The 72089-nt window shown below is 32.2% G+C and overlaps 4 protein-coding genes and 2 long non-coding RNA genes across 8 annotated transcripts in view; 5 read left to right on the top strand and 1 right to left on the bottom strand.

The window, feature by feature from the left end:
- The first annotated feature begins 20426 nt into the window (after nucleotides 1-20426).
- On the top strand, nucleotides 20427-28264 carry LOC106351382 (putative nuclease HARBI1). 2 transcript variants are annotated; one of them, XM_048739783.1, is made up of 5 exons: nucleotides 20427-20777; nucleotides 21202-21396; nucleotides 21488-21625; nucleotides 21754-21822; nucleotides 23426-28264. In XM_048739783.1, the coding sequence occupies exon 5, from the start codon at nucleotides 24048-24050 to the stop codon at nucleotides 25113-25115; it is 1068 nt and encodes a 355-aa protein (XP_048595740.1). In that variant the 5' UTR covers nucleotides 20427-20777; nucleotides 21202-21396; nucleotides 21488-21625; nucleotides 21754-21822; nucleotides 23426-24047; the 3' UTR covers nucleotides 25116-28264. The 2 variants fall into 2 exon arrangements, with proteins under 2 accessions (XP_048595740.1, XP_013646642.2); XM_013791188.3 differs by having other exon boundaries at nucleotides 20434-20777; nucleotides 23426-23663.
- LOC106349872 (glutathione S-transferase T3-like) lies at nucleotides 22296-23129 on the top strand. Its single transcript, XM_013789834.2, has one exon. It carries the CDS (start codon nucleotides 22296-22298, stop codon nucleotides 23127-23129), a length of 834 nt encoding a protein of 277 aa, XP_013645288.2.
- A 13719-nt stretch (nucleotides 28265-41983) lies between the features above and the next one.
- On the bottom strand, nucleotides 41984-46482 carry LOC111198573. Its single transcript, XR_002652565.2, has 4 exons — nucleotides 45177-46482; nucleotides 44907-44942; nucleotides 44626-44804; nucleotides 41984-44545 (listed from the first exon to the last, which is right to left on the bottom strand). It is a non-coding gene; the product is annotated as an uncharacterized LOC111198573 (long non-coding RNA).
- Nucleotides 46483-46689: 207 nt separating this feature from the next.
- LOC106349129 lies at nucleotides 46690-49136 on the top strand. 2 transcript variants are annotated; one of them, XR_007316240.1, is made up of 7 exons: nucleotides 46690-46854; nucleotides 46932-47040; nucleotides 47112-47247; nucleotides 47373-47506; nucleotides 47594-47861; nucleotides 47954-48195; nucleotides 48271-49136. It is a non-coding gene; the product is annotated as an uncharacterized LOC106349129 (long non-coding RNA). The 2 variants fall into 2 exon arrangements; XR_002654421.2 differs by having other exon boundaries at nucleotides 47954-49136.
- Nucleotides 49137-55462: 6326 nt separating this feature from the next.
- Nucleotides 55463-57453, top strand: LOC106349119 (1-aminocyclopropane-1-carboxylate oxidase-like). Its single transcript, XM_013789035.3, has 4 exons — nucleotides 55463-55725; nucleotides 55822-56048; nucleotides 56361-56694; nucleotides 56953-57453. The coding sequence occupies exons 1-4, from the start codon at nucleotides 55612-55614 to the stop codon at nucleotides 57238-57240; spliced, it is 963 nt and encodes a 320-aa protein (XP_013644489.1). The 5' UTR covers nucleotides 55463-55611; the 3' UTR covers nucleotides 57241-57453.
- A 12835-nt stretch (nucleotides 57454-70288) lies between these two features.
- Nucleotides 70289-72089, top strand: part of LOC106380620 (serine/threonine/tyrosine-protein kinase HT1) — a 2238-nt gene continuing 437 nt past the window's right edge. Inside the window, exons 1-2 of the mRNA XM_013820428.3 lie at nucleotides 70289-71353; nucleotides 71502-71957. Coding sequence (XP_013675882.1) covers nucleotides 70913-71353; nucleotides 71502-71957 — 897 coding nt within the window. The 5' untranslated portion in view covers nucleotides 70289-70912. The remainder of the gene's footprint in view (nucleotides 71354-71501; nucleotides 71958-72089) is intronic.

Below are 72089 nucleotides of genomic sequence, written 5' to 3'. Positions count from 1 at the left end.
TTAGAGCATTTCAAACCTCATTCTATTTTTTACTCTAAAATAAAGTTTAGAGTAAAAAAAGCTCCAATGGTACTCTATTTCTCATTCTATAATAGAGTGAAAAATAAGTTAATCCAAATATAGAGTAATTTGTTTTTTTTTTGTTCATCACTCTATTTTCTACTCTAAAATATAGTACCATTGGAGCAAACTCAAACTCTATTATAGAATTACTCTATTTTAGAGTAAAAAATGAAGTAAGTCATTGGAGATGGTCTTAGAGTGTCTAAATACTACTAAGAGCATATCCAACTCCACCCTATTTTTCACTTTAGAATAGAGTTTAGAGTAAAAATGCTCCAATGGTACTCTATTTCTTAATCTATAAGACCATATCCAATGGTTTACTCTATTTTTTCCTCTAAAATAGAGTAACTCCTATAATAGAGTTGGATGTTGCTCCAATGATACTATATTTTGGAGTGAAAAATAGAATGATGAACAAAAAATAAAAAAAAATTATTTTCTATATAGAGTAAAAAATAGGTTTATACTATTATAGAGTAAAAAATAGAGTACTATTGGAGCATTTTTACTCTAAACTCTATTTTAGATGGGAAAATAGAGTGGAGTTGGAGATGCCATAATAGAATGAAAAATAGGTTTACTCCAAATATAGAGTAACTTGTTTTTTTTTGTTCATCACTCTATTTTCTATTTTAAAATAGAGTACCATTGGAACAAACTCAAACTCTATTATGGAGTTACTCTATTTTAAAGTAAAAAATAGAGTAAACCATTGGAGATAGTCTAAGTATTTGGATGGTGACACAAAATAAAACATAAAAATCACACACATAGTATAGATCAAACAAAATAATTATAAATTATGTAAATTAAAAGTACATCAAATAGATTATGCAGAATTTACCAAAATATATAGATTATGCAGAACAAATTCATATCTAAGTGATCAAATAATATAACTAAATCTTCATATTTAAAATAATAATGATTTTTTTAATTTATATAAATTAAATATATAAAACAAAATACTGGTTCTAATTAAAGAGAAAATAATTCATGAAACATAACTAATTCAAAAACGTATTTTGATTTTTAAAATTGATTTTGATGATTGTGTAGATATATAAGGTAATCTGTAAAATGGTAAGAACAAAAATTAAACAAAAGATAAAATGCATGTATCATATGTTAATAAAAAGCACTATATTATATATGAAAGAACAAAAATATACTTATATATATGATATTTTATTGTATAAGAATATGAAATGATTATAAATAAAATTTTCAATATATTAAATTTAAATATGAATTGTTAAATAACATGCATGGATTTATTAAAAATAACTTATATGGAAATTATCATAAGTTAGCAATTACTTTTTAATAAACAAAAATTAATTATTTTATTTATGTTAATTACTATCACCAATAAAAAATAAAATAAATAATGTTTTTATATCAATGTAAATATTATATATGATTATATAGTGAAGTTATATATTTTAGATGATAGAAAATAATATATGTGTTAAATAACAAATATTTATATATTATATTAGTAATAAATCAGTAAATAATTAACTATATCAAAAAAATGTAATGAAGTATTAAACCATATTTTTTAAGATTATGCGCTCATTTTTAAAACGAATGAAATAAACTAATAGTAGCTCATTTTAAAATATATTGATCTTTAGTGTGAAAAAAAACTCATTCTAAATAATCAACAGAGAGTAAAAATATTAAATCTGCATACATGTGATTAGAGCATCAGTAACAGTATATGTTGGTTGAGTCTCTCAACAAAGGTAATATATATATTTTTTTAATTATTTAATTATCTTTCTTTATCTTTTAAGTAATTTAAGCATTTAGAAGTTGACACATGAAGAATAGTCTCTCGTGAAGAGATTTGAGTCTTTTTTTTTTAAATCGATTTTCTTCCTTTTTCTTGCTTTGCATTTACATTTTTTTATTATTATTTTAAATTATGAGACACTCACAAAATTAACCACTCTCATGCTCTTAGCATCTTTTTTTTCTCTGCAAATCAAAGAAATTAGTACTAGCATTAATTTTCGTCAAGATCATTTATTCTTTTATAATTTAATTTTGTTTTGCATTCAAAATTTTAAATCAGCATTTGTATTGTACTTCCATTCAAAGCCAAACTATAACGAAATATGTATCTTCTATTTATTTGTTTTACCTTTTAGTATAATTTTTCAAATCTTTAAGAAATTTATATTTCTGATAAAGATGCAAAATTGTTGAAGACAGCTAGGTTGTGTTATAATGGATGCTTGATGGTTAGAAACAAGACAAGAAAAGTTAAGATGCATGTCTCGAAGATTCTATATGCTTTGATGCTTTGTAATGATTCAAAATATTATTAGTGTCTTGACCCTTTAAATTTTTTTCTACTTCGATGTAAAAGGAATTTACGTGAAATCAAATCATATATTTTCTTAATTAGCAGAAAAGGGCTGTTACAGAGTCATGAAGAATTCTACATTCCATAGTTCAGTTACTTCTATAGAGCATCTTAAGTGATACATTACTATCTATTAATAAACAAACAAAAGTTTTTTTATATGTCCTATTAGTTGATTTGATTTGTTCTGGAAAAAACGTATTTAATACTACATAGTGGATTGACTACCATACTGTTTAGTCCTAATTTGAAATGTTTTTCAACTAATTCTTAGAAGGTAGCTGGATCACATGTTTCCAATAAATAAGTTTACACTCTTGCCTACCTTTGGAGGATATATTATGTTTACAAAAAAAATATGTTAGTGTGGGATTAACTATACACTCTTTTTTTTTTGGTAAAATTAACTATACACTCTTGCCAACCTTTGGAGGATATATCATGTTTAATACTCTTATTTGCAAAGAGTCCTTCAAAGATACTAGTTGTGAATGCCAACTCCCAGTCTTATTGTCGGATAACCATCTTGTTGGCAAAATAATCTAACAGAAAACGAAATTGCTAGATACCGTTGGGATTCGATCATAGTATTTCGGTCGATACCTTAGACCATCTCCAATAGCTTACTCTATTTTTTACTTTAAAATAGAGTAACTCTGTAATAGAGTTTGAGTTTGCTCTAATGGTACTCTAAAATAGAGTAAAAAATAGAGTGATGAACAAAAAAAAATCAAATTACTCTATATTTGGAGTAAACCTATTTTTTACTCTATTATAGAGTAAGAAATAGAGTACCATTGGAGTATTTTTTACTCTAAACTCTATTTTAGAGTGAAAAATAGATTGGGTTTGGAGATGTTCTTATATAACGTGAAGAATATTGATTGGTCTAATCGTATATTACATGTTTTATTAAATTGTATCATATTTACAAGTATTTTAAAGCGATTTTGTGTGTGTTTATATTATCCTTTTATTTTTACAGTTTGAAGTTATTACAGGTCAGAACATTTTATAAAATAGCAAAAAGATTTTGGTCAGAGTTAACTTCTTAATAATCCGATTAGCGCTTATGATAGCTTTTAACAATCTATTTCGTGGACGTGGTCCAACCACGATATGACAGAGAGACAATAACGGGGATGATGATATACGTACCATCCTCAACAACATGATGCTGATGATAACGATGATATAGTATATACACGTATTTATAAAATACATTATGGTAACCTTCAAATCACAGTAGGGCCATAGAGTTCCCCCGTGAAAGATATTACCGTACTCACAAAAATCAGTATCAGCATATTTTCGCGTAATATGAAATTTGTTACATCTTACGTCTTTATTAAAATATAGTGGTCCTGTTATTTAGTCAAAAGTATTTTCTTTTGTTGTTGTAAAACTACTAAAAATATAATCGATTCCCTAGTAGATTAATTCAGATAGTATATGATAATAGTCGTCCATAACGAGTAACCATATCAGAAAGGCAAAAAGCTCAAACCTCTATCTAGAACCCCCCGCAAATTCAGGTTATAATTATGTGGCGGGTTTTAGGGTTAGGGTTTTTCTCTACACTATCAAATACACATATCCACATGTTTACACTCAAGCACGTAAATACACACGTTTATGTATGTTATATAAATCAAAGGTATGTTGCTCCAAAAAAAAATCAAAGGTATATATGTTGTATATATGTATGCATGCATATATACGTATTTGTTTGGAGAAATGTGTATCCATGAAAAAAAGAGGGAAGAGAGAATAAAGGAGAAAAGGTGAGGTCGTGAGACGTCATTGAAGAGGGAGACAAATTACAATCTCTCACTCTCTCTCTACCTTGCTTTACGTCACCTCTGTCCACTGTTGGAAGATTTGTTATTTTGTTTTGCTTTGCTTTTTAAAATGATATACTAATATTTTCTATTAAGCATATTTATATTCCAATATTTTAAATAAATTGATGGAGCTGATTGGTGATACTGATACATAACCGTAAATTCTTTGATCGGAAAATATATAGCGTTACAAAATGAGTTAATACTAAATAGTTCGAACGATAAAGGGGAGGGACTAGAAGATAGTAGTGACCATATCATTTTAATGATGCTTGATTTAATATACTAAAATAAATTATATATAGTACTTACCGTTGTCGTAAATTATAAATAGTTGCCAATCCATTCGAAATTAAATAGATTAATAACAAATGAATAATTTAGTCATGTTTCTAAATTATTTGTCAATATTTATATGACTAACCTTTTTATGCTTCATTTATAAAATGTACTTATATCCCAATATTCTTAACAACAAAGTTTTTAAAAAGAATCTTAACATTGCACCATAGTTTGAGTTTCGATTTATCTAATATAGTATAAAGCGATTTAGAATTTATAAATGATATATCAAGTTTACATACAAATAAAATTAAAAATTGAAACGAATTCAGGAAACATATATTCAGAACATACTTGATAAGGGATGATGATGGGATACTCAAACATATGTAAAGAACTGTATGTCGTTAAAAATAGAATTTAGTGAGAGTTTTGGATTCTGAAACCCATGAAGGCTGTGAGCAAAAAGAATCATGTAAACGGTACTGGGTGCGTTTTAAAAAAAAATCATGTAAAACGTTTGAAACTCTTAGGTTTGACTGGTGATTCAAAAGCAATTTAGTAAATTTGAAGTGAAATACTAATTAATTATATAGTTCACAGCCACAAATCTAACTTAGGATATGATAGAAGCGACATAAGATAAGAGACTGATTGGTAACTACAAACGTCAAATAGATATTCTCCCTGTTCCCCTCTTATACCAAACATTCAAACAATAATGGCTTACATTTGGACCACCCAACCTTACCTATTATTCCATTCCTATATGCTTTCAGTGCACAAATTATTTTCACTAATTTTATACCTCTGGTTGATAGTACAAATAAATGGTTATAAAATAACAACAATAACACAATTTCAGTATTGTAAGTGTATATAAAACTCAAGGCATCTTATATATTAAAACAGAAGTTACAACCTTGATTCATGTGTGATTTTTTTAAAAATGGACCTAATGGACCTATTCATAGAAATTCATATTATATTTTAATTCAAACTAATAATAAATATAATTTTTAAAATATTTTAATCATAGTATCTTTTGATATCTTTTCATTTTAAATATAAATATATTTATTTTAAAATTCTAACAAATCTGTTTAAAAAGATTTTTACAAGATCTTCATTTTCGAAATTATATTTAAATATTTTCACTAATTTCGAAATTAGTTTAAAATATTATTATACATTAATATATTCAGTTATATAAAATGAAAAATAAAAAAAATCTATAATATTTTAGTTATTATATAATCATAATCAATCATATTAAACTAAAATTATTATATTGAGCTAAATATAATAAAATTATATTAAATTTATATATTTATATATTATATTTTCGTAATTATAATATTTATGTTCAAAAATAAAATCTAATATGTTGGTAAGATGGGTTAACATTATCAAACTATATAATACATGTATAAAAATTAACATGTATTTCTTTAAAGTTAATAATATAAAATCTTTGTAGCTACTTTAATCATAATATATTTTCATTTTAAATATAATATATATTTATTTATTATATTTTAAAAATTCTAATAAATCTGTGTAATATTTAAACAATAACTTAATGTATTTTAAGTTATCGTTTAGAAATGAAAATAAATAAATTATATCCTATTTTGTCTACTTTTATAGTCATGATTATGTTAAAATATAATTATTATACTAAAATAAATATGATAAAATTATATTCAATTGATAAATTTATAAATTTTATTTTCATAAATATAAACTATTTATTTAAAATATAATATGATGATAGAACGGCTTAAAATTAACAAACTATATAATACATGTCTAAAAATTAACATATCTTACACTTGTATATATACAATAATAAATTATCTAAAATGAATAAGCATAAAAATATTGGTAAAAAGAAATCCAGTTTTGAAATATGGGTTAGAATTTAGCATAAATTAAATACAAAATATTTTTTAAATATATTTTTTCATGAATATATTAATTTGCTTAATAACTAAATACAAATACAATAAGATAAGTATATAATAAGAAGTGGCAAATACATAAGGTTTAAATAATTAATTGATTATAACATGTAAATTATAAAATTATTGTATTTGAAATAGTTATATAAATATTTAAGTATATGACTAACATTAAAAATATATACCACTTATGTTGTAAAACAATAATTTATGTATAGAAAAGTGAAAACAAACACCCGTGCGGTTGCACGGGTCAAAATCTAGTTTTGAGTTAATTCGCAAACACTTCATACACGTCCATAATTTTCACAATTTGAATTGATTAGTAAATTATATCCTTACAAAACATGATCACGGTTGGGGTTCCCAATATAAAGGCTAAAAATTTCAAAAACCATATGAGGAAAAAAAAACGATCAATAAAATTAACACTATAAAGAGTAAAATGCAACATCTAAAATAAACAAATCAAAAACTTCGTTAAATCAAATATGACATTCTTAAGGGTTTTGCCTTTCAAATCACCAACATTGGATTTTCGGCACCCAGTGACTGTTATTCAACTTCTTTCTAAGATAAATGGAACAAAACCAGAGTTATAAACAAGAAATCCTACTAAATCATAAGTAATATCCTTAAATCACACGATCTAAGTATCTTGTTTCTGTAAACTGTAAGGATAAATATATTCAGAGCATAATCAAAACATAATAGCATTGCATGATACAAAACTGAATCATCTTCATTGTCTAATCCGACGAAGCTGCATTTAGCTATGGTCCTCTAGAATCACTATGGGTGTTAGTAGCCTAATATCGTGGGCGTAGGCCTTCAGCTTTAGGCCCAATATTTTATTTTGTTTTGAGATCTCCCAAATTTGTAACCGTTCTTCTTGATCTTTACTGAAAATAATTACGATACTAAGTGATTGTTTCAGTTTTTTTTTGGCAACAATGTTAAGATGTTATTACAATTTTTCAGATTTTTTACAAAAAAATACTGAGATGACAAAGAAACAGAATGCATAAATCAAAGCTAAACAAAATTCAGATTTTACAGATTTTTTCAGATCAGAGCTTCATCAAAAGCAAAAGATACAAGACAAATGATCTAACACTTCCGCAAAATGAAGCCCTCGGTGATTCCGAGGACTGAACCCGGTAGAGTTTAGCATGCTCGATGATCAGTCCTTTATGATATGGCTCTTCAAGAACATCTTATGCAAGCAACTTGCCTGGCAACTTTCACGGATCGAAGCCTTCACCCAGCCAAGGCACCCACGCAGACAAGGACGAGCTTTATTTGGAGAAGGAGCCACCAAAGCCGCCACACACCACCAAACCTGCACCAAGATGACAGAGAGAACAAGCTCCGCCTTGAGTCAAAGCGGCTAGGAGGAAGCCCTATATTAAGCCCCTGATACTTGTAATCCCGCCTGTGCTGCCACCGAAAAGAACAGCCATGGTTGACAAGTCCAACGACTGGCCTCCTCGCACGTGTCCCCGCTACGGAGAACCCACAACGGACCAACCTGACTAAAACCGATGGCAACTCCGACGAACCCTCGAGAGATCGATCGACCAGCTTAAAACAACGACACCAGCGACCACTGGAGAAGCAGAAGAGACACCGCCTCTCAGCCATCCCGGGGACATAGAAACGTCACCAGCCTAGCGGATCGACTCACCCAAACCGAGAAGACAAAACAAGGAGGCAGAAGAAGAGAGAGAACCCGCCACCGAAATCTAGATCTGACCAAGATCTAGACCACCACCACCATGAAACCACCAGAGAGGAGCCTCACATCCATTCCCCCGCTGCGACTGTCCAGAAATTCGAAGCCAAACGCCTAAGCCACGACGGCGCATAGCCGAGCTTTTAGATTTTAGTTTTTAGTTTGTAGATTTTAATTTTGATTTTTGATTTTGAGTTTTTGGCTTTTAGCTGTATTTTTTTATTTTTATTTGTATATTTTAGCTTGAATTGTTTTTCACGAAATTACTGTTTTTTATACAAAATGAGATAATTTATTTTAAGACAATACAACAAAATACTAAAAAATATTGAAATTTATATTTTCCAGTAAAATATAGCAAAACATCAATAAAATTTTGGAACTATCATTAAAATATATTAAAATATTAGGATTGAGAAAATTTTAAACAATCTACACAAAGTAGTTTTTATATATTTTTATTTTATTTTTAGTCTTTAGTTTTTAGCTTTTTATTTTTATATTTAAGTTTTTTTTTGAATTATTTTTCAGTTTTATGTATTTATAACTATATACACAAATAAAATATTTAGTATTATTAATAAAACAATATATTTTTTATTTGAAAAATAAATTAAAATTTATCAACTTTTTCAATTATTGAATTTTTGTAAAAATATATTTTCCTACAAATTAAAAATCTTAATATCTAAATAAGAAAAGAAAAATACGTACGTATAGATTTTAGAGTTTAATAAACATATTTATTTAACTAGTGTTAATATATTGTATTTATATATTTACAAAAAAGTGGCTGTGACATTTTTAAAATCCAACAAAACATGGAATTTGGTTTTTCATTGAAAAGTTGGTTAATCATTTGAAATCTAGTTTCCCTATTTTATAAGATAACTCTTTTGTTAAAATCTTGATTGGCAATAATATAAATTTTAGTTTTTCTAAATTGTAGGGAATTACTTTTTTAGAAATCTTAATTGGACAAAAACGTAGTTTTTAAAAAACAAAAACGGAAACCAAATGTAAAAACTGCAAACAATCTATATTATAATAGATGAGTTTTTGATCTCTTCTTAGGGTGTCCACTTCAGCATTTCATATTTTGGTGGGATCCATCTTTATGTTTTTGTTTTAATATATTATGTATTCGTAAAAACTTACAATAAATGTCATTTAGTGCAGTGGTTTACACATCTTTAAAAAGGCTAGCAACCCGGGTCCGAATAGAAACAAGGGTGTTTTGCATGTTTTTATGATTAAGTTTAATTAAAAGCAATTGTGACTTTTACAATCTTTCTCTTTAGTCTTTTAGGTTTTCTGCAATATTGACTCTGACGGCTCATAAACTTTCACGAGTTATACATCAATTTCTTCGTTTTTTTTATCATTTTCATGAAAACATCATGAATCTTTATATATACTCCTCGATTATAGGATAAAACGAGTAAAAACTATTTTTTTTAAGAATCCTGATTTTTAGACCGAATCAGTCTAAATCATCACCGTTGGTGCCCGAGTTACGTTTTTTCCGGAGATTTTAAAGCCCCTTGGTGGTGAGTTTCAAACATGGTTGTGTAATGAATTAATGGTTATTAGGTCATTTTAATTAACTCGCTGCCTATTGCACCCAGTTTCTACATAAGCCTTAAAAGGTAAGGCTAATGCGTTAGACAGACCCAAAGAAGCCTCCTAATGGTCTATTCTTTTTCACCGTCACTAAGCTAGTGCCTAGGGGTTTTCCACTTCGTCGCTTAACTCTCACCTCCGATGATAAACAATTACACTCTAACCCACTTTATTCAGTGTTGCGTATCATTGAAACTCTTTAAATTGATCGGATTTCATAGTCCTACTGAAAACTTGATTAGTATAACTTTTCTTTGTTGTTTGTTCTACTCTCCGAAGTTGTCCACTAAGACATGTACGCCATGGAGGGATTCACTAATTTCCCAGACTTCAAATCCGAATTCGAATACATTGGTAATTTCAAGGAGGAGGTGAACAAATTTGTTTACACAACCGACTACTACAGAAACAACCAATGAAAAAGAAACACAGCTTCTTGGACGGACTAAGAGAGTTCGCATATACCCGAGAAGAGCTCATGGAAATTTATTTTTTATTTATGTTAAAAGATCTCGCCTTGACCATATTTATAGGGTTATGTATATTCTCTTGCTCTATGTCTAAGGTTTCACTATTGTTTGAGGTTTCTAAATTGTGGTAGATAAATTTTTTTTTTATTTGCACAGCTTGCGGATTTACTGGATAACTAATGAGGATGACAATTAGTCAGCGTATCAAATGTTGAATCTCAACGGATATGTGGTCTCTGTCCGACATATTAGTGGGAAAAATATTGCTAGATGTTGAATTCATGAAGATAAATAGGAAACTCTTTTAGATGTCCATACATATACATAAAACTAGGTGTCCTGCCCGCACATGCGAGCATAGTGTTTTATAAATATTTATCTTTTTATAAATATTAAATCAAAACCAACATAATAAATTAGTAATTATATTTTTAAAAAGATAAAATCAAACATTAAACTTTATATTTTATAATAAAAAATATTATTTCAGATAAAAACACAACATATTTAAGAATTATCTTATGTTTTAAAAATATATTTTATTTTTGAGAATTTTATTATATTTACTTATAGTCAATTATCAGATATAACATATAAATAAAATATTATTAATATATATTCATTACTTTTTATCAAAATATATATATGCTTATTGTTGTGTTAAATTTTAAATTTTAGAAAATATATTTATTTGTTTGATTAGTATTTAATTATAAATTGTTTTATATCTTACTATAAATTTTATAATAAAATATTATTTTCAGATAACAACAGAATATATTTAAGAATTATCTTATGTTTTAGAACATGTTTTAATAGAATATTATTTTCAGATAACAACAGAATATATCTAACTTATGTTTTAAAACATGTTTTTATTTTTGAAAATTTTATTATATATATTTATAGTAAATTATCTAATATAATATATAAATATAATAGTAATAATAGAAATTCGTTTTTAATTATTTATACTTTAGATAATTCTTATTATTATTAATTTTAATCACTTATTTAATCAGATATATTTTAAATTCGTTTTTATTTTTGACTATTTATATAATTTATTCATTAAAGGTATAAACGATTTATTATTAATTTTAATCATTTTTTTAATTAGATAGATTTGAAATTCGTTTTTATATTTTTACTAATTTATATAATTATTCATTAAGGGTATAAACGATATTAACCGCTCTAACTTTTAACGTGAGAGCTCCGTTGTAAAAATTTACTTCGAAAATAATAGTATAGATACGAAATATCAACACATAAAAAATCACCGGTTATTCTCATATCAATATAATCAACCTATTATAGTATGTATTATATACAACATGGCAAAACAAAAGTTAAAAAAAAAATCCCATACAAAAAACTACACAATGCATCAATAGGGTACCCGGCTCTGCGCAAGTACATTATCACTTATTGGGCCTGTGCATGCGTCCAAGTTGGTGTACTAGCATCCATGTATGATTATGAAAAATTGGACTAGGCCTCTTTATCTACATTATCACTTATTGGGCCTGTGCAAATAATTGGTGTACTAGCGTCCAAGTTGTTTCACATACATATTTGTTCTTTTCTATATCCACGTAATATTGTTCGGTCTTTTAAACTAACACACCTGGCTGTCATGTGCCTTTTCTCCATCTGTTTCAGTAACTAATTTTTTTTGGCAGTCTTATAAATTACGAAAAGGTAAACACGAGTTTGTGATTAGTGCTGCTTGATAAACTCAACTTTATTTAAAACATTTTATTTATGTTTCTAAAGAATTCGATATCTCTGAAGCATACATGCATGACTAGAACCGGTTCTAGACTAAAGCTGGTAAAGACATGTTGTAGGCGCCAAAATAGATTGTATACTAAAATCATGTCTTAGTGGAGCAGAGTTTAATTCTTTAATGTGGCTTTTAATAAACAATATATTTTGTAAATATTTTCAAGATTATTGGACTTAGGCGCCAAATTATGATCGACCAGGCATGTGCATGACTTTGTGATGTCAAAGTTGCGTTACATGAAAATCCCAGAGAGATAAGTACGAATAATCCAGGCAATATGTAGAATGCATATATGTGTTATTAGTGGAATGCTTAGCTTAGATCACATCATACAGTATCATTTATATCTGGTTAAGATTCAACAGTGTTCTAAAGCGCAGGTAAAACTAGACAGTACATTGATGGAAATTTAAAATATTGTCAATACAAATTGACTGATATATCTCGATAATACATACATTACGTACACCAAAAATTCCATTTTAGTTTTATTCTCTTCTTTTTTTTTTGAGAGAAGTTTTTATTTTATTCTCTTCTTGACAAGGAAAAACAAACAGACAAGAGCGAGTATAATCTGGTTGAAGTGCTTATACTTCTCCATATAAATTTATTTCAAATTGTCAGCTTAGAGGAACATATTCTTTTGGAGAAAATATGGCCGTGTGGCCAAAAAAAATTGATGGATTAAACAAAATTTAATTCTGTTGAGCCAATTTCAGACATTTAATGCGATTGTGACGGAGAACTACTGATATGTGTACCTTTCGTAACCTATTTTGATTCAAATTCAATAAAATTGCATATAAATTTTTTTTTGGTGAAATGATACATATAAATTGACAAATCTTAAGTCTTCCTTCGACCAAAAAAAAAAAACGTAAGTCTTCCGCATAGTCGATGATTCTGGTCGTTTCGTTATTTTTACTATTTCAAGTATCATTCTGGTCGTTTAGTATCATTTTTCGAATGTCTCATAACTTGTAACTAACGGGTTTGATTGTTAAGTATATATATATATATCATTTTAATAGGTATCAATTACAAAAAGATAAGAATGGCTAGGCAGTATAAAAATGTACCCTCGTTTTTTTTAATACTAGAAAAATTCGGGCAGTACGCCTTAATCTCTCATAGGCTCGGAGCCAATCTTTGTTAATACTATTTCTGGTGTAAAGCGTCTTCCCACGGTGAATCGAATCCAAGAGCACAATAATATCCACGTCTACGTTTAAACCAACTGGACTGCAACATCCGTGGTATCCTCGTTTTACTTTACAATATCTTTTACCTTCTCTAACGATTTTGGTACACTAACGGTTCTATTATCTCACTAAGAATTTCTTACACTTTGTGACATCAAATCAATTAGACCAACGTAAAATGTGAAACAAAATTGTTGGCGTTTAACGTTTGCAAAAAAAAAAAAATGAAGTTAACAATTATGATTTTCATATGTAGATGTAACTCTATAGATATCTCAAAATTGGGTGCTGCATTATTTGTGGCTATTGGTATGAGATGTGTCATGGATGTGACCCAGGTAAAATACACAAGGTGCATGTCTCATGTACTTATTTTTAAATAGATGAGAACAAGGCATGTGCATCAAGTTCCAAAATAAAGTTGAGACACTGTCGTCCATGTGCATGAACCCATCTTCCATTTATGGTTAATAAACCAGTTTGGAACAAACCTTAAATTTGACCCCTCCCATGCACCAAACACATTTAACGAGAAACCCCTTTCCGAAAATGGCAATCTTCCCATTTAACTTATTAATTTCCATTTTCATTATTAAATATTCTTCAAGACTACCAAATAAAGTGGTTAGGTTCAAAAATTTAGTCGTGTAAAAATGTTGATATATTCTAGAATTTTTTATTTATTTTTGAAGTTCAAATATATGTTTTTATGTCTTCTAATGAAAAGCAGTACCAAGCGAGCAAAATTTACATAATTAAATTTCCTTGGAACACGAATGACAATATTAGTGAAATTCTAAATATTTTAAACGATTTATCTATTTATACTATTATTTTAAAGTGATTTTTTGCATTTGAGATCTCACGTTAAAAGTTATAATGGTTAAAGTCAATGATACCTTTGATGAAATTTTATATATATTTTATGATATAACTAAAAACGAATTTTATACTAATAATATTAGATTTATATGTTATATTAACAAATATATTTTTTAAAATAAAATAATTCTTATATATTATGTTGTTATCTGAAAATAATATTATAGCAACATGATAATTCTTATAGAGTAAAAACTCTATAAATTAATAATGTTGAGACTATAGTATTTTATTAATTTATAGAGTTATTAATTTACAAAAAATATTTTTATTTTTAGATTTTTCTATATTAAAATATATGTTTTATAAATTAAGAAAAATATTTGATTCAAGTGTATATACATTAGTTAAAAGTTACAATCTTATTATTTTTATTATATTATTTGGTGTATAGAAATATGTTTCATAGAATTTAAATGTGGTTGTAGATATAATTTTACTAAATCTCAACAAAAGATATGAAGTTTTTAAGAAATTATAAAGATTACTCCAAAATTTCCTTGGTTGGGGATTCTAGTCTTATGCCGATCCTCCGCTTCCATGCCGTGATGATGATAGGTCGACATAGAGAACCCAAGCAGCATGTGGATTTGGTATGCTAATTTCGAGCTCCAGTGCTAGCTCTATTAGGAAGTCGACGAGCACCTGAGATTTGGCGCACATTCTATTTTTGTATTCGATGTCGTATTCGCTAAGCTCGACTGCCCATTTGGCCATCCTTCCCGATTGGCTTGGACTATGGAGTTTGTTCCGTAGTGGTTGCGTCGTCATTACTGCTATTGAGTGCGACTGGGAGTATGGAGGGAGCTTTCTTGCCGAGATCACAACCGCCATCACCAGTTTTTCCAGGGTCGGGTATCTTAATTTGGCATCGTCCAAGGTTTTGCTGATGTAGAAGATCAGTTTCTGCTCCCCCACATTCTTCTCTGACCAAGACACCGCTTACTGCCGATCCAGTGATTGAAACGTATAGGTATAACGTCTCCCCTTCCTCCGGTCTAGCGAGGAACAGTGGTGTGGTCAGATATTCCTTGAGTTCAGTGAAAGCTTTCTCACAAGCCTCGTTCCAGACGAAGCGTTTGTTTGCTCAGAGCAGTTGGTAGAATGGAAGGCATTTTCAGTCGATCTTGAAATGAACATGTTGAGTGCTGCGATTCGGCCCGTTAGTCACTGCACTTCTCTTGTGTTTTTTGGTGACATTAACTCTAAAATTGCCGCGATCTTCCTCGGGTTTGATTCTATTCCTCTATTAGTGACGATGTAACCCAAGAATTCTCTCAACGGTACTATGAAAATACATTTTCCAGGTTCAACTTCATGTCGTATTTGTTCAGGACCGCAAAGCACCGTTGTAGGTTGTCGACGTGGTTCTCTGCTCCGAATGATTTCACTAGCATGTCCTCGATGTATACCTCCATCGTGTTTTCCAGTTTTTCTGAGAACATGTAGTTGAACAGGCGCTGGCATGTTGCTCTGGCATTTTAAGACCGAACGGCATGACTTTGTAGCAATAGATTCCCCTATCGATTATGAATGATGTCTTCTCCCGGTCCTCTGGCTGCATTAATATTTGGTTATATATGGCAAAGACGTCCTTGAATGAAAGACTCAGTTCCGACCGTTGCTTCAACGATGCGATATTTCTTTCGCTGCCTATCCCGACACACCGTTCCGGATGTCGGGGATCGATGTTGACTTGCTCGATTGTTTCCCTCGGGGGTTCTTCTGTCGTTGCTCGGTTTGCGTTTCTCTGCTTATGATTGCATGGCATGTTTCCCTAACTTCTCCCCCGTTAGGTTCTATCATTGAGCAAGTGATATACCTTGGATTTGACCCGTTTTTATCCATGGTATATAAGTATTTTACTATATATATATATCTATGTTTTCTACTCTTCTAGGTATGTTTTCAGGTTCAGGTGCATTTCAGAGTAAAGCTATGACTGTGGAGCATTTTGGAGCTTAAAAGACATTTCACCCGAGCTGACCACGTAGAGGTCGACGAGAGGAAGAACAATCGATCGATGCGCATCAGTGCTGACGATCGATATCAGGAAATGCCTCGACAGATGAAGATTAATATCGATTGATGTACACAAGTACCATCGATCGATGTCGAGACACCAGACACGCGACATTTGGATTCAGCAGACTTAAAAACCAAGGCCAAGCCAGATTACCAAAATGCCCTGACGAGTTTTTAACCTAGTAGAATATATACTGCCTAAGTGTTTTGACGTCATGAGAGCTTTTTCTAGACCTAGTATTGTTACAAGTTTCATTTGGGAGAGAAGATCACTTGTGATTGGAACTCCTTGTTTCCATTTCTTTTCATCTATACTATGAGTTTCTATTCCTTTATTGTTATGAATTGCTTTGCTATGTCTGAGTAGTTCAATTATTAGATCCAGGGTTCAGATAGGTTTGTGAGATTAGCCCCAAACTATAGATCTGCCTTGTTGTGATATTCATGATAGATTTGTATTCATTGCTTGTTTTAGCCTTGCTAACTAGAACTTGATCATAGGATTGCATACTCAAGCACCCTTGTTATCCCATCCTGACATCTATCTATCAATATTAGGACTGCTAGAGAGGGCTAACCGCCAATTTAGTATCTTAATAGGGCATATCATACTCGCGCATAGGCCTGGCTAGAACCCGTCGATCGATGTCTTCAATTGAAATTCGATCGAAGTTGGCAAAGGTGTATCGGTCGACGTCTTAATAGACCATCGATCGACACTCTCTCGTTGTCGGCATACTAACCGTTGGGACACGAGATCTAGTCTGTTAACCAGTGGTACATGCAACAGCTGATCACTGAGTTAAGCGATTGAGCTCTAACATATCATGCATGCAACAGTTAGGCATCTATAGGTATTATAATCTCCAACACCTGAATAGTGGCCCTGCATCTAATATCATTTCCAACCAAGTTACATTTATTATTTACTCGCGTGTTACTATTGCTATTTCATTTAAACATTTACAACCTTTAGAATTAATAAACACTAGATTTAATTATTCCCTAGCTCCTTGTAGATCCGATCCTAAGTACTACATCTGAACCTCTTTTGATGAGAATAACACTCCTTAAGATAATTTGAATGGTATCAGCAAGCCCGTGCGACGCCTTGGCTCCCTTGATGGGTGTATGTTCCGATCACCGTAGCGAACTTCAGTTATTGGTGATATGAACACGGGACCGCTTCCTTTGCGTGGAGCCACGGGGTTCCCAGGATGACGTTGTAGACATCCAGTTTATCAATGATAGTAAACATTGCAATTTTCGTTACCCCTCCGACTAGAGATGGCAATCACGGATCTGGACCGCGGGCCTGGCCCGTAAAGGACTGTCGCGGAACGGTATTGGGACGAGGTTTTCTAGGCCCGCAAATTTGAGGGCCTCGCGGGACGGGTCTTTGCGGGACTGGGTCTTTTGCGGGATGGGCTTTTTGCGGGACTGGGCCTTTTACATGGATCCGCATTTTTTTCTTCATTTCTTATTTTACCTAAAAAACGAGAAAGAGAGTGAGAAGAAAGCGATTCTTGTGATTTTTCCCCCATAAAACATAAGGAGTTCCGGCGATGATGATTCGAGCTCCAGTGATGATGATTTGAGCTCCGGCGATGACGACTCCAGCTCGAGCGATGACGATTCAAATTCTTGTGGTGTTTTGATTTGGTTTTCTCTTTTTATTACACACAACTATGAATTGCTTTATTACAATGTCCACTACTGTGAAGTGGTGTTTTTCTTAAATTAAATTTGTTTAGGAGAAAAGTTAGTTGTACATCACGTCACTTGTATAATTTGCAAAGTAATTCACGAATTTTTTTGCAATCTAAATAATTAAAAAGAGTGATGGTTTGATGAAGAGATACAACACTTGAGCCAAATTATTACAAATACAACAATTCAATCAGATTCAAACTTAACAAAAGCTTATGCTTATAACAAAAGAAGACTTTTAGCTCAAAAACGCAAGCACAAACGGAGATTTGTGGCATTGATTTTGATAAGGTTTTAGTGAAGCTTAATGAATTCTCTACAACTCTCTTACACAACTCTTCTAATTGAGCATTCATAAAAGAAACTGTAACAGGCGGTTTGATAAGGAGGCATCCCGCGGGACGGCCCGCGAAGGCCTATATATTTTGCGGTACAGGTTTAGGCTGGCATTTTAAAGACCACAGTCCCCGCGGGACAGGCCCGCTGTGACCCGCTTGACGACTAACCCGCCGCGGTACGGAACGGAACGGGATGGGTAAATTTGTTTGACATCTCTACCTCCGACCCACGTTGGACAATTTTATTAATCATATCGACATGGAGGTCTCTCCGGCGAAACTCGTCAATGGTCGTACCTTTGGTTTATATTTGTATCCCCGGAGTTCCATCTTTTGGAGGGTTTCCCTGAAGATCAGATTGACTGAGCTTCCGGTGTCCACCAATACTCTTTAGACCTCGCAGTCCGCGATCATTATTTCGACGACCAGAGGATCGTTGTGAGAAAAGTTAACATCGTTCGCGTCCGACGCTTCGAAGGTCATCGCGCCAATTCTAGGTAAGGGAGGTCTAAATATATGTGGATCTCTTCGAGCCCATGTGTTCCATCGGTTTGTGGTATCGCCCTTTCTTTGGTAAGCGCGGATATATCCGACGGAATCGTTGCATGCTGCAAGTCCTCCTATGGTTACGTTTATTCTCCTGTGTAGGTGCAGTGGAGGGGGGGGGGGTCAATTTCTTTGTCGTGTCTTCTCTTTTTGATCTTTAGGTTGCCGGTTTGACTGGAGCCTCCTGGCGGGTAATGTTGCTTCAGATTCCATGGCGAGTAGACGTCGGGTCCCGGTATATCATAGTCCTTCATTTTGATTTTGCCTCTTTGATATTTTCCAACGAGAAGTTTTTTTAGGTGCCTACATTACGTCGTTTCATGCATGACGCATTGATGGTATCAGCAGAATTGTTGTCAATGTGAATGAGGGGTATCATCGTGATAGTTGGGAGGTCTGGTTATTGGCATATCTTATCCGATGTATCAATTTCTTGCCCTGTTATCATGGCGTCGCCTTTTGGGATTTTGGCTGTTGCTCCTACCTCGCGGCGTGCGGCCTTGCTGACCGTCCGACGTGCTGGTCGGTATGCACGTTTGTGATGGAGTCGGGTCGGTCGTAGGGCGCCGCCGAGCTAGGAGGTCTCGGAGGTGTTTTTCCGAACATGCGGACTTAACAATTTTAAAAATAAATACATTAACAATTCAAATACTATTAAAGTAATTTATTATTCATACGTTCAAAATATTTAATAATAAATTAATAACAAATGCTTTTTTATAGAATTTTTTTCATTATAACATAAATACTTTAGTACGTAAACTAAACTAGAAAACACTCATGTGTTTTGAAATATTTTATTAATCAACTAAATAAGGAATTCTTTATGTATGAAAAAAAATTGCATAATAAATTATCTTTTATTTGCATAAAATAAATTTGAAAACACTCATATATACATAAAATTATATACAAAAAATAAATAAATAAATATATATATATATAAGGATTTATCTAGCTTTTACAAATATATGATGTAAATAATTTACAAATAACAAAATGTAAAGTATTTTTATATAATGCTAATTATCAAATCAATTAAATTCGTTTTTTATTTATGATTAATGATATAGTAATTTTTATTTATTTATTAAGGCTAATTAGGACTTTATAACATATATAAAATGTTTTTTAGATAATGATTATTGTCGATGAAATTTCTTTTTAATTTATGATTAATTATAATATTAACAAATGTGATTATTCATTAAAAGTAGCATCAACTTTAATCAATTTAACTTTTAACGTCGAATGCAAAAAAATAACTTTGCAATACTTATTTAGATTTTACAATAATTTATTTTATTTATTTATTTTATTCAGTTAAGTATATGTTAGAAAAAATAGCAAAATTATAATAAAAGTGAATGAGGACAATATGTCTGATTTTTTTTTTTCGTCTATTTTGCCATATCGCTTGATTGATGAAAAATGTTAAGACTATTTGATGTGTGTCACGATGATAACGTAAATTCTAAGAAAAATGTCAAGTCGATTAACTTATTAAAAGCAAAGTTGCTAGACCTATGGAATGTAAGTGAGACCGCACGAGTTGTGCCATAAAGAGGAAAGACACGAGACCAATTATAAAATTTAAGAGCATCTGCATTGGCGGATCATATGGGGTTCATGGGCTCGGGATCTTATGGCCTTTTGCGTTTTTAAAATTTTAAAAAGGCCGATATTTGGTGAACCGGTTCGTCCGAATGATACCGTATGAGACGGGTTCACGCGACGTGGCAAGAGGGCATTGGTGGCGTTTTTTTTTGTAGAGTGAAGCGAAACAAGGGTTTCTCGAAATGTTTCTCATTTGGTCTTCTCTCTCATTTCACTCCGCCTCCTTGGTGATTTATCGTACGACGGTTCTACCCGGAGCTTTTCTCCACGACGACGACGCCGGAGCTTTCCTCTACAAGCTCAGGTGAGAATCGACTAGATTAACGGTTTCATTCCATCGATTATGTGGTCCAAAGCGAATTCGATTTCCATTGTTAAGAGTTAGGGTTCTAGGGTTCTAAATCGAAAAGGGGGTTTTCGATAAATGGTTATATTTCGTCATGCGGTTTGGTTAGGGTACTTAATCGAATTGAGAGGCTCGTTTTAGGGTTCTAATTAGGGTTCTAAATCGAAAAGGGGGTTTTCGATAAATGGTTATATTTCGTCATGCGGTTTGGTTAGGGTACTTAATCTAATTGAGAGGCTCGTTTTAGGGTTCTAATTAGGGTTCTAAATCGAAAAGGGGGTTTTCGATTAATGGTTATATTTCGTCATGCGGTTTGGTTAGGGTACTTAATCTAATTGAGAGGCTCGTTTTAGGGTTCTAAATGGTGTGATTTGTGGTACAGATGGACCCAGCCGAAGAGAGAAGAGAGATGAAGAGGCAAAAGGAGCACTACATGATGCTTCAATGCGCGGCTGATGCGCAATACGGGATTCCGACGAGGTGTCTGTGTGGTTCGCGCATCATTAACGAGGTTCGTGGAAAGGAGGAGTACGACAGCCTTCCTGGGAAGCGTTTTTTCACGTGCAAGAACTACGAGGTAAACGATTCCGCATTGTGTATCCCTTTTCAGATTGTATAAGTTATTTGCTTACGGATAATTCTGATATGTATTTGTTGTTGTAACCAAGGATGATGGGTTGCATTTTCGTCATCCTTGGGTGTTTGGTGTCCAGGAGGAGATCGAGAGTCTGACAAAACGTGTGAAGGAGTCCGAGGAGGTGACTCTTTTGGTGGCAAAACTCAATAAACAGATTGAAACACTGGCGGTGAGAATCCTCCTATATTTAGATAATACAGTAGTTATATTTTTTTGACATTTGTGAGTGTTTGTGAGTGTTTTATTTTGACATTGGATGATAATTTTGACATTTGTGAGTGTTTTCCATTTTTCCAGGAACAGGTTCACGACCTCAATGTCAAAGTACGTGTCCTACAGAAGGTCTGCTTCGACTAAAAATAGAAGGTACGCCTCAATCTCATGAAAACTGTTTGAGTTATTGTTTTATGTGTCTTGGTTGGTTTATTTTAGTTGAAAACATGAACTAGAATTTAAATTGAAAAAATGAACTAGACGGAATAAAACGGCAGTAGAAATAGCTAATTTTCAATCTGATTCTAACTGTTTCAGCTTTAACTGAACTATAAATTAATTTTTCTTATATATATGATCCGGTTTGAACTTAAACTGAACTAGAAGTGCATCGAGAACTAGAAGTACAATGATTTGATGTGTAATGAATGCATAGCTTTGGTGGTTGGTTGCTGTGATTTCTTTGCTTTGATGTCTTCGCTGTGATGTAGTAGCTGTGAAGTAGTAGATTCATTAATTCTTACATTAACTATAATGAATGTTTGGTAGTTAGATTTAGTTTAATTGTTCTCTGCTAAAAGTAGTTTAAAACCATAGGACCTCCTCTAGAGAAAACACAAACGAAAATGGATCCTCTCTACGCTAACTCTACCGGGTTTGTCCACTCTCCCGGTTTTGTTAACCTCTTATCTTCACAGAACACTCAAACAATAGACGTAGAGTCTTCGCAGTTCCCTAGCTTTAGTAGTCAGAGCTCTGTAGGTCCTAAGCCACCGGAAAGGCGGAAGTGGACGACAAAAGAAGACTTGGTGCTGATCAGTGCTTGGTTGAACACCAGCAAGGATCCGATTGTCGGTAATGAGCAGAAGGCAGGGGCGTTTTGGAAGAGAATAGAGGACTACGTTAACGCCAGCCCTCAGCTGATTGGCTGTCCTCCTAGAGAGTCTAGTCAGTGTAAGCAGAGGTGGGGGAGAGTGAACGACTCAGTGGGGAAGTTTGTAGGATCCTTTGAGGCCGCTTTGAAGAACCAAGCCAGTGGCCAAAACGAGAATGATGTAATGAAGGTTGCGCATGAAATCTACACTAATGACCATGGGGCATTGTTCATTCTAGAACATTGTTGGAGGGAACTCAGGTTCGATCAAAAATGGAGATCACAGCACCTGTCCAAAGATGGAGCAAAGGACAAAGGCAAGGAATCTGCGGACAAGAGGAAGGATAAAGCGGAGGTGGTGGTCGACGATGATGAGGTGCGGCCTCCTGGTGTTAAGGCTAGCAAAGCAGCGAAACGGAGGAAGCACGGGAATGAAGCAGCTTTTGATCAAATAAACGACATCCTAGCTGTGAAAAATGACATTTCGAATAAGAAAATCCTTAGCCGTCTCCTAGCCAGACCAGAAGACACACTATCTGATATTGAAGTCTCTCTTAAGAACAAACTCATGTCTGAAATGCTTTAATTTGGTCAGCGGCTTGAACTTGTTTACTCATTTGTTTTGTGGCTTTAACTTGATAGTCTAACTTGTTTTATTTGCTTGAACTTGATTGTGGCTTGAACTAGATAGTTTAACTTGATTGTGGCTTTAACTTGATAGTTTAACTTGTGTGTGGCTTGTACATCTTTATTCATTTGTCAAAGTGGCTTGCAGTTGATTGTGGCTTGAACTTTGATTGTGGCTTTAACTTGTCTGTCGCTTTAACTTTTTATCTTTGGTTCGCTAACTTGATTGTGTCCTTCCTCTTTTTTGTTTTGCAGGTCACGGGCATCAAGTCACAAGTTCGCAGGTCACGGGTAGTGTTTATGTTTTGTCTGTTTTATGTCTAGTTGCTCAGATTGTGTAGCATTTTCCTTTTGACTACACTTTCTTTTCACTTGTTTCACGGATGTAATGAAGACACCCACGGGTGTATGTACTAAAAACTTGGTTCACGGATTTGTAAACACCCACGGGTGTATTTGTATGGATGCTCTATATATATTATGTCTTTCATTATCTGAAAACCATCACAGAAGAAGGAAAAAACATAAAACCTCGTTCCCTGTCTTTCTTTATCTTTCATTATCTTTGCAAACCAAAACTATCATAAAAACTCATTCCCCATCTTTCTTTATCTTTCATTTTCTTTCCAAAACACTTGACCAAATTTACAAAAAACGTTAAACAATGTCGACCTCGTCAAGTGATGAAGTCGATGAAATTCTAAATGAAGCCTTTGAAGAAATTGTGGATCAACATCTTGATAATTTCATCGATTCAGTCATTAATGTTCAAGACAACACCCGGAGTAGACGAGCTTATATCGAAAGAGATCGAGAACAAGGACAGAAACAGCTTTAGGACGACTATTTTAGTGATCATCCTACATATTCAGCAGACATGTTTAGGCGGCGTTTTCGAATGAACAAGCCATTGTTCCTCCGCATTGTCGATCGCCTAAGTAATGAAGTTCCATACTTTCAGCAAAGAAGAAATGCTCACGGCAGGTACGGACTAACTGCACTTCAAAAATGTACGGCGGCTATACGTATACTAGCATATGGTCAATCGGGAGATATGTATGACGAATATCTCCGACTTGGTGAGAGTACATCACGTTTATGTTTGGAAAATTTTACTAACGGAATAATAAATTTGTTTGGAAATGAGTATCTAAGAAGACCTACACCGGAGGATCTTCAACGATTACTCGATCTTGGAGAGGCACGCGGGTTTCCAGGTATGATCGGCTCGATCGACTGTATGCATTGGCAGTGGAAAAACTGCCCAACGGCTTGGAAAGGCCAGTACACACGTGGTTCAGGGAAGCCGACAATTGTCTTAGAAGCTGTGGCATCACAAGATCTTTGGATATGGCACGCATTTTTTGGATTACCAGGTACTCTCAACGATATCAATGTTCTTGATCGGTCACCAGTTTTTGATGACATTTTACAAGGTCGAGCACCAAAAGTTAAGTTCAAGGTCAATAACCACACATATCGTATGGCTTACTACCTTACTGACGGAATATATCCAAACTGGGCAACATTTATCCAATCCATCCGACTTCCTCAAGGTCCTAAAGCAGAGCTATTTGCCGAACGTCAAGAATCTACCCGAAAAGATGTCGAACGGGCTTTTGGAGTTTTGCAAGCGAGGTTTGCAATAGTTAAAAACCCGGTTCTAGTATGGGACAAGGAAAAAATAGGACAGATTATGAAAACTTGTGTCATATTGCACAATATGATTGTAGAGGACGAACGAGGCGGATACACTCTAACTGATACATCTCAGTTCGAGTCGGGAGAGACAAGCAGAAGTTCCAAGGTGAAAAGTAGAACAAGTTTTAATGTCGGTAATATGCTAGGCATTCGCAATGATCTTCGGGATTCAGAGAAACATGATCGTTTGAAAGCTGATTTAGTTGAAAACGTTTGGCAAAAATTTGGTAACGAAGATGAATAAAATTTGTATGTTCAAGAATTCTCAAAGTATTCAATAATATGTATTTGGAATATATTTGTTTATGTAATCTATTTTAAACAAAAAATTTTAAAAAATTATTATATTTTATTCATTTATTGTCATATATTAAAAACTTTAAAAAATATTATTTTATTCCTATGAACCCCTTTTTTAGGTTCTTCAATGCAGCAGCACAATATGTTGAGGTTCATCACTATTTATAGGACCATCAAAAAATTAATAAAAAATTCTTATGAACCCCAAGAAGGGGTTCACTAAGGGGACAATATGTCTGATTTTTTTTTTCGTCTATTTTGCCATATCGCTTGATTGATGAAAAATGTTAAGACTATTTGATGTGTGTCACGATGATAACGTAAATTCTAAGAAAAATGTCAAGTCGATTAACTTATTAAAAGCAAAGTTGCTAGACCTATGGAATGTAAGTGAGACCGCACGAGTTGTGCCATAAAGAGGAAAGACACGAGACCAATTATAAAATTTAAGGGTAAGATTCATAGAATGTAGTCCAAAAGCTTGAAATAATAGTATTAAAATGAGGACTTACTACTTTTTGAATCCTTGCAATGCTTGAAATCATGTAAGGTAGTACTAAAGTTCCAAATCATTTCTATTTGTGTAAATGCAAGTACTCGGAGGTGTTACAAAAAAAGTACTCGGTAACTTTACAGATCGATATATCATTGTCATTGATGACAATAAATACAGTTTATTTATTTCTTATATTAAACTTAGGTAGGTGTCTATATTTTCAATTTGATTTTTACAGTATATTATTAAGAATCTGTAGCAAATTTGAACGTAAATAATTATTCACTGCAGAAGACTCGTTGTCAAAAAGACTCGTTGTGGAAGGATAAATGGTATTCAGAATTCAAAATAATTTTTTTTATGGTTATACTTAAAACAAAATGTTGATTTATTTTTGCTCAGCAGGTATTTCTACTTAATTATACCCAGTCACTAAATATTTGAATATTTTAAAAACGTGGGAGTATGTTTTGGATCTAATCGGTTATTATAAATGATTCATCCACCTTTTACACTATTATAGCACATCTAATTTTCTTATTTTTTATTTTTACATTTCAAAGTTGAGGCTGATTTTTTTTTTGTTGAACCTTCTGTCCAGTATGTATTACGTACAGTAAATAAGATACTCAACAGTTAATTTTGTATTTTATAAGAAAAAGAGCTCTTTCGTTAGAGTTTAATTTTTGTAGGTCATCATTAATTCCTTCAAGCTTGTAATAAGAAAAAACATTCTAAGCGCATATAATTAAATATTACTTTATTCTTTATTTTAGTTAAATATGATAAAGCAGTTGCAAAGCTGAAAAGTTGATCGACAATTTCACATTTTGTCTTTGTCATCATTATCTCAAGCATGCGTTGGTCTTTCATTTTCGGTACCATTATTTTCCAGTTATTTGGATTTGTTACTTACATTTTATGACTATCATTATCATTAGTTATCATGTTAGAAATGTAAATTAATTGTAGAATTTATTAAATAAAATATAATTAGATTTGATTTAATTATATTAGATATTCAGCATTAAGTTAAGAACATAGAAGTTTTATTCACAGAAATCAATTTAAATATTATTTATATTCTATGATAGGATGACCTAAAATATTCATACACACGCAATTCAGCACGAGAGATAGAGTTTTGACTGCTTATGGTTCTTGCTGAATTCATCACACTTTTAAGGTTTTTTAGTTTCTTTTTCTTGCAATCGTCTTTGATCAATCAATAAAGTTTTTCAAATTATTCACCATTGAATTCGAGCACGGTACGTGTCGAGTTCAGATTAAATAATTGACGCATTCTATAGAGATTGAACTCACATCCACGTATCAGATGCATGCGTAATTTAGCCTTTTGAAAAGAAAACAATTGGCATAATCTGTGGAGATTTATAAATCAACGCCAAGAAAATCAAAGTTGACATGAGGCGATACCAGTGGCACACAGACCACCCCGCCAATAACAGATCTCGCCACTGTGATGACCATGATGAAAGACATGATGGAGCTCCTTGCACAACAAGATGCCGCAAACAAAATAATGTACGATTGATCGCCTTGATGTCATAGGCACCAATGTCATGCTACTTGCTGCGGAAAACAATGAGCCCGAAACAACGAGAAGGTGACTCTTTCAAACAAATAACCCTATGGATTAGGGAGCCGATAAAACAAAAATTGGAAAATGGTCGTCCTCCAGAGCATGATTAAGGACATCATCTCAAAGATCCATAAAGTAACAAGTTCGACTCTTGAAAAGGAGCGTATCTTCGCCGTAACGCAAAAAAAAATCCTTTCAGAAAGACGATCACTGGCATCAAAGTTCGTCATACAGACAAGTTGAGAATTAGATCCTTCTTAGGAGATTCTAATCTTAGCGGTCACATGACCACATTCAACATAGCCATGGGATGAACACACTTTAACGATGAGGAGAAGGGTGCCATATTTTGTTAGCTGTATGTGGAAAGTCTCAACTGAGTCGCTATGATATGGTTTTTCAAACTCTCTGAGAATTATGTAGACTGCTTTCGTGATCTATCCACAAAGTTCCTCAAGCACTACTCCATGTTCGCCCGGCAAGGAATTTCAGCGACCGATCAATGGAAGATGTCGCAAGTGCAAAGGAAAAACTCCAAGAATTTATTAAAAAACTTAAAAGATTGGTTTCCAAGATACACGTTCCAAACGCTACAGTCGTGAAAGCTTTGCGAAAAACACTCTGGATACACTCTCCCTTTAAAGCAAAGTTGTACGTCAATAAAACTATAACATTGGATGATTTACTTCATCGTGCCAACTGCTTCATCACCATGGGGAAAGACAAGCACATTTATATAGTAAGGCATAATGCCATGAAGATGCTGGCCTCGAAGGTGGCATATACTTATCAAGAACCTCAAAAACATTCTTCTGACGAAAAGCATGACAAGAAAAATACGATTGTGTACTCCATCGTCGAGAATGATCTCATTGACTCAGCTGCAACCGCACCAGACAGACCATTAAATGTTTGAGATATACTGGTAGACCGATTGGCTCCTCAGACCTATGACAAAACTAAGTTCTACAATTTTCATACGGCAAAAATACATGATACCAAACAATCAAGGTTACTCCATGATACACTCATGACGGCGTTCAACAAAGAAATATTAACGCCCAACCGTAACAAAAGCTTGTCAAAAATAAGAAAAGCTTGAAAAAGCAGATATAAAAATTGCCATAAGTCCCAAGGCCATCCCAAGTGGATCAACCCAAAGATCAAGATGTATCCGCTCCACCTCGGCGTGATGACCCGGCTTTGGATGAATAAAGATCACAGATCACTCGGCGTATCAATGTAATCATCATCCTCGTCATCAGAAGAGAGTTCATGCACCCAAAATCTGCATGATAAACTCAAAAGAAAATTGGCAAAGACAGAGCCAGTTTTGTGAACAACAATCACTATCACCCAGTTCAGTCGGCTAACACTACCGAGGTTCTCATAAAACTCAACACGAACAACTGGGACGCATCAGTCAGCCAACCTGAAAATTTTGATAGTCGCCAAAAACTAGGCATGAATGATCAGAATAATTCTCTTACTAATCTCGGCACAAGCGATCTTCGCCAAAACATTAAACATTAGCACAAATGGTCAATACACCTCTGAGACCACATATTTGAGGGAATAGCTTAACCACTCAAAACTTGAGGATTTGAGAGAGAAAATCAGTCAAGGCAAATGAAGCAAGAAAGAGCAGTCCAAAAATCCTCGCCGTATAAATTTGATCTTTGAAGGATCATATGCAAAGAATCAGTGAGGTTGGTAAAGGAGTACCAGGAAAGGAAACAACAACAACAAAAAAAGTACTCTACCAATCCAGAGGATTGCTTCCAGCCGCATTCTCCGAAGTGTACACCACCGACATCGATACGACGCATAACAATCCTCTAATGGTGGAACCAGTGCCGTGCGAAGAGTTTTAGGGACCTAAGGCAAGTTCTAAAAATAAACTTCTTTACAACTGTAATAAAAATAATTTTTTAATATGATATATTATTTTCACCAAATACACAAGTCTAATACTGTAAAAAAATAAGTTTATAACAAGAATATATTATATAGAAAAAAATACATGAATTCAGAAAATGAGTTAATTAATTTTCGTAGAAATGTTTTTTTCTTAAATAAGTTTAAACTACTAGACTATAAATTATTTTAAATTTTAGAGCCCTAAAAATAGTCATATTAATCGGGGGTCTGAGGCGAATGCCTTTTTCAATATACTGTAGGCACGCCTCTGGAACTCACAATCAGCACCTGCGAGGCACTCAAGTTTTGATTGAGTCTGGAAGCTCGGTCGATCCTTTGATCAGTCAATAAACGTCGTAAAATAACTTATCATTAAATTCTAGTGTACTTTCATTACATATTGAATTAAGATAAAACAATTAAGTAAAATTTTATTGGTTGGTTTGGCTATGGTACCAACCAATTATGTATGAAAGTATATATTCAATTTAATATATCTATATATAATATAGGAAATAATATAAAGTGGAGAAATAAGATCATAAAGATAAACATTTACAGGTTGGTTAGGCCTGATTCAATGCAAATGAGATGAGGCAACCAACTCCACAAGACCATAGTAGTGATGAACCTCAAGTCTTAAGCTTGAGTAATATCTGCATGATAGACGGGTCATGGACATCTACTTCACAGTTCAGCGGGTGTGGATGGGCGTGGATGGATAACTTGGGGAAGGTTCAACTCATGCGGACACAAAATTATAGTCGAAGAGAGTCTCCTCTTCACTCAGAAGTAGAAGTATTGAGATGGGCGATGGAGAGCATGATGAAATATTCGACATGTCAGAGCTTTGGAACAGACTGCAAAGACTTGATCACCATACTTAAGGAGCCACAAGATTGGCCAAGTTTTGCAACAAAACTGGAGAGGATAGAGACTTTGCAGTTATGTTTCCCAGACTTCAAGATTACTCACATTCTATGAGCACAAAATCAGATTTCTGACTCTTTAGCTAGGATGGCAAGATGTTTCCATAGAGAGCTTCACGTTGTTGGTTGTTTTATTATGGTCTGGTTGCCCGGACTACCTCAAGTTTGGGTAATAGAATGACATTTCGTTATTAAAAAAATGGTTGGTTAGGCTTTTGTCAAACATAAGAAATCTCTCTCTCATTTCCATAAGGTATATTTCTTTTTTCTTTATTTACTAAAACTCATATTTCTTAATAAATGGTAATTTGAAGTACGAAAAGTTAGAAGACTACCTATATAATTTTTTCTTGTAAAATGAGTTTTAATTTTTTGTAACATTCCGATTTGTAGTATATCTGAAAGGTTTAATAAAATTTATTAGGTTACAAGTGTCATCAAAGTGTACTTACCATTTCGATCACACATTCAAAAATAACTTTAAAATTAAGTATTCATGAGTTGGAGTAGTGAAAGGATGCATGACCTATCGAAAAGTGATTCACAATATCGTGTGACTAAGTGTAAAGTACGGGAAAAATCATGTGGTGATTGCATGGTCAGTAAAACAAGATGTTTGAGCTCTACAAAAAATTAATGCACCGTCCGTCACACGAAATCTAGTCCACATGCCGAGTGAGCGAGCGTGGGAGGTCCATTAGCCATGGGCGGCCATGGCGTCACAAGTGGTATTAAATCCCAATCCAGACGAGTGTTGAATCATGTTTGGGTTCACATTAACAAGGATAACAATCTTGTAACATTCTTTGTAGCATGGGAGGCCCATTAGCCATGAATATGTTGCGTTCTTTGAGAGAGGGTGAGTTGTAACATTCGAGTTTTGGTATTTTTGAAATGCTTAATAGAATTAATTTATCTACCTATGTCATCAAAGTGTACTTACATTTTTTAACACATATCCATAAAAAAGTTTAAAGTTAAGTGTGCTTGAGCTGGAGTAGTAGAATCATGAGTGACATATTATGAAGTGATTTGCGATACCGTGCAAATAAAGTCAAAGCACATAGAATCCACATAGAATGGGATCCACAAACCGAGTAAGCGGGCATGGGAAGTCCGTTAGTCATGGACAGTCGGAAGCGTTACAAAATTGTTAATCTTTCCGTAAGTTTTATCGCTACCCGATATACTAGTAATTTTGGACAATAATTGCACTTTTGTTCTCATTTCACCTTTCACTCTAAAATGAAGTTTAGAATAAAAAATCAATTTCACTTTATAATAGAGTAATAAATAAAATTACTTTAAAAATTAGTAATTCATTTATTTATTTATACATTACTCTATTTTCTAATTTAAATAAAGTAAAATTGAAATTTAACTTACTTAGAATCATTTTATTTTAAAGGGACATCAGATCTGACCGAACAACGTAGTGAAAAAAATAAAGTAACACATTGAAAATAATTTAATTTTATAATAGAATTTTTCTATTAAAGAAGTAAAGATAAATATAGAGATGATTAAAATAGTCTAAAATTTTCTATTTTTAGAAAGATACATTAGAATAAATTCATCTTTATAATATTTTTTTATATTTTAATGAAAAATATAGAAATGAAAGTAGAAATGGGTGGAAATCGCCTAATTGGTTATATATGGAAGTCTCTCTCTATGTCCATCATATCATACATAATACAAATTTTAATCGTGACTGGTTGGTGTTCCCAAGATCTCATAGGATCCCACTCTCCTTTTGATCGTGTCCCACTCTCCTTTTGATCGTTTGTCTTTCGGTTCTTTATACGATCTTTGCTCTGTACAAAAGAAGCGCAAAATAATGTTGATTAGCTAGAAAATGTTGGATATTGAATGACAAATAGGAAGTTTGGATGTCTGGTTTATTGGTTTTAGGTTTGGATCATGTTTTAATAGTGCCAATGAAAAAACTAGACATGGGCATTTCGGGTATCAGTTCGGTTTGGGTATTTCGAGTTTCGGGTTTCGGGTAGTTCGGATAGGGGCTAAAGTATCCATTTAGTACTTGACCTATTTTCGGTTCAGATAGTTTCGGTTCGGATAGTAAATGTAGGAACCGGAAAATATCCGAAAAAGTCCGGTTCTCATTTGGATCCGGTTCGGATAGTTCGGGTAATTTGGATAATTTGGATAAAATATCGGTTATTTAGAGTAAAATATCAAATAATTAGGATGATTTAGATAAAAATTTCAGATATTTCGGATAAAACTATCCTGATAGTTTCGGATACTTTCGGGTAGTTCAGATACTTTATAATAATTTAGTTATCCTCAACTATTTTCAGATACTTTTAATAGAATTTTAAATTAAAAAAATATATTTAGTTATGTTATATTTATATATAATTAATATTTTTATATATTCAGGTATCCGTTCGGTTTTCAGTTCGGTTCCGATTCGATTCGGTTATTTCGGATATAAAAATATAGCAATCGTTCGGGTATTTGAGGATATTGGTCCGGTTCCGGTTTCGGATATTTCGGTTCGGTTCCGGTTCGGTTCTTCGGTTCCGGTTATTTTGCCTAGGCCTAGAAAAAATTATGTAACATTTTATGTTTTCAATCCGTCTCCTATGTATGTGCGCTGTTTTATAATTTTTGTCTCCAATATTTTTTTTACTTGTATGTCTTCCAAAAGTTTAGAAAAAATTGAAATGAAACGTTATATATACTGTGTTTGTTATTATTCCACATTTAACATGGACATCACCACCATCATCACCACCACCACCAGTTATTTCATTGACATCACCACCACTACCATGTAACATTGACATAACCACGGCCGCCGTTTGATAACGAGCATTTGGAAATGTTGCATGGATACATTATTGAAAATCAACTCTGGCCACAAGGGTGTCGAATACCGTGAATCAGAAAGAGACTATATTATTTATAGATGTTATATTCTATTATTTTGTATTGGTTATTTGTGTATGTGATAAAAGATCAGAGAAGATGACCGATTATTATTTTTCTCTATTATACATATAAAATAGATATGTAGCATGATATGTGTTATGTTTCTTGTCACTCCACCTGTAACATTAGCACTACCATAATTGTTTCATCGCTGCAACGTGTCCTCTCCTCTTTCACTTCACCACCCATAGTCTCTTCACCTTCTTTAAAAGTTCCAATGTAATATTTTTTGTTCTATTCTATTTGACTAATGTATAATAGAAATTTGATTTTACCGTAAATAAAACATGTATTATGTTCTGAAGTTGTATCATTAATATAATATTGGTTTATACGTTAACCACAGCACACCGGTAGAAGTGATATAAACTCAATTTTATCATTTTGTTAACCACACCCAAACAAATAATTTTAATTCACAAGTCTATTATATTTTCCATTTGTATATAGTGTAGTTTAATATTATAAAATATTATATGGGGTTAGCGTTTAGGATTGGAATAATGTTTAGTATTTAGGGTTTGTGGATGAGATTATAATCTTATAGTACTTCAGTGATATGGAATACAACGGTGCATAAATATGTTGTTTAATAAAATAAACCGTTTATTGTAACATTTTTATATTTTAAATAACTCATCTCACTGCCTATAATAAATATAAATGAGGTAAATATCATGTTGACGTGGCTGACTCTTCTTTGTTCATATGGAATAGTTTTGAGTTTCCACACCATATGTTCTATGGGCACGTCAGTTCTTCCTGCATATGGTTACCAAGTAATTACAAAAGCAATATGTAAAATCATATGATTTTTGGCATAAAAGTTAGATTATACATTGCATCAAAGTTAATGACAATTACTTAATTTCTACTGCTAGATTGGTTAGTATGCAAATAAGCTCAAAAATAAATTCCCTTGGTTACAAGAGAAAAGGAAATTCTCTTTTTAGTATATCCTTCGTGTTTTATGGATATTGAAAGATATGTTAACTTTGTAAATATGCCGAATCGTGATGTAAATGAATAACGAAAAAAACATTTGATAGTCTAGTGACATAGGAACTTTTGGACTGGTAAGCAATCTGAGTTGGAATATAAGCCCTACGCGGATCTAAACTCGTCGTTTACTGTTTATTTAAACTAAAAAAAATTATGAATAATGAGAAAAACGAAATAGACGAAGTTCATGAATCTGACATATATCCCCTCGTGATTTAATCTAACTCGTATGATTTGCTTTGTCGTACGCTTCTCATATGGCATAAAACAATTGACTAAAACTCTGACCACCACAGGAATAATGACAATAGTGTATAATTTTTTATTATTAGTGATGTGTAGGGCAATCTAAACGAAACTTTTATACGTGTTATTTCGTAATCGTATAGATAGTCCATAAGTTAAAGACTATTATTTGTGGGGGTTTAGTGGTCAACTTCGAATTGCAGTCAATAGTCATCGGTATAAATCTAGCAGACGTTTTAACATTATAAAACTTTGTGACTGACTGACTGTTGTTAAAACCCAAGAGAAAAAGTATTATAAAAAAAAGTTGGCTTATGATACTATCTTATCGATAGAACGATGAAATTCATGTATCTAAGTTGGCTTAGAATAAAAGACTGTTGAATCACTATAATGAAGGTGTTAGAAAAATAAAATTTGATGATGTAAATTATGTGGGTGTTGAAAATATTCAACATGTTGAATAAGAAGAAAGTGAATCCACCGATGACACATGTCACTTTTTTGAAAATTTTTGACTTTTTGATTTTCTCTTACTTAGGGGGTGATTGGTAGTTGCTGTAGATGCTGTCCACAGCCCTATTTATTTCTACAGCATCAAATTCAGAGCAATCAAGTTTTAAATTATTTTTTAAAACCACAGCTCTTAAAATAACCTACAGCTGTACAAGTGCTATGCAGAGCCAAATATCCAAAGCAATTTTTTAGTGCTTTCAATAAAATTCTACAGCAATAAATTCTAAAGCCACAGCAAAAAATCTACAGATTTTTTTCTACAACAAAATTTTAAAGCTACAGCCATTACCAATCGGACCCTTATTTAAAACCAATATTCACATTATAAATTAAATACTTTATTTTTATATTTTATACGATAATTTATCATTTAATTTTTTCTATAAATAGAAATTAGATTTATTTAATTTGGATATATAAAAGTAATTATTAATTAGTAAATAGGATGTGTGTTGAATGTGTGTTGAATGATTACATAGAAGAAAGAGAAGATGAGCTGAAGTGTTAAAAGATAAAGTGGAGGGTGTTGAATCTGAAAACCATTGTACATGGTCGTACATGTCATTATTCTTGTGGTGGTCAGAGTTTTAGAGCAATTATAAATAATCTCTGACAAAACTATTTGGATTTTACAGAGATCAAGGGGCATAATGTAGCATCCCCGTTTTGCAGTCTGAACTGGATCAGTCCAAGGTCGGACTGATCAGACGGGACAGACATGTTGGACATGTCATCGGGATAGTACTAGTCAGGTTAAGACGATACTGTCTGTCCGAACATAGCAGTTGAGCTTGTCGGACTAAGATGGACGGATTCAGACAAGGCAGCTGGACTTGTCTTCCGAGATCAGTTAGTCTATGTAAGGACTGACTGGATATACGTTCTGTTGGGGAACATGTACTGAACTGAACGTGTACTGGAAAGCTAAGGAAACTGATGGGAACGGTTATCCGAGGCGGTTACTGAGTGGTTACTGGAGCGGTTAGTAAGCAGTTAGCGAAGCGGTTACAAGGCGGTTACCGGAACGGTTACTAAGCAGTTTCGGAACAGTTTACCAGGCCGGTTAGAGGAGCAGTTCCTATACGCCTAACCGACTGGGATGGTTGAGACATAAACCGCTAAGGCTGTTATAGAGCAGTTGGAACTGCAGGGAGTTATGGAGAAACCGACAAGGCAGTTGGCCGAGGGAGAAAACCGTCCAGGACGGTTACGGACTGAAGGGGCGCGGGAGCGGTTGTGGACTGACGGTTTTGGAGTGGAAACCGTCCAACCACTGATTTAATCTAATTTTCGGGAATCAGAAAGGGCACATCTTTTCTGGACGCGGTTCCGAGAGAGAATATACAGAGAAAAATAGAGAGAAGCACCGAGAGGGATGAAGTGCACGGAGAAGGGCTGATCGGGTCCTAATCTGACTGTCCGGCTATAGAGCGATGGTGCGTGCGGTGTAGTCTGAGTCGTTGAAGGCAAGCTGTGTACTGAATGATGGAACGGGTCGGGTTACTGAGGTATACGGCGGATACTGACCGTGGGACCGTGCGCAAGCCACATAATAGAGTCTGTCGGCTTAGTCTGTGCAGATCGGCGCCGTGTACTGGTGGTTCGTGTTCAATCGGCAGACCGTCTGGATACTGAGCGATGAATGGATTTTGATCGAGATATGCGGGTCTGAGTTTGATCACGGGACAGTGGGACCAAGTCTGGGCGTAAACCGTACCAGTTCTAGTACGGACTGGGTAGAATGGGATATGTAGCGATCTAGTCGCGGACGTACAGGAGCGAGTGAAGTGGAACAAAGGACTGGAGGAACGATGTGGTAACGTACTGATGAGGATCGCCTGGCATGGGGCACGAGTTTGCTGATGCGTATGGTTACTGACTAGATAAAGGCCGGTAAGGCCGAGTTTGGACGGACTGATCTAGGCTTGATCAGTGACTGGTTCTGGAACACTAGCAAGACTGGCGTACTATCTGTACTGGATGGCTGGTCGGAGACCAAGCCGTTTCTTCTGTTTACTTGTCACGTGGGGATGGTTGGCTGAGTGACTAAGGCACAAGGGGATTCGGTTAAATATCTGATCGAGCTGGCTGGATAAGAAGGATGGGAAGCATGAAGATAGCAAGGCAGGAGTGTATGGATGGTCAAGTAGACAACCAAGGAAGTAAGGTACATGTTTATAATACTGTCAGTCTTAGTGAATTTCTAGGATGCCGGATAGATTTAGCGAACACTGTGAACTGAACTGAACCTCATAGAGGAAAATTAGATAAAAATCCTAAGTGTTGGGAGAAATCGGGCCTCGACCTTATTTGGTCGAGGGAAGCGAACTGGGGTCGTACTGGCGGTAAGGAAAACTGGGTCAGGGCCTTTCAAGTGGTATCAGAGCGATTAAGGTTCTAGGACAGATTTTGAAGGATGATACAAGATTTGTCTAGACCGAACAGACGCGAAAAATGCTAAGGGCGAGTATTGGAGAACTGATGAGAGACTTGATCTTGGGAGTGATCAAGTCGGACTTACACTTTGTATGGGCAAATGTAAGTTAGAAGTCTAACTGGAAAGAAGCTGGAGCTAAGATCATTGGTGAATGATCATATTGCTGGAATGAAGTCTGAGTTAAAATCTTTTGGAGACTGATTCGATTGCTTAAGGTGTTCTGGATAACTCAAGGGAGTTATCCAATAAATTTTTTCTAAGTATTGGAAACAACCGAGAGGTTTATTTAAGTCAATGGATCCGAATTCTGAAGTGAAGAAACGGGAAAGATTGACGATGTGTATTCTGAAGCTTAAGGAAGCTGACTGGAGTTAGGATTGAATCAAGTGGCTCGAGGAAGACAAGGAGTTAATGAGTTTAACTCAGTATGGACATGATGTCCATAACTGAATCTGGAAAGAAGAATTCAGCGGAAAGGTTCAAGGCAGAATAGCCAAGTGGATGAGCTGAAGGTTGTGAACGAAAACAAAGTTGGACGGGTGGTCCGAGGATTGAGATGGAATCTCAATGAACTGGCTAAGCGATAGATGGATTGCTAAGAGATAACCTGAAAGAGTCAGAGAATCGGAAAACTGAATTGGACAATTCGTCCATGGAAGAGCCTAAGGACAAATGGCTGAGGCACTGATGCTGGAATGTGAGGTACGGAGACTTATATTCGAATGGAACATATGTTGAGAATGCTTAGACGGATCCTAAGATTTTCAAGGTAAAGGACAAGCTGGTATGGGAAAATCAAACTGGAAGTTTCATAAAAAGATTTTTGGAAAATCTGAGTAAGACTTACACTTAGAAAGTGGTGAGTGTACGCAAGTATGGATATAAGAACTGGACAAGGGAATTGTTAAGGTTGACTAAGCTTGATTTTCCTAGTAGGATTGTGCGGTCCGAGAGTTGAGATCATCGGAACAGGAGATTGGAAGTCAGGTGTACTCGCCAAAGACTTGTTAAGTGATCAAGAAACTACTCGGAGGTACAAGATGCTATAGATGATGAGTTGTGGTCAGAGTTTCAAAAAGTAGTAAATGATCGGTTCTTACCAGGAGCGTCTAGATCAGGAAATGTACTTAGGGGCTGTGATGCTTGCTAAGGCTTGCTGGATTTTTGATGATGGCTCGAAGATTTAGGACGATCATCTGAGTTTAGATTATTGATTCCTTTCATGCGAGAGTCTAGATCAGTCTAGGTTCTTATGGCTGAGATGCTCATTTAGACTTAGCTGGATTGCTGGACGGCTGCTCGATGACTTGGAATGATAATGCCAGACCAGACTAAGTTTCTGTTTAACTAGACAAGTGGGAATGCTGAAACATTAGTGTTAGTGTTGATGATATGTCCTTAGGAACCGAGTGGGTTTGCTAAGGCATAACTGTACTGATACTGTCGGTTCTGGCGTCTATGGAAACCGAAAGTTTCCAAGGCGTGACTGTCTGTCATCGTGTGTTCTGTCTTGACGTCTGTGAGAACCAAAGGGTTACCAAGACGTAACTGTTATCGCATCGGTGGGAACCATATTAGCTCGCCATCGCGTGTCTGTATTATAGTCTGCGGAAACCCAATCTGATGTCTGTGGGAGATGTACCTTCCAAGACATAACTGTCCTGTCACTGGAACTCAAGGAGTTCACTACTGTGGGTTTTCGATCGCGATGAAAGCATGGATGGGAACTAGTGAGAGATTGCCATCACATGTCTGTAGGACGTCTGTCTGTTTAGTATAATGAACTGATGTTATTGAGAACTGTTGAGTTTTCTAAGACATAACTGTGACTGAGTCAATGGGAACTAGATGAGTTTACATTTTCGAAATGTGAACCGGGAAGGACTGAGAGTCCGAAAGGAAAAACTGTGCAAAGGATCAAGTGTAGGGTGCGGTAAGAAATGTCTGTAAGGATCAAAAATGATCCGGTGGTGTCAATAAAAATCAGTAAAGATTTGAAAAGAACAGTTGTCGATCATAAGTGGTCAGGGACTGGTTAGAATCAGGGAGTGATCCGAGGAAACCACTGTTAGGACCAAGACAAGATTCATGCATTCTGAAAAGATTAAGTTCCTAGTATTCGGAGTTAGGCCATGCTAAGGAACACTGGAGTGCGAAAATCAAACAGTCAAGTCAGGATGGACAGAGACTCGTTTGGACTGAGTCCTAGAAGGACTAAGGTTAGGTTAGTGAATGACTGTGACTGGTTAAAGAAAACACTGGAAAACTTAGCTAAGGTAGTGAGTTTAAACTTCGAGAATTGAGGTAAACTAGTCAACACTGTTGGGAGTTATGTTCTCACCAAAGTGTGTGCCCAAACACCCAGAGATTTCTCGGAAGTTAGAACTACTATGCTTAGTAAGTTGGTACACTGAACATAGTCTGTTAATAAAAAAAAATGACAAAGAGACCGGATCGAATAATATATATGTGAGATCAAATCAAAATGTGATTGTGATCAGGAAGTCTGGAACACAGTAATGGTCGAGTGACCGAAAGTTTGAGAATACAGTTAAGGCATGAGTGTCATCTGTTGGGATTCATTCCAAGTGGGGGAGACTGATCTGATTGGGTAGAACAAAGTTCTATTAACTGCTGAATTCGAGGACGAATTCATTCCAAGTGGGGGAGACTTGTAGCATCCCCGTTTTGCAGTCTGAACTGGATCAGTCCAAGGTCGGACTGATCAGACGGGACAGACATGTTGGACACGTCATTGGGATAGTACTAGTCAGGTTAAGACGATACTGTCTGTCCGAACATAGCAGTTGAGCTTGTCGGACTAAGATGGACGGATTCAGACAAGGCAGCTGGACTTGTCTTCCGAGATCAGTTAGTCTATGTAAGGACTGACTGGATATACGTTCTGTTGGGGAACATGTACTGAACTGAACGTGTACTGGAAAGCTAAGGAAACTGATGGGAACGGTTATCCGAGGCGGTTACTGAGTGGTTACTGGAGCGGTTAGTAAGCAGTTAGCGAAGCGGTTACAAGGCGGTTACCGGAACGGTTACTAAGCAGTTTCGGAACAGTTTACCAGGCCGGTTAGAGGAGCAGTTCCTATACGCCTAACCGACTGGGACGGTTGAGACATAAACCGCTAAGGCTGTTATAGAGCAGTTGGAACTGCAGGGAGTTATGGAGAAACCGACAAGGCAGTTGGCCGAGGGAGAAAACCGTCCAGGACGGTTACGGACTGAAGGGGGGCGGGAGCGGTTGTGGACTGACGGTTTTGGAGTGGAAACCGTCCAACCACTGATTTAATCTGATTTTCAGGAATCAGAAAGGGCACATCTTTTCTGGACACGGTTCCGAAAGAGAATATACAGAGAAAAATAGAGAGAAGCACCGAGAGGGATGAAGTGCACGGAGAAGGGCTGATCGGGTCCTAATCTGACTGTCCGGCTATAGAGCGATGGTGCGTGCGGCGTAGTCTGAGTCGTTGAAGGCAAGCTGTGTACTGAATGATGGAACGGGTCGGGTTACTGAGGTATACGGCGGATACTGACCGTGGGACCGTGCGCAAGCCACAGAATAGAGTCTGTCGGCTTAGTCTGTGCAGATCGGCGCCGTGTACTGGTGGTTCGTGTTCAATCGGCAGACCGTCTGGATACTGAGCGATGAATGGATTTTGATCGAGATATGCGGGTTTGAGTTTGATCACGGGACAGTGGGACCAAGTCTGGGCGTAAACCGTACCAGTTCTAGTACGGACTGGGTAGAATGGGATATGTAGCGATCTAGTCGCGGACGTACAGGAGCGAGTGAAGTGGAACAAAGGACTGGAGGAACGATGTGGTAACGTACTGATGAGGATCGTCTGGCATGGGGCACGAGTTTGCTGATACGTATGGTTACTGACTAGATAAAGGCCGGTAAGGCCGAGTTGGACGGACTGATCTAGGCTTGATCAGTGACTGGTTCTGGAACACTAGCAAGACTGGCGTACTATCTGTACTGGATGGCTGGTCGGAGACCAAGCCGTTTCTTCTGTTTACTTGTCACGTGGGGATGGTTGGCTGAGTGACTAAGGAACAAGGGGATTCGGTTAAATATCTGATCGAGCTGGCTGGATAAGAAGGATGGGAAGCATGAATATAGCAAGGCAGGAGTGTATGGATGGTCAAGTAGACAACCAAGGAAGTAAGGTACATGTTTATAATACTGTCAGTCTTAGTGAATTGCTAGGATGCCGGATAGATTTAGCGAACACTGTGAACTGAACTGAACCTCATAGAAGAAAATTAGATAAAAATCCTAAGTATTGGGAGAAATCGGGCCTCGACCTTATTTGGACGAGGGAAGCGAACTGGGGTCGTACTGGCTGTAAGGAAAATTGGGTCAGGACCATTCACATAACCCGAGAATGTAAATATAAATTATCACATTGAGAATTTTACTTAGACATAAACAATATATAATAGATTTGAAATATAGTCCATTTACTGTCAATTAATTTTAATTTGGAAAGTTATAACATTTAACATGGTATCAAACCCCCTAAATTTAATTCTAAAAAAAATTTTAGTACATCGATCTGCACTCTTATAATTGCTCTCAGATCCAATAATAATAATATGCAAGATTAATGATTAAAAGAGCTATTATTTCGAAAGAATGTATAAAGATTATGTAGAGATTAAACCTTAATGTTTAAAAAGTTTGTGAATATAATTTTTTTTTTTTGCGAAAGATGCATGGGTCCAAAGCCGCCATCCGCCCCAATGTCAAGGTTTAAAAACACTTTGCAAAAACATGGCCATGGTGGTACATTTTTTTAAAAAAGCTGGTGCGCTGTTGATGTAAACTTCTTGTTATTTATAGAATATTTGTTAATTTAATTTGTGGAATTTTTTTGGGAGTAACAAGATTCTATAAATAAAATAAGAAGATATCATTTTTTGTTACCCCAATAAATCAATTAGGCCGCCTGACTTGTGTCGAATAATGCATACTTCATCTTTTTACGATAAAAGGTGTTTATTATTGCAAGATCGAGATTTATTCTTCAGTATTTTGTAATAATGCTGCATATCACTATCCATATTCAAATATGATAGAAAATGCATGTTTGAGTATTGATGGTTGTTTCCTTCTTCTTCTTCTTTTTTTTTGTTAAAGAAGATAACGTAGTAAAAAGTATAATTTTTTTTACTAAATAATTATTTCTTGCATATTTTTAAGTAGGATTTTACATATTTTCATTCTTTTTCACTAGTTATAATTAGTTCATTTATTTTATTTTCTAAATAACCCAACATCATTTATTACAGAAATACAAAACATAATTTATCTTTTAGAGAAATTTCATTAATTATTTTTACCATAATTTTATTTTACATGTTAACTATGAAAATTTGACATATTTGAATAAATTATTCTATTTGTGACAATAATTCAAAATGGTTAAGAAAGATTTATTTAAAAAAAAAATCTTTATAAAATTAGTTAGATATGGATATTCTCTTATACGATTGGGTAAGTGTTGTCTTTTCGGATATTAGGTTTTTGAGTTTTGAAATTAGGCTCCGTTACGATATTATAAATTTTCTGGTGGGTTTCTAGTTGGGTCATCCTATGTTTAGGTAAATTCAGTTCTGATGTGTAGAAACCTAAAAATATCAAAAATAACATATGTGTCTAAAATGAGTTAGGATATTTGTACAAAAAGTAACTATATTGTCTCATTCAGTTTGAGTATTTTGTATCCAAACTAAAAATAACTTGAATAACAAAATAACCAACGCAATCATATTATCTTATTCGATTCGGGTGATTATAATGTATAGGCGTCTAAAATATTCAAATAATCAATATACAATTAATTTTATGGTGACACATATAAAATATATAACACTAATTGTTGAAAACAAATACTCTCTATGTTTCACAAAGTGTGTCATTTTATGTTATTTGTATGTTTTACAAAAGGTGTCATTCTACATTTTCATGCAATATTATACATTAAATTTATCTTTTACCGTTTTGAATAGCCAATATATTTTTATTTAAACCATTTTAATTTAATTAAGCATACATTAAATAAATACATTATAGTTTGTTACTCCCACTGAATACAAATATATGATGTTTATGGTTTTCCACACATATTAAAAAACAATAGATATACTCTTTTGGTTATTACTTTTTGATTTTATCAATAAAGTTTCACTATTCATAATTTCGTTTTTAATTTATGTTTCTTTTTAAAGATAAATAAATTAATTATATCATAAAATATCATACATTTGTATACAAGATAAAAAGGTAGAATATCATATATTTGTATACAGAGGATGTATACAATTTTTTTTAAATCTCCGTGAAATGTGTTGAAACACCCACACGGATGTGATGATCAATTTATAGTAGACATTTGCCAGCAGACACATTTGCACTCCATACCTTATTTCCCTCCAATTTTCTTCGTCCCATCATTACCATTTTCCCTCATATTCTATGGTATCCTACTTTTTTAGTATATTGAGCTAATTTGTTCTTATTTAAATCCAAGAAAGGTAAAAGGCGTGTATGAAACACTATGGCCTTTATTGGTAATATGCGGAATGACATTAAAAACCGCAATTCCACAAGAATTTATCAATCAATTTTTTTTTTTGAAATACAACATAAAACACAAAGACGCGGATTTTGTGTTTCGCTGAAAATAATACAAAATAAATTCCATTAGTTGAAAAGGTGAGGTTTTAGTAAATTTTTTGTGGAATCAACTTTTTCATATTGTTTAATTATATGAAAATAATATTTTAAAATATTAACTAAATATTATAAATTATGAATAATTATGGAATACATAATACTAATATATAACTTCATTTTAAAATATATGTTAATGTATTATTATTAACTAGTGTTACTCCCGTGCTAAAGCACGGATCAAATTTATTGTATTTTAAATTTAAAAAATGTGTGGTCTCTTTTATAATTAAATAGAGCAATTTATATAAAATGTTAACTTTCTGTAACATTCACCCTCTGTAACGTGAATATACTTTATCTTCTTTAAATTAAATTATTAATTGCAATAATTTATAGGGGTTAAAATCAGATATTTTTACTTCTAGTATTTCCAAGTACTCTATATTTTTCTCATTACCATTTTTTGTTGTGGCTGTTAATTTTCATCCAATCAAAAAGTTTTGAAATTTTTTATTTGCCTCTTTTTCCCAAACGTTATCAAAATCATCACTCATATATAATTTCCTATGAATATAGAGAAAAATCGAATGGATTAGTAAAAATCGACAATATGTTTATAATAGAATAAAAGTGCTTATTGTTACCTCATGTTTCTGACGTAAATTGCTCAATAGTATTCAAGATGCTTACTGAATTCTTTCTTTACATTTTCTTATTGGTTATAGCAATGTTCTCTAGCTCCAAATTTTGTCGATGATTCTTGAAATCCTTTAAGAAGCAAGCATAGTAACAATTTCTTGTCAATTGCTTTCCAATACGTTTTCTGCTTTGGTAGCAAATTGATAAAAAATTTCCTAAAGATAAGTCACAAATCAGATATGAAAATCAGTTTATAGATAAAAGAAGTAGAAAAATAATTTGTCACCTTCATTTACTGATAAACGGTGAGAAACTGGCGTCCCTGTTAATTAAAGGATTTCAAAAATCATCGTGAGAATGTAATAACTGTCACAAAAAGATGTTAGAAGCAATGGAAAAGTACAGTGGTAATTAAATCATTTCTAAAAAGATTATTTCAGAAATGATAAGCATAAAAACCATGAGAATATAGACAAAAAGGGATATCAATAAAAAGATTGAGAAATTCTTGTCTATTTTGATCGTTTAAAAAGTTGCAGAGCCACCATATGTGAACCTATGAGAACATGAAGAAAAAGGAAGAGCAATCTGGTGGAGTTTGAGAATAACTTAGTCGATTGATATATTTATTTTTTGACATCAGTCGATTGCTATTTATACAGAGAAAAAACAGTTTGATAATGAAGAAGAAAATTGAAACCTGGGATGAAAATTCCGAAAGATTTGGAATTTAAGTAGTTAGAATTGCAGAAAAAATAGGGAATGAAATAAAAGAATTTAATCGACAAACTTTTGTTAAGCAATGCCATGTGTCAGAAATTTAGTGGTGAGGTGACTTATTCTTTAGTATATAAGGAATGTATTTGGAATAAGATGAATAGTTAAGATAAAATAAATGTTTTGGTTAGATTTAATTGGTATTTTTATCATAAAATTATATTTAGTTATTTATAGCTATTAATTTTCAATAGATTAAATAATGTATTAGTTTTTTTTAAATAATCTATATTCCGTAATTTCGTAAAGTTTATCCAATTGTTTAGAAAACTATTCCCAACTTTTTCAGCAGATTTCAAAATTTTCAGAAGCTTAATTAATTTTCTGCGGCTGAATTATCTTTTTCCGCGATTCTGTGATTAACCATTATTACCAATCGAAACCTAGCTTTTACTTTTAGTTTTAGCGTGGTGAAACAATAGTTTGTTTAACACTTCTTAACAAAATAAAATTAGAATGATACAAAAAGAATCTAATATCAATACTTTGTTTAAATGCTGTTACCTCCATTAATTAGCATTCTGATTATGAACAAATGTTTAATTGTGCAAACCATAAAATTTCCGGCTTGTTTCTTAGAGATTTTTAATTATCATGGAAGTTCTAATAGAAGACTGAGTTTAACTCTTAATTTTTTTTAAACCATTAATTTTTTTCTTTCTAAACCTAAATTGTTTACTTACCCAAAATTCGCTTACCGTTGCAAATAAAACATAATGTGGGCCTTGGCTATTTTTTACTAACATAAATATAAATGTAAAGTCTACCATTAAACACATTTTTTTTTCTCAAATAACTGTGTAAGGAAAGAATGTGTAATGCAAAAAAAATCATTGGGTAAAAAAAAATATGTGAGTATCTTTTTTGTCAAAAATAGGTATTTATTTCTTTGTATTTGGTGTGACCATTGTATTTATATATTTTGAATTGTATAGATATCGTCGATTCCAATATATAAATACATGTAGCTATATAATGACTTCTTATTTATACTATTTTATATACAAATTTGTTTTTGATTAAATTTTTAATGTGCCTGATCAAATTTTGTCAAATTTGTTTTAATAAGATATATTGCTAGAAGACATGTGTAAGTGTGATAAAAAGGATCATAAATTACTAAAAATTAAAATTATACTAATACTTATTATGAAATTGATATTTGTAATGAAAATGTTTAAATACATCTATAATAATAAAGTAGACAATAGTCTCTCCACAATCATCCACCTCAGCACTCATATCCCTAAAATTGGACACGTGTCCTCTCAACGATACTCATCGTCTCATTACTTCTTTGTCGTGTATTGGGCTTTAATCTAATAAACTGGTCTGTCAGCTTCAAAGCTCATACACGGTTTGCCTTAGATCTCATCTTCTTCGTCTGATGACATACGAGACGTTTCACCTTCGTGAAACCACCCTGATAACGTCTCTCAATAGATTTCACCATAAAGGTTTTCCTTTAAACCTTTATGTCTTTCAATTCCAACTAAACCTACTACATGCTGATTTCTAAATGATTCTCTATCAGCGCATGGAACTAAGCCTAGAATGATTTCAATGGTTTCATGATGTGTCGTCCTCTTCTTTGATATTACTGTTTTGATTCTAGAAATTTCTCAGAGATTCGTCGTTTTAAGGTATACCGAAAGTTAGATTCTTTGATGTATGAATCTGTGGCTATGATGTATTAAAATGTTTCGGTTTACAGGGCAAAACTGTTATAATGGAAGTAAGATCGTACGGAGAATCAAACCTCCTCTACAGCTGAAGAAATCATAAGCATGTCAGTTCAAGTTTCTTACACACAGCTCTCATCAATGGGAACTTCGTAGAGACTGCTTTTGGTGAGTAAAGTTTTCATTTTTGAAAATGCTCTGTTCAGAAACAGAGGAATAACAAAGGAAAAGTTTGACTCTTGAGATTCAAGTTCCATGAGAACTAATGTTTGGTTTTTGAATTGGGGGTTTAGGTAAGATGTTCCCCGCCACGTACCGGGAAGTCAATGCGAACGTAGCTGAAGGCAATGCTGAAGATATCATTTGGGCGGTGAAAACTACAAGGAAGACCATTGATGAAGGATTTTGACCTAAGATGACCGCTTATGTATAATATTATATATATATTGTTTTTGAATCTTGAAAGTTATGAAATTTAATTTGAGATATGGACTGATCTTGGTTTGGTTTTCAGGAAAGTTCAAGGATAATGGGAAGACTTATGAACAAGTCAAAAACCAGAGATTCCAATGCTTGCCAGATATTGTTTCGCTACTATACTGGCATACCACATCAAAATCGTTAGAATATTATCAAAGTTTCTTGCTTTTGTTGGTAAGCTTCCGCTTCTGATGTTTGCTTGGAAAGTTGATCCTGCTCTTGCCTATGGTAACACAACTGTCCTCAAAACCGCCGAACAAACTCCTCTCACTGCTTTTTATGTCAGCAACCTTTTCCTTGAAGTAATCAATCTTACTTTCACCTTCTACTTATTACCATTGTTTCTACTAAAATAAATGGCTTAAGTAACAATGTTTCTTGAAATGTATGATAGGCAGGTCTTCCTCTTGGTGTTCTGAACATAGTTTCTGGATTTGGTCCAATCGCAGGGGCTTCTCTCACGAACCACATGGATTAGGCTGTTACGAAATTTGTTAAGTTCGTCGTCGCGTTTTGTTCTGACGCATATGTGTAAAACAAAGCTCGTACTTTTTGCAATTTTTTTCCAAGGTGGAACTCCATCCATGTCGTTCACCCACATGGCTGAGCCTTCTACTCACTCACAAAAAAAACATTGTACCACACGCTCTTGGTTCTTTTTGTTCATTATACTTAAGTCTTGAGTTAATATGAATATATAATTGTTTACAGGGACATCAGACGGTGGATCAAGAGCTTCAGAAGATACAATAGGATATGCACAGTATGAGTACTAGAAACAGGCGGTTATAGCGTAAGAGCCGCAACAGCAGGTCGCGATGGAGCTTGATATAACACGGAGTGTCATTGCAGAGCTAAAACTGGAACTAGCATTGGCCGAGAAAGAACAAGCGACACAAGACTCTCATCTTGCGAAGCTGAGAGTGCAGGAAATGGAGCAAGAGATAGCTGCTGTGTCAAGTGTTGCAGCCAAAGCACGGCTTGATGTGGCTAAGCGAGACATCTGTCAACAGTTTCTGAGCTAGGAAATGTAAGAGAAGAGAGAAATGGTCTCTAACTTATAGAAGTTAAGTCAAATTGAGAAAGCAATTTCTGAGGTGAAAACGTTGAAGATCATCGTCGGATCATTGCATGACCGAGAGAAGAAATATCTCTTTGAAACCCAACATATAGAAGCTATATGAGTTCAGAGAAACAGCGAAGAAGCAAGAGAGGAGAGATGCACATAAATAGCCAAGAAGAAGCAAGAACTTAACACAGAAGCAGAGGAAGAAAAGTCACTTGCTTTAGCTGCTCGAGAGAAGCTCAAAAAGGTTAAAGAAGAGTCAGGGGAAGCGAAGACAGGAGTCTCTGCAATATAAAGTTAGTTAGTTGAGGTGGAAAGGGAAATAAGTGCCGTGATGGATTGATGGACCATAGTCAACTACAATGTGGTCACTGAAGCCTTCGGGAGAGGAAGAGTCATGAAACAAATAGAATATTTATTTAGGCTAATGCAATCAGATAGAATAAAACAAAGTTGTGTTCACTACTTTGTAATTTTATAAGGATTTATGACATATAAGTGATTTTTTTTTTTGTCATCGACATATAAATGATTTAGAAAGGTACTTTTCAAAACTTTACAAAATAGTATGAATCTCAGATTAGTTTGTAAATGAATTTTGAACTTTACAAATGATTTATCAACTTTTGTAAAATATTTATAGATCTTCATAAAAATGTTTATGGACTCTTATACATGCTTTATATCTTCAAATAATGCATCGATAAGTTAGCCCCTTCATGCTCTCAACCAAAAAAAAACATTATCTTACACTACATAGAGTAGAAAGTGAGCATTCGGGTATTTATTCGGGTTTGGTTTGGATATTTTCGAGTTTTAGGTTTTAGGGTAATGAATTCAGCTCAATTCGGATATTTAGGGTTGGGAAAAAAAAACCGAATCCAAAGAACCGAACCGAACCCGATCCGTAGAAATAGCAGCGAACCCAAACCAAAATTTGGTATCTAGAGAACCAAAACCAAACCCGACCATGAATTTTAAACTTTACAAATACCTTAAAAACATTTGAGTCGTGCTATGATATTATTTTTCTGACATTTTTGTAATGCTGTAAAATATTTTATAATAATGTAAATATAACGTTGTAAATAAAAATTAAAAAATTAAAAAATATTGATTAATTTCAAACCAGGTAAAAAAATTTGGTATCTGGAGAACCAAAACCAAACCCAATCCGAACCGAAGTATTTCGGGTACCCGAATGTATCCAAAATAGATTTATATACCTAAATATATTAGCTATTTTTAGATTTAATATATATTAAAAAACCATCCAAAAATTATAAGATGTTTTTAAGTTGTCTAAAATACTTGAAATATATATTGATTCTCTATCAAAATATTCAAACGAAACTAATTTATATGTTAAGTTTAGGTATTTTGACATATTCAAATTTATATGCAATACATTATTTTACTTATAAATTTTGAAAAATTTAAAGTATATAATGAATTTTAAAATTTTAAAATTTTAAAAATCATTTAAATGGGTTATCCGAACCCGAACCGAAACCGCAAAGATCTGAAATGAACCCGAACCAAAATTTAGAAATACATGAATGAGGCTGAAATCTTTGACCCCAAAAATCCAAAATCCTAATAGACCTGAACCGAACCTGAATGGGTATCCGAATGCCCACCCTACGGATATCTATAAATTTTGTTCAGTGTAGATTCATATCTTTGCAGGTTCGGTTAGGGTTATGATACCCATTTGAATTAATTTAAAAAATTAAATTCATTTTAAAATTTAATTTTTTCAAAATCTAAAATAAAATATTATATTAAATAAAAATTTGAATATTAAAATGCCATAATACATAAATTTAACATATAAATTGGTTTGGCTTGAATATTTAGATAGAAAATCAATATATATTTTTAGTATTTTTGATGTTCTGAGTATTTTTTAGCTATTTCAGATATTTACTTTTGATTGTTTGTATATACTTTCAAATATTTTGAACAACTTCAAAACGTCTTATATATTTTTGATGTTTAATATATTAATTCATAAATTAATTAAGATATTAGGTATATAAATTTATTTCAGATACATTCAGGTTCGGATCAGTTTGGTTTTAGTTTTTTAGATACCAAGATTTTGAATCCGTTCGGATTTTCAATCAATTTTTGTTAGAGTTTGGTACTATTTTCTTGATCGAATTCTGTTTCGTTTTTCGAATTCAGATTTTTTACCCAGTCCTATCCACTACCATAGCTATTTGTATATGTTCACTTTGTCAAACACATAACTAACATTTTTTAATATGAAAAATACCACCTAACATTATTACATTATAGGCCAACTAGAAACCTGCACATATCCATCATAAGATAATTTCTATGATTCTCATGATGCAATAATATCTTTTTTTTTAAGGCAACCGCCTTGAAACAAATACCAACTACAATAGTAGATTTCCAAATTAATCGAACTACTAACAAATGTTCATAGTTAAATTACACAAATAGAAAACAAGTTGACTAGGTGAGTCACGTAGAGATGAAAAGTCTACATGAGAAAATCCACCGTAAACACTACAAATTTACATCCACACTACAGATCCAACGCACAACAATTCATCATTGATTTTCAGCTACCATCTATCATAACCAATCAAAGTAATTTAAAAGACTCAACAACTGAGTACATGGAATTCATGCTAACAATACCATCATATTCACCACTCCGACTCAACCTTGCTTATTTAAGAGACTACTGAATATGTGATGAATAAACTACCAAACAACTACAATACCATAACTAATGATCTTCAAGTTATTCTTACCATCTCAGACTACAATCAAAATATGACTGCAAGACTTGACGTCAATCTTATCATCACAGATCTAGAAGAAACAAATAGGGCTCCAACTACAGAAGAGGAGAACGATATATGCACTGTATGCTTCGGAAATTACAATTATAGAAACAAACTTTGCTCTCTTACTTGCAGCCATAATTTCTATTTTATATGCATTGATCAATGACTTCGTACAAAAAAAAGCTGTCCAATATGTTGGACAAGTAATCTATGATTACATCCTCGATATGATTAATAACATGGAATATCATGTCTTAATTTCCAAATTCATTTGTGTAGTATTTTCTACTTTGGTTTTCCATTTCCAAACAAAATCATTAATAATTTATCATCATTAATAATTATTTTTCATTCACACTACTATTTGATTATATAAAAGCAAATAACATAAATAAAGTCAAATAATACATGTCACACGAAAAAATTAAGATTACTTTCTAAAATTAAACTACAAATGTCGGGACTATTTTGTAGAATTCACAACTTTCTTACAATCTATCTACACTACTTAAACCATAAAACCATTAACAACACCATGGATCTAAATATTCCTTCATCATCTAACATATTAACAAAAACTTTCAAAATACCATCTATTAATCAAAATATGCTACATCAAGAAAATCTAAATTACAACAAAGGACAACCGCCCTGCGCGAAGCGCAGGCAAACCACTAGTTATTTTATAAATTTAAGACATAATTCTCAAACCATAAAACATATAGTTTGTTAATATAGACGGAAAAGATCAAACTTTGAAATCTAAATGTTTTGTCGGACATTAAATTGAGGTAGAATGAAATTAAACTAATAATTAAAAAATTATATCATGATTATGTGAGTACCAAAAGTTAGACAATTATTCATGATTATGTGAGTACCAAAAATTTAGACAATTATTGAGAGAAACAAAAAAATATAAAACACACATGAGTCTAGAGTCGCCCAAGAGAAAAGTAAGGAGCAGCCACGACCGGAGTCTTTGTTCGCACTTGGGTCAACGTTTTCGAGAAGATAGGGAGAGACGAGAGAGTGAGACATTCTTGTGGACTATATATACTACCTTGCAACAACTAGTAATTAATCTAATAAATTTTTATAGTGTATAAACATACGATGGCTTATGGTTCTGAAATTCTGTTTGGGTGCACGGTGCACTATGACTTAAACAGTATGGTCTATAAAGCTAAAAGTGTAGTTAAGTAACATACAATATAAACTCAATAAAATAATATTCAATAAATTAAAAATTGAGATAAATTAATTTTCAAATTAAAATATAATATAATTTGATAATATAAAAATAACACTCTTAGAAGAAATTAGGTAAATATATGATTTCAATAAAATTATAATTAACAATTACCATATATATTCCTCATCAACCCTATATTTCGTAAGTGAAATTCTCATATTTTAAGGACACTGATGGAACCAGAAGCAACAACCCTTATTGAAAGTATCCCGTTAAGTCAATCTTCTACGTTAGACAGAAACGTATGTTATTTTACACAGTCAGAAAATATACGATTAAAACTGAATATTAATTAGAATATCTCTATCTAGCAAGGCTGGTCTTAGGCAAAATCGGATGAAAATTCACCTAGTCCCTAACTATTTTGAAAAATATTACATAGACATGTGCCCCCAAATTTATAGAAAAACCTTTAAAGTTTAAATTTTTAATTGAAATCTTAATTAAATCGTCTATAGTCTCTGAAATCTCTAGGCCGTCCTTACTATCCAGGCCTGATAGACCCTTCGGGTACACACATGGAAAATAAAATGTTCCCCAAGGGTAGGATATTTTTTTGGCAAATTATTCAGGTTGTTTACCAGTCAAGAAGAATCTTCAATCAAGAGGAATAGAATGTGATTTCATTGTCAAAGATATAGAGCAAAAGAAGAATCAATAAATCATATTTTCTTTGAATGTGCATCCGTTGTTCAGATCTAGATGTTATCAAGGATACCCACACACCCATGTAGCTTCTTTTTGCGTTCAGTTTTCATGAACATGGATTATTAATTTTGGAGGATTACGTCGCACTTAAAGATGCATAATTTGCCTGGATTCTTTAGTACATCTGAAAGAGCAAAACGACAAGCTTTTAAATAGAATTGATAGAGATCCAAGATACATGATAACTTGCGGAAACAGAATTAACATTGTGAAGGAAGCCAAATCTATTAGGGTAGAGTGGAACCCAACCATTCAACGAATCAGAGAAAGTTTCAACGAATGTAGGAACTTTCGCGATCTCACATGTATCCAAGACTCAAAACACAAAGTCATACAGTCTTGCACGTGGAGTTAGATGTCAACCAACCTACTTCGTTTTCATCGACATTCAGTCCTATATTTAGTTAGCAAAGTCTTAACCTAGTCTTTTTATGCTGGTAACCAAAAATACCACCTTCAAAGCTTACATAAATTTTTATAAAAAATTTAAAATAATGTTTGTTTTATTTTTATTTTAATAGTTTAGGGTTATTTTGTAAAAGTACATTGAAAACACATTTATATTATAAATTGTTTTATACATAAAAATAAAAAATAATAAGAAAGAGATTAAAATACATCTATCAAATTTAATAAATATATAATATTAAAATACTTTTATATTAAATATAAAAATTATTATAAATATATAAATCTATTTTAAATTATTATATTAATAAAATATCATAATTTTAACACTTATAAAACATTTACTGTATGTTATTATATAGGGTACTCTCAAATGATTTGAATTAGATTTTGTATAAAACGTATTGTTGATGGGATACAAGATTACGGGTGCCAGTTTTATATTTATTCAGAATAAAATAATTTTTGTTAATCAAGTTTATGTTAATATGCTTAAGTTATAGATATTTAAAGACGCCATTATATAATAACATACAGTAAAAAAAAAGACGCCATTGATATTATATTTTGCATTTTTTTTTCAAATTGAGTTTGTGAATATTAGTTAGATTTTACTTTGCATATATTATTTGATATTACATACTTTAATCATGAAACATCAAATCAAAGTATTTGTTGATTTGTCAGATCGAATTTGAAGGAATTAAAGGTAAATTGACTCCTCAAAAAGTGGCGGATCAAGCATATTATCAAACAAGCCACCTTGTAAATTTGGTAGTTTATATTCCATACGAAAACATGCAGATTTAGATTGTAGTACTCGGATATTTAATAACTAGCCAAAAAGAATCCATTAGAGTGTTTATTTGATTGTGTTTTTGATTAGATTATCTTACATAATATCAGTATCATCGTGTAATATTTTTGAACTTTGATTAGATATGATGCGTCTGGTCATCCGTAAACCTCTTACGTGAGATGGAACACGAATTTTTATGATTTTTCTTTTTTGCGTTTTGGATTATGACTTTCAATTTAGGATGATCTTTGTTTTATTACAAGAACAAAATCTTTGACTGATGTGTGATGTTACATGCATTACAAGTGAGATTAGATTTGAGGAATTTGTATCATTAATATGAATTTAAGGAAAAAAATCACCTCGAATAATTTTTTCTTCTCCTCGAATAGTTAGGTAGTTATGCATACTTAATCTTATATGTTTGGCTTAACGAGCAATAGAGACGATGAACTTTTCAAATTCGGCATCTTGAAGATGACTACAAGTCTAGGAGCGATAGTAATAGTTTCTTTTTTTCAACAACTATTCATTCGATGTGGTTGCGATTCGAACGGTGTCGTGTATTAGACTCCTTACTTGTAGACCTTCCTCGTTATTTCCAATTAAAATATTTGGAAAAGAGAAAAAATAAACCAATTGAAGTGCATAGATAGAGAGACCCAAAAGGAAAATGCCAAATGAATCAATCTCATAAAGAAAAGTAGATGGTAGGGGTCCACTATAGATGTGCTCACATACATGCTCCACGAACTGCTGTTCCTTTTTAATTTAATTTAATTTTTATCTATTTGGATGAATAATTTTATACATCTTATCTATGAGACTATGGACATCATCGCAGATACTTATTTACATTTATTTATTCATTTCTCTTCTTTTGCGCCTATAAATAGCAACCCTCTCTCATTCTCTCAAGTACTCTGACATCAAAACAATCAAACAACTAGCTACTTCAACCAAATACTTTCAAAGAAGAGAGAGAGAGATGGAGAAGAACATTAAGTTTCCAGTTGTAGACTTGTCCAAGCTCATTGGTGAAGAGAGAGACCAAACCATGGCTTTGATCGACGATGCTTGTGAGAATTGGGGCTTCTTTGAGGTACAAGCATATATATTATTATATCTAGCTTTTTGAGTTTGTGTACTTAATTGGTAATACGGATCTTTTTGTTTGGTGGTTAACTTGATTTTCCAGATAGTGAACCATGGTTTACCACATGATTTGATGGACAACGTCGAGAAGATGACAAAGGAACATTACAAGATATCAATGGAACAAAAGTTCAACGACATGCTCAAATCCAAAGGTTTGGAAAATCTTGAGCGAGAAGTTGAGGATGTTGATTGGGAAAGCACTTTCTACCTTCGTCATCTCCCTCAGTCCAATCTCTACGACATTCCTGATATGTCTGATGAATACCGGTACATATATATTTTTTCTTCATAAAATCAACTTTAAATCATATGTTATGGTAACCAAAATATATCATATGTTATATCCTCTTTAAAAGGGCCACTCTGCCTCTTTTACCTATATTAAAAAGATTTTTGTGATATTTTATTTCTAAACAAAATAACTATACTTTGTTAGCTAGTAAAAACAGTTTTAGGGAATTTGTTTCACTTTAGAACCTCTAATCCTTTTTGTGTAATGAAAATAAAGTTGAGAAGAAACGTCTAAAAATTTAACACACTTATTTAAAAAAGGCATACTGAAATGTTTTTATTTTGCAGGACGGCCATGAAAGATTTTGGTAAGAGATTGGAGAATCTTGCTGAGGATTTGTTGGATCTATTGTGTGAGAATTTAGGGTTAGAGAAAGGGTACTTGAAGAAAGTGTTTCATGGAACAAAAGGTCCAACCTTTGGGACTAAGGTGAGCAACTATCCAGCTTGTCCTAAGCCAGAGATGATAAAAGGTCTTAGGGCCCACACTGATGCAGGAGGCATCATCTTGTTGTTTCAAGATGACAAGGTCAGTGGTCTCCAGCTTCTTAAAGATGGTGACTGGATTGATGTTCCTCCACTCAACCACTCTATTGTCATCAATCTTGGTGACCAACTTGAGGTATGAATATGTTCACACCACATTTTCAAAAAAATCTTTTGTTAAAAAATCCAATGTTCGGTATTGAGTATTGGTTTGGTTCGGGTTTGATGTAACTGGAGAAAATAATTAGTAAATGTTATAACAGAGATTATTAAACTAGAAGAGCAACGTTTCCAACCTCAAATGGCTTTGGCACATTTATTTGTATTGTTCTCAAATGGTTTCTTTGGAAAAGGCTAAGGTTTAACTGGAAAATATTTTCCTTATTGAATGTAGGTGATAACTAACGGCAGGTACAAGAGTGTGATGCACCGTGTGGTGACTCAGAAAGAAGGAAACAGAATGTCAATTGCATCTTTCTACAACCCGGGAAGCGATGCTGAGATCTCTCCAGCTTCATCGCTTGCCTGTAAAGAAACCGAGTACCCGAGTTTTGTTTTTGATGACTACATGAAGCTCTATGCTGGGGTCAAGTTTCAGCCTAAGGAGCCACGCTTCGAGGCAATGAAGAATGCTAATGCAGTTACAGAATTGAACCCAACAGCAGCCGTAGAGACTTTCTAAAAACAAAGTGGAGTTTGAGCGAAAGCAAAGAAACAAAAATGTGTTTTGTGTTGTGTGTTTACGTCAATAAGTTAAAGACTGATATTATTGTTGATATAATTAAGATGTCTGGCGGTTAATTGTTGGTCAATGGTGTTTAAAGTGTGGGGTGTTTATTTATGTTTATGGAAGATGATAATAATAAAAATAAATAATATGATAACTGTTCTAAGAGATCTAATGTGTTTAACATCAAAACAAGTGAAACTCTCTGTTTCATAAATCAGAAGCTTAACATCAATGAATCTAAATAAGGTTTGTCCTCACAACAGAAACTAAAACAAAACAAGATTGTTTGAAAATTTTACAAAACAAGTGCCCTCAAAAATTCATCACTTTTCAGGTGAAAATCATTCGCACAATCATCATATCCAACATAAGTTACAAATGGTTAAATCTTCCCACATTTTTGAGGTTAATTTTGTAATCATAAACCATTTATTATTCGAGAATTGGTTTCCGTTTCATAGCACATGACATCAAATCTCTAGTTAACCTATTAGAGCCAGGTTACCAAAATGGAAAAGTAGAACTTTGTATGAAGGAGATGACAAAATGTATTTATGAAACGTTCTCTTATCATTCACGGTTACAGAGTTCAAATGTACAGGACTGAAAACCTTAGCTTACAGGACATGTCCTGCATAAGTCAGACGAACAATCAAAGGCTACAAATAAATTTGACAGCTCAATTAAATTTCTTTACTGGATCTGTTATTCAAAAACATTTCTAACAAATTTTAGCCCATTTTAATAATAGGCTCACAAAACATCATAATTAATTATTATTGAGCTGAAAAAGTCACAGGCCCATCACTGAAACGAACGGAGTAACATATCATTTAGGACATACAAGCTTTTACGTGTAGGGTCATCAAATACCAAACAAGTTTCTGCAGCTTTAACGTGGTTCCGTTGTGGGTCACCACGTGTAGGAATCCACTTGGTAAACATATTTTATCTGAATGATAATAATCTAGTACGAAAAGGTCGTGAATTGGATCACTCACGGATTGTTCACGAATGGTTGTCGCCACGAGCATGATTAATGAAGGATTGTTAGTGTGAAATTTTTATAGAAATATAAGAAACCGTTTTTTGAGTTTGAAATAAAGAACCTAAAAATCAACTCTTAAATAAGAAAAGTAATGTTTCGCCTTTTGCACAGTTGCTTCAGTTCATATTACCCAACTAAATCGAAAAAAGAAAAATATCATTTAAATTATCGACTTTCAAAAATTTCAAAGTTTGTTGAAATAATTCATCAATTTATCGTAAACAAAAAAAAATTTTCAAATTTTATTGACAAACTAATTTAATCATAAATTTTCGTTGACCATAAAATAGTTTAGTCGTAACGTTAATTAGCACTTATAGTTGAACAACAGTCTATTATGACTTTTAAAATTGATGTTTTTTTGGCACAAATATAAATCAACACTTTTTCAAAACATTAGATTATAAATATTGAAAAATATATTTTGAATAACTCAACATTAACAAAATAAAATTATAAATAAGAAATAATTCAAACAAAAAATATAAACGCTTTTAATTTCGCAATAGAAAATTTTCTATAATTTTCATTTATATTATAAATATTTTTTTAATATATCATTAATTGAATATCGAGTTATAAAGATCTTTTAATTGAGTATCTAGTTATAAGAAAAAGTTATCGGTTGATAAATTCTTCATGATTCTTTATGTCTATAAATGTGTTACAAGATTCTTTCTCCATTTAATGCAAAATAAGATTTACCGAAAACTGTTATGATCCAAAATGTTGCTACATCAATGGAATCATGAATAATCCATTTATCATTAATTTTATTCTTCTGAAAATTAAAAATATATAATACTCTTTATGTATCACAGTAAGTGAGTTTTAAGATTTTTGCACACCGATTAAGAAATTACAAAAATTTATTCAATCTTTTTTATTTGTATAAAAATAACAATAAATATAAATAATTCAATCAATAAAAAATCATACTGCAAAATAAAAATAGTTAAAAACATAAATTGCATTTACTTTTTACATGGGAACTTAAAAACATCACTTAAAATGAAATAATTTTTTTCTTTTCAAACACCATTTAAAGTGATACGGAGGGAGTAATATTTTACACACAAAATAAAAAATTTGCCAATAAAACTATGAAACACAATCCAATTAGAACTATATGAATAGGCACTAAACGTGACATAATTATCGTAAACGTTATCATAAATAATTATAAATTTCTTGATAGTTACTTAATAAATAATTATTAAACTAATGATATATTAACTAACTATTTTGTAATATAAATTAAAATATAAACTTTATTTTGAAGAAAATAGTGAAAAGTTATATTTTATTTATTATATATTCATATTTATAAGTGTTATATTGGGCTTTTGGCAAAAATGACTCAAAGTCAAACACAAAACTAATCGATGATTTTTTTTTTTGAATTCTCATTAGCCCTATTAACCCCCAAAAGTTTGAATTATTCACGAAAATACCATTATTTTTGAATTTGTTTTTTAAAAAATTGTTGTTTTACTCAATCATCCTCGTCTTCCTCTTTTATTTACAACATTGCCACTGTTATCAATATATCAACCACCATGAACAAACAATTTCAAGCTCTAAATGCACCTAAAATCAACATCTACATTTTCATATTCTTATTTCTTACACATACAAACAATTTCCCTTTCACTTCCTCTTTTATTTCATCTCAAAATCCCAACTTTTTATTTCAAAATTTATAAGCTTACTAGAGTTACTCAAGTTCATGATTCTTAGTCAAGAACGAGTAAGTAACTTTCATTAAGAAATGATATGTGCTTAGAGAAGCTAAACATGAACCTCATTGGATCTAACAATGATTTTTGAATATTTTTTTCCAGATATATTTGCTAGAAGACTTTCGTGTAAGTATTCTACAATTAGAAAACTTATACGGAAGTCTTCTGGTCAATGTAGGTGTTAGTTTTGCAATCAATTTTATGTCTATTTTTTGGAGACGACTTCTCTGGAAGTCTTCTAGGATAAATATGTTAGTTTTGCAGTTAACCCGTAAGTCTTCTAGGATAAATATTGCGTCAGAAATTTGACCAACTAACATATTTATCTTAGAAGACATCTCTGGTATTTTCAAGATTTTTTCAAAAACAAAAGTAAAACAATATTTACAAAAGAAAACTTCCCAAAAAGTCTGATGTAGAGTAGACTTTTCTGGAAGTCTTCCTTTGTAAATTTTTAATTGCAAAACGACCTAAATGAAAGACTTCGTATCTTTTGAACGACTTTTGTGAAAGTTTTCTACGTCAATGTTTAATAAAATTTCATTTTCTCTAAAATTATAATGACTTTTTAATATTTTCTTGTTAATTCATGTATATTAGTCAATAATGGGGCTCCTGAATGAAATTAATAACTTAATTGGTTTTAATTATGAGGTTACCAACATTCATGATAATTAATATTTCTGGTTTATTCCAGAAGACTTACGTGCAAGTCTTCTACGTTAGTTTTTGTAAATTTGTTAAGTAACTTTAAGATATATTTTTTTAACTTTCAAACGTGTTAAGTAACTTCAAGAATATTAAGTCATATGGTTTAATGTGTCTTCTTAAATCATAAGATATACTTTTTAACTTTCATGAAATTTAATTGTTCAATTTTCATTTACAATTTGAGCTATCCGTTTAAATTTAAATTTTCGCTTAAAATTTAAGTCTTCCGAAGATTTACCAGAAGACTTCGAGTGAAAGTGTTATATGTTCTTATCTTATGTAATTTTTGATCTTTTATGAATTAAAAACTATGTTTTTGAGATGTCTTCTCCCTTACTTTAGTAAATTTGACTAATTTTTTGCGTTATGTGTTTTGCTATTGAAATTGTATATAACTTCAATAACGTCAGGATAATATTGTACACATGAACATATTTACCAACTTTTCATTAAAACCTCTTCAAATTTGTAAAAGAATCCACAACTAAAAGAGCACACTTACAAATTACAACACAATTCATAAACAAAACTATTACACTTGAATTTAGAAATCATTCCTCCACATAGATAAGTTTGGACTCCACTTGACATACACATCATAAACTTTGATAGTCCTCGTGTTCAGGTTTCAGGTTTTTGAAGACTCCGTGGAAGACTTATAGAAAGCCTTCCACGAAGATTTCCTAGAAGATTTCGTGGAAGACTTCCAGGAAGTCTACCTCAAATTTAAAACTTTCATCTGTTTCAACACACTCAGATCTGTTTACCAGAAGATTGGACAGCTCCTCCACTTTGATAGCTCCAGATCTGAAATTAAATCAAAGATTCTGGACATAATTTGGAAAAAAAAATAAGAGTTTTAAGTAACAAAAGGTTACCAAATTAAGAAAAAATCATAAATGGAGACTTAATAAAACGCCCAGATCCGTTTTCCTGGAAAACATGCATATTCAAAAGCATTCGAATGGCTTCAAAACATAGAAAAACTTGAAAATAAGGTAAGAGCATTAAACAACAAAAGAGTTTTCTAAAAGTAAAAGTTTTAAGCAACAAAAAGTTATCAAATGAAGAAAATCATACACAAAGACTTACCAAGATGCTCAAATCTGTTATGAAAGTGGAGACATGGAGAAATACTCCACCAGAAAACTTAGGCCATTAAATTTTAAAAGACTTCTGAAAAGATCTCCGAGAAGACTTAGCCCATTAAATCTTGGAAGTCTTCCATGTCTTTCTCAGATCTAAAAAACTACATATCCAAAAGCATTCAAATGACTTCAAAACATAGAAAAACTTCAAAATAAAGTAAGAGCTTAAAATAACAAAAGAATTTTTCGAAATATAAGAGATTTAAGCAACAAGAGGGTACCAAATGAAAAAAAAATATGATTTATAAATCTACCTTTAAAAGAGTGTAAGATGAGAACCATAAAATGAAAAACCTGCAAAAACAAAATAAATCAATGAGAAAGGCATGAGATAAAAATGAGAAATTAATATAAAGCTTGATGTGTTTATTAGTTCAAAGAGATTAGAGAGAATTTGGATAGTTTTAGAATGAAAAACATTACATTTTTGTTGCAGCCCTTTGAGAAGAACAGAAAGAATGTGTAAATTTTCTTTATATAAGGAGACAAAAATTCTAATAAGGTTAAATATTTTTGATTCGCCTAGAATGAAGTCTTCTATACATTATCTGTTGGAAGACTTAAGTCACCTGAACCCTAAACTTAAAATAACTAAGTAAGTAGAAACAAACACTTCATAAAACCTAAAATCAAATTTAAAAGTGTTTTTTTAACTCTGATTTATTATGATATTACAATTATGAGAAAGATTACATAGACGAATCGACAACCGATAATACTACTTGCCTTATGAGGATCTACGCCTAACTGCATCACCTGAGCCGTCCAACGAAGACCTACGCCTGACCAGATTCCTTGTAAGTCTTTCTTCCATAGTCTGCATAATTGTTTAATAAATTGCTTTATCCAAGAATTGAAACCTGGACCTCCTATAATGCGCAATCTGCAAGAAATTGCATAGTCTGGGATTTGAACCCCATACTTGGATATAGAAGTTTTTAAACCTTAACCACTAGGCTACGGTGCTTTCACAATTTAAAAGTGTTTAATATATACAAAACTAAGCATAAGTTCAAATTTAATTTTTCAAAAAAAAAGGTTAAGTTTCAAAAATATAACCCTAAAAATACAGAAAATACTACAACATATGTTACCAAGCCCTAAATCAAAGAATACCATGACACACTACATTCACTCATCTATGTTGAAAACAATTCAATTTTACTAGATCTTAATTTATATCATTTACAAATATTTATAATTACATGATTCAATTTTACCCCATCAAAATATTTTTTATAAAATTTATAAAGTATTTTTAAAATCTACAATATGAGGAAGTTTTCTCGCAGAAGCCTTCTTGCAGATAAACTTACAGAACCACATAAAGACTTCCCGGGTGATATTCGTAAAAATGAATTCTGATTTTTTAGTTTGGTCATAAGGGTCTCATTATAATTTCACAAGGTTTTTGGGTTACTTTTGCATTCGATTGAAGTTTGAGTACGATTTTAAGTTTAAAATCAAGTTTTGAGTCATTTTTGGCAAATATCCATGTTATATTTGTGCCAAAAATATTGATTTATATTTGTGTAAAAAATAAAATCAACTTTGAAAGCTATTTTAGGCATATTGTAAGTCAACTTTAACTATTGACTAATGTTATGACCAAAATAGTATGATCAACGAAATTTTATGATTAAATATGGCTTGTCAACAAAAATCGAGTATTTGTTTTTGTTTACGAAAAAGTTGATGTTTTATTTCAACCAAAATTAAAAAATTGATGATTAAATGACATTTTCCAATTTCAAATTCAAATTAATTTAAAAGTAGGGTTTGCCAACGCTGTAAAGTTCTGCAAAAATAGTTTGCCAATGCAATGCCAAAACAAAAGTTAAAATAAGATAGTTCTTTTTAACGTACGGATAATTATGCTATTGTAATCTATAAAGAATATTACATACACGAAAATTTTACTTTCAACAATTTTATCAGCCCTATAAAAATTCATGTATCACTGCATTATTATGAACCGTTCTATGAGACTTCTTATAACTTTTGTACTCTATAATATGCATAATTTCCATTCTCTGAAGTTTGAATCCCATACCTTATAGTGAAGAAACATTAATGAATGTTTAGTTAAGCCGTTAGACTAAAAAAAACTTTCAAAAGACAAGATTGTTTATCAATAAAAAATTCTATGACCAGAACGAGTCAGCTCTGGTGGTAAAGGGGTTGCGGCTGTAACTTCCGCCACCCGGGTTCGATTCGTGCTGGGAGGGACTATTTACATTGCTTGGGTTCCCGGCAAAGAGGTGAAAACACCTTTTTTTTACCAAAAAAAAAAATTCTATGGAAACAAGATACAATAGTGGTAACGGGTAGCCGAGTGTCAAAACCTATTTTAACCCCACTAACGTTTCAAAATTTCAATAAATATTTTGATTGTAAAGAAGTCTATCTTCATCTTAATTGTATATTTTACATTTCTATAATTTTTAGGGTAAGAATTTATTCTAGAGCATATATTTGCATAAATAACCGGTTATTTACTGTTCTCATTGAAAATATTAACTCCATTTTAAATCCCAATCAAAGTTACAGTTTGAATAAATATAATTTTGTTTTGTACAGTATATATCACTAGGATAAACCCGCCCTACGGGCAGACGAGTAAATACATTAAATTTTTTAAAATATTTAATTTATTTTTAACTAAAAGTAGCATTAACTTATCTAAGCAGATTGAAACCCAAGGATAATGGAAAGAAAGTTTTATGTTTTATTTACAGAGTTTAGCATTTGTTTTTGTTTGTCTTATGTTTCTGTAAAGCATTTTTTTAGCTGAAAAGTTGATGTAATTTATTCAGTTATTAAAATTTTATGGGCATTTAGTGTGTCTCTTTGGAAAGATGATTTGTATTTCTTCTTTTCAATTATTAACTGATGGTATTTATTTTAACGTTTCAATATCGACACTATTAAAACAGAAGTCATGATTTAGTTCATGTGTGATTTTTTTTTTAATTTGGACAACCTTTAGAAAGTTGTTTAAATTATTTTTTCTTTAAATATTTCAGTTATTTGAATATTCTATAACAAACAAATCAAATATATATTGCTTTATTTTCTCTCAAATTGTATCTGAATAAAAATATTTTCATATCCTTTTTACAATATAAAACATATTTCATTTTTCATTAAAATAAAGCTTTTAAATATTTAATCAATTTCGAATTTGTGTAAAATAAATGTATATTTCATTTTTCACTTAAACAAAAATTTAATTTTTAATTAATTTCGTGTTTATTTGAAAACTAAATATATATTTCATTTTAACTAAAAACAAACTTTTAAAATATCTAATTACGATACTAATTTAATATAATAATTTTCAATTAAATTTTTGATCCTTAATCAATAAGATTTTTTAATTTAGAATTTTATATCACATGATTTAATATAGGGCAAATCTCCAAAATAGCACCTTTCTAAGTTTATATCACAAAAATAGCACTCAAAAACTAAAATAACCAAAATAGCATTTTATCTTTTGAAAAATTTAAATTTTTTTATTTTTCAAAATTTGAAATCTTATCCCCAAAACCTCACTTCTCAACTCTAAACCCTAAAACCTAAACTCTAAACCCTAAACCCTAAATTATAAACCTTAAACCCCACCCCTTGAGTGCTATTTTGTGACTTTTGGACTTGAGTGCTAGTTTGGAAACAAAAACTTGATTTAGTGCTATTTTGATCTTTTTCTCTTTAATATATGCTATCACTGAAAATCCAAAACATATAAATTAAGTTACTGCTTGTGAACTATAAAAAATAGCTACCATATTAAAACCATATTTAATATGGTTTGGTTCGGTTTATATACCGTCAGTTTTCGTTTATTCGGTTTTATACCAAAAAACTGTAAATATATTTATCTTTTAAAATATTTTTTGAATTTTACTTTATAAGATTATATATCGGCTTTAAATATAGTTATAACATGGCGATATTTTGGTTTTTAAATAATTTATTTTTCATTTTACTATATAAATAATCAGTAAACATATTTAGTTAATAACTGTAATAGTTTTATAGAATAAAAGTAAGAAATATCAGTAATCCATAATACTATTAAACAAAAAAGTAAAAAATATGTTTTTTTTAATTTAATAAAAAAAATTGAACTTAAAATAAAATATTAAATAACAAAAATAAACATTTAAGTAGGAAGAGCATACCAATAAAATAAATTAGGTATATATTATTTATTATATTATATAATTTACATATACTTATACTATTATATTTTAATTGATCGGTTTATTCGGTTTATTCGGTTTGATCGGTTTATATACCAAACCATATCCATATACCGCGGTTTCTTAAAAATGACATCCATTTGGTATATTCGGTACTACCAAATCCAAACCATTTTTTCTATTTCGGTTCGGTTCGGTTTTAATTGGTTCGGTTTTACCGGATTGAACACCCCTAGTTCTTAGTGTGTTTGTTTATCCAAATCCGAACCGAATCCTCAAAGATCTGAATCGAATACGAAATCCCAAAGAGACCCGAAAACGAACCCAAGCGACCCCCCTAATCACTATTATATATCTTATATGTGTCATCATAGGTTACAGAGCTATGTGTTATCATATAATTAATCATATTTTATAGGTACCATCAAATAATTTTTTTTATAATTAATAATATTTTATAGGTACAATCATATAAATAATCACATATATTATATTTTTAAATTTCAAAGTGAAATATAAAAACCATAATTTAAGCTTGTGTTTGAAATTGGGCTTTGTATTGTATTTTTCTTATATATATTGAAAACATTTTTAAAATGGTTATTGGAAAATATGTTAGTAAAAATCAAATTTTGAATATATGTATATGTTTGAATGAATTTTTGATATAAATCAATTTTAAATTATTATTTTGATTTAAATATGTTATCAAGTAACATAAACTCATTACTTTTTAATATAATGTAATGGACTTCTAATTTTTTTAATAGCATTATTTTTTTTCCTAACTTAATGCTATCCATGTTTCCAAACAACACTATTTTATTTTTGAACTGCTATCTATGTTGTCAAACAAAATTTAAACTCTTCTACTTTAATAAGATAGATTTATTATCATATTCTAAAAAGATTATCAAAATTTTCAAAATTAAACATTAAATGTAATTATCCATGTCACATTTAATATAAACCATGTCACATTTATTTAGTGAAAATGATGGTAAAGATGACATGTGTCAAAATTACTTTGCAAATAATATCTTGGATTGAATGTTATGTAACAATTTAAGTAGGTAACTTGGTGACTAATTAATTCAGTTCCAATTTAAAAAGACACCAGTTGGCATTAACATTCACAACACAACCCGAACAAGATTTGATTTGTTCAATAAATATTTTGATTGTAAAGAAGTCTATCTTCATCTTAATTGTATATTTTACATTTCTATAAGTTTTAGGATAAGAATTTATTCTAGAGCATATATTTGCATAAATAACCGGTTATTTACTGTTCTCATTGAAAATATTAACTCCATTTTAAATCCCAATCAAAGTTACAGTTTGAATAAATATAATTTTGTTTTGTACAGTATATATCACTAGGATAAACCCGCCCTACGGGCAGACGAGTAAATACATTAAATTTTTTAAAATATTTAATTTATTTTTAACTAAAAGTAGCATTAACTTATCTAAGCAGATTGAAACCCAAGGATAATGGAAAGAAAGTTTTATGTTTTATTTACAGAGTTTAGCATTTGTATTTGTTTTTGTTTGTCTTATGTTTCTGTAAAGCATTTTTTTAGCTGAATAGTTGATGTAATTTATTCAGTTATTAAAATTTTATGGGCATTTAGTGTGTCTCTTTGGAAAGATGATTTGTATTTCTTCTTTTCAATTATTAACTGATGGTATTTATTTTAACGTTTCAATATCGACACTATTAAAGCAGAAGTCATGATTTAGTTCATGTGTGATTTTTTTTTTAATTTGGACAACCTTTAGAAAGTTGTTTAAATTATTTTTTCTTTAAATATTTCAGTTATTTGAATATTCTATAACAAACCAATCAAATATATATTGCTATATTTTCTCTCAAATTGTATCTGAATAAAAATATTTTCATATCCTTTTTACAATATAAAACATATTTCATTTTTCATTAAAATAAAGCTTTTAAATATTTAATCAATTTCGAATTTGTGTAAAATAAATGTATATTTTATTTTTCACTTAAACAAAAATTTAATTTTTTAATTAATTTCGTGTTTATTTGAAAACTAAATATATATTTCATTTTAACTAAAAACAAACTTTTAAAATATCTAATTACGATACTAATTTAATATAATCATTTTCAATTAAATTTTTGATCCTTAATCAATAAGATTTTTTAATTTAGAATTTTATATCACATGATTTAATATAGGGCAAATCTCCAAAATAGCACCTTTCTAAGTTTATATCACAAAAATAGCACTCAAAAACTAAAATGACCAAAATAGCATTTTATCTTTTGAAAAATTTAAATTTTTTTATTTTTCAAAATTTGAAATCTTATCCCCAAAACCTCACTTTTCAACTCTAAACCCTAAAACCTAAACTCTAAACCCTAAACCCTAAATTATAAACCCTAAACCCCACCCCTTGAGTGCTATTTTTGTGACTTTTGGACTTGAGTGCTAGTTTGGAAACAAAAACTTGATTTAGTGCTATTTTGATCTTTTTATATGCTATCACTGAAAATCCAAAACATATAAATTAAGTTACTGCTTGTGAACTATAAAAAATAGCTACCATATTAAAACCATATTTAATATGGTTTGGTTCGGTTTATATACCGTCAGTTTTCGTTTATTCGGTTTTATACCAAAAAACTGTAAATATATTTATCTTTTAAAATATTTTTTGAATTTTACTTTATAAGATTATATATCGGCTTTAAATATAGTTATAACATGGCGATATTTTGGTTTTTAAATAATTTATTTTTCATTTTACTATATAAATAATCAGTAAACATATTTAGTTAATAACTGTAATAGTTTTATAGAATAAAAGTAAGAAATATCAGTAATCCATAATACTATTAAACAAAAAAGTAAAAAATATGTTTTTTTTTAATTTTATAAAAAAAAATTGAACTTAAAATAAAATATTAAATAACAAAAATAAACATTTAAGTAGGAAGAGCATACCAATAAAATAAATTAGGTATATATTATTTATTATATTATATAATTTACATATACTTATACTATTACATTTTAATTGATCGGTTTATTCGGTTTATTCGGTTTGATCGGTTTATATACCAAACCATATCCATATACCGCGGTTTCTTAAAAATGACATCCATTCGGTATATTCGGTACTACCAAATCCAAACCATTTTTTCTATTTCGGTTTGGTTTGGTTTTAATTGGTTCGGTTTTACCGGATTGAACACCCCTAGTTCTTAGTGTGTTTGTTTATCCAAATCCGAACCGAATCCTCAAAGATCTGAATCGAATACGAAATCCCAAAGAGACCCGAAAACGAACCCAAGCGACCCCCCCTAATCACTTTTATATATCTTATATGTGTCATCATAGGTTACAGAGCTATGTGTTATCATATAATTAATCATATTTTATAGGTACCATCAGATAATTTTTTTTATAATTAATAATATTTTATAGGTACAATCATATAAATAATCACATATATTATACTTTTAAATTTCAAAGTGAAATATAAAAACCATAATTTAAGCTTGTGTTTGAAATTGGGCTTTGTATTGTATTTTTCTTATATATATTGAAAACATTTTTAAAATGGTTATTGGAAAATATGTTAGTAAAAATCAAATTTTGAATATATGTATATGTTTGAATGAATTTTTGATATAAATTAATTTTAAATTATTATTTTGATTTAAATATGTATATCAAGTAACATAAACTCATTACTTTTTAATATAATGTAATGGATTTCTAATTTTTTTAATAGCATTATTTTTTTTCCTAACTTAATGCTATCCATGTTTCCAAACAACACTATTTTATTTTTGAACTGCTATCTATGTTGTCAAACAAAATTTAAACTCTTCTACTTTAATAAGATAGATTTATTATCATATTCTAAAAAGATTATCAAAATTTTCAAAATTAAGCATTAAATGTAATTATCCATGTCACATTTAATATAAACCATGTCACATTCATTTAGTGAAAATGATGGTAAAGATGACATGTGTCAAAATTACTTTGCAAATAATATCTTGGATTGAATGTTATGTAACAATTTAAGTAGGTAACTTGGTGACTAATTAATTCAGTTCCAATTTAAAAAGACACCAGTTGGCATTAACATTCACAACACAACCCGAACAAGATTTGATTTGTTCTCATGAGAAGTTATAACTCTTTTCTCTAGCTCAAAAGGCCAACTTTTGAACAAAGCAATCACGAGAAACCTTTGAATATCTCTTACTTTGGATCCGTTCCTTGTTCACTTGGTTTCTTCTTTAACTTCCAAAACACAACTCGTATCATAACCTCTCTGGTGCTTTTCCATCTTCTCGTGTCTTTTTCCCCGGAAAATTTTCTCCCTCCTTTGTTGATTTTTCCCGGAAACTTTCCTTGTTCTTCTATCTTCTAGGAAAAAAGAAAGATGAAACCCATTTGTTTCCTTCTCTGTTTCTGTTTCCTTCCTGTAAAAGTCTCCTCCTTTTGACATAATCTTTCTTGGTTTAAATTATTAAAAACCTCTCTTTGAACATTTCTTTTCCCTGTTTCTGTTTTTGTTTATTTCCGAGAAAAATTAATGAAACCGCGGCTATATTATCGGGAGATCCTATCGAATCCATGTTTCTGAATCAGTTCATGCACTTCTTGAAATCTATTCACACTTTCAGAAGGAAAACCCTAGTTTAACAAAACCCTAGATCCTCTGCTTTCAAAACCCTTCCTTGTCTTCCAAGCAAACTCTCCTCTGATTTTCAACATGCCTGGTTCATGTTTCAACCCGTTTCGACGGTCTCTAAGATCCAAGTTCCCTGCAGAGCCTTCCTTCCCGGCCTTATCAGCTAACCCGTCTTCATCGAAAACAAACCGGTATGCAGAAAGTGAGACGATGGAGAAGAAGAGATTCGACAGTATGGAGTCTTGGTCGATGATTCTTGAGTCCGAGAACGTGGAGACATGGGAAGCGTCTAAAGGCGAAAGAGAGGAATGGACCGCTGATCTTTCGCAGCTCTTTATCGGAAACAAGTTTGCTTCCGGAGCGCACAGCAGAATCTACAGAGGGATCTACAAACAAAGAGCCGTTGCTGTGAAGATGGTGAGGATCCCTACACACAAGGAAGAGACAAGGGCTAAGCTCGAACAGCAGTTTAAGTCCGAGGTTGCTCTGCTTTCTCGTCTCTTTCACCCTAACATCGTCCAGGTCAAAAATCTCTCTATCTTTTTACCAAAGTCTAAACATGTTTTTATTAGATAAAGTAAGATCTTGGTTAGAAAGAAAAAAAAACAGAACAAAGATCTTGTCTTTAGAACATATAAGTCTCTAACCACTAGTTTATTTTAATACATAGTTTATTGCGGCGTGCAAGAAACCTCCTGTATACTGCATAATAACTGAGTACATGTCCCAAGGGAATCTCCGAATGTATCTAAACAAGAAAGAGCCGTACTCGCTATCTATCGAAACTGTACTAAGGCTGGCTCTAGACATCTCTAGAGGAATGGAGTATCTTCACTCACAGGGTGTTATCCACAGAGACCTTAAGTCCAACAATTTGCTTTTGAATGATGAAATGAGAGTTAAAGTTGCAGATTTTGGGACTTCTTGTCTTGAGACGCAATGCAGAGAGGCCAAGGGTAATATGGGAACTTATCGATGGATGGCTCCAGAGATGATCAAGGAGAAGCCTTATACTAGAAAAGTGGATGTTTATAGCTTTGGGATCGTTCTATGGGAACTCACCACTGCCTTGCTTCCGTTCCAAGGCATGACTCCAGTGCAAGCCGCATTCGCAGTCGCTGAAAAGGTCAAGTCTCTGAACATCTTGTTATCATTTTGTGAAAGAACATTGAGATTGTGTCATGTGTGTAGTGTTTGCTTGGGATACAAGTCATACTTGAATATGTTACGTGCATGAGACACTAAATATTTATCTATT

Source organism: Brassica napus, chromosome A9, assembly GCF_020379485.1.
Source record: "Brassica napus cultivar Da-Ae chromosome A9, Da-Ae, whole genome shotgun sequence".
NCBI lineage: Eukaryota > Viridiplantae > Streptophyta > Magnoliopsida > Brassicales > Brassicaceae > Brassica > Brassica napus.
This window is presented reverse-complemented; position numbering and strand designations above follow the sequence as displayed.

What these genes read in the sequence shown, in the direction of transcription:
- LOC106349872 (XM_013789834.2), top strand. Translation starts at nt 22,296, where the DNA reads ATGGATCCTCTCTACGCTAACTCTACCGGGTTTGTCCACTCTCCCGGT.
- LOC106351382 (XM_048739783.1), top strand. Translation starts at nt 24,048, where the DNA reads ATGTTTAGGCGGCGTTTTCGAATGAACAAGCCATTGTTCCTCCGCATT.
- LOC106349119 (XM_013789035.3), top strand. Translation starts at nt 55,612, where the DNA reads ATGGAGAAGAACATTAAGTTTCCAGTTGTAGACTTGTCCAAGCTCATT. An exon ending in GATATGTCTGATGAATACCG is followed by an intron (nt 56,049 to 56,360) that starts GTACATATATAT and finishes TTTATTTTGCAG; the next exon opens with GACGGCCATGAAAGATTTTG. An exon ending in ATCTTGGTGACCAACTTGAG is followed by an intron (nt 56,695 to 56,952) that starts GTATGAATATGT and finishes TATTGAATGTAG; the next exon opens with GTGATAACTAACGGCAGGTA.